Source organism: Electrona antarctica (assembly GCF_951216825.1).
Source record: "Electrona antarctica genome assembly, chromosome: 23".
Lineage (NCBI taxonomy): Eukaryota > Metazoa > Chordata > Actinopteri > Myctophiformes > Myctophidae > Electrona > Electrona antarctica.
This window is the reverse complement of record NC_136804.1, coordinates 14,960,877-15,032,965: the sequence shown is the minus strand read 5'-3', so window position 1 is coordinate 15,032,965 and position 72,089 is coordinate 14,960,877. Positions and strand designations below refer to the sequence as shown.

The following is a 72,089-nucleotide window of genomic DNA, read 5'->3' as shown; positions in this document are numbered from 1 at the left end:
TTGTTTATTTTTCAAACACAGTTCTTATATGAGGCGATCTAAAAGATCCCCCTATGGGGATTATAATACAAATAAAAAAATACATGAACCCGTGGACTTAGCGCCCTCTAGTGATATTGATATCAGACTTTGGTGCTCTATTGTTGGAAAACTGCTCCAATATGTGCAACAAGGTGGTGTTGATTTTACAAGCACTGTCGATCAATCATATTATTGGTTGAAATGGTTCCGTTGCTTATACAATCACACGTCACATTTTAGTTTGACAGGAATTAAGGGACTTTTGATAAAAAAATTACACCAATTTTTTTTTCTTTTCAGTGTTCAGTTTTATTTGGCATCTTTCATTAACTATATATCCCCATTATCGACCCATTGATTTGCTCTAAAAGTGTGACAAACATATTAGTACAGTCATTTGAGTTGGTCTTTTAACTGTCCCTTCTCAGCTCCTGTAGTCTCAACCCATGGCACCTGCAGGGACAGAGTATTACAGCATGTCAGCCAACGTCAGCCCACAAACTCTTTTATGAAGTTATGAATGTCTTTCCTTTTTCTGTTTTGTAACGTAAGAGCAATATCATTCTTCTCTCTCTCTCTCTCTCTCTCTTGCTGTTAATTCATTAGTTAGTAAAAAATAAAAATCATTGCTATTTTTATAGGCTGACATTTTGCGGAGGTGTAAATGATGTTGGATGAGAACACTGCACAAAGTATTCAAAAGAACTACAAGGGAACGTTTCCATGTCGGATTTGAAGCTGATAAATGGGTAGCCTATAGTCTGTCTTGATTGGCTGAAAATGTGCCACCTACCTGAAAATGTAATATCGGTTATAAAGAGCTGAAGAGACGGGGAAAAATAATTAAAAAAAGTATATTTTTGTTGTTTTTCTTCTTTCTATTCCATTAGTTCGGCCCAAAGAATTGTGTTTATTGGCCAGATTTGTCACCATCCGAGTTGGCTTTGTCTGAGACTTGTCCGAGAAAGGTCTTTTAAAATAAATACTTTTTGAAACGTCTATGGGAAAAATGAATGGTCCATGGACTGTTGCTTTTCATAATTCAAATTCAAGTTCAAAATGTGGTGCCAAGCGTTTCAACCTTACATTATCTGCTACCTTTGATGCTTTACAATCTCAATCTTTAGTAATCTCAGCAAGGCAAATGGCTTCTTGGTTAGAGTGGGTGACAATGTTATCACACGTAAAGATGAAATTACCTACCTAGGTTCCATCCTGGAGGCTAATCTTTCCGGTGATAAAATGGCCACCAACGTAATCAAAAAAGTCAACCAAAGAACAAGATTCCTTTACAGGATCTCCTCACTGGTCGACAACACCTTGAAGACCTTAACAGGAGCCCTTGTACAAGTCTTCTTTGACTATGCATGCACCTCCTGGTACCACAGCACCTCAAAGGCCCTTAAAACTAGGCTCCAGACCTCCCAAAACAAACTGGTCAGGCTCCTACTTGGCCTCACCCCCCGAACCCACCTCACCCCTGCCCACTTTGACAGACTGGCATGGCTTAGGGTCGGCGAGTACAGCATCTTGCAATGGGTCTGGTCCACAAGATTCGATACTCCACCAAGATACCCATGTACCTTTGTAGTTACTTCCTTAATGTTAACGAAGTCCACACCCAAAACACCAGAGGGAGTGCAACGAACCATGTTCAACCCAGATTCGGCACAAACAAGGGACTAAATTCTTTTCGCTCCTATGCCACCAAAATGTGGAACGCCCTATCAACAGTCATTAAGACATGCAAATCCCTTGACTCCTTCAAAACCGCTCTCAAAGGGCACCTACGGATGGCTGCAATTCGAAACTGGCCCCCGTAAAATCTGAATCCCCCCCCCTTTTCCCCTCACTGTATATGTTTCTTTTCCCTTTTTACCTCCATTATGATGAATTCCTGTACTGTTCTTTGTCTATATAGAAGTGTCTATTTGTACGTCTCTAAATGTTTTGATAAATTGAACATGGTGGACCCTGTTGTAAACAAGTGTAATGCTTAATTGGGTCGTCCACTCACAGTTAACAGCCTTTGTATTGAGTTTGTGCTTGAAATGTACTGTAATTCTGCAAACTGTTAATACAATTTTCAATCAATCAATCAAAAATACAGTGAGCTGTAGTATCAAGTAGGGCATTGATTAAATAAAAATCACACCCGTGTAAACTGAGTGGTGTAAGGTCTTATATAGCCTGTCTGACGTAATTAAATCATGTCTGACGTAATGAAATCACACCCGGGTGAACATAGCAACCATGCTCATTTTTTCTGCACAGAAAAAAAACCCTGTTCACCCGGGTGAACAGGGTGAACATAGCAACCATGCTCATTTTTTGCGCACTAACAAAGCCAGTTGTAGGAGTGGTTTAAACCACTCAAAAAAAGAATAAGGAAAAATGTGTAAAATATGGAGAGAGGTTTCTGGCAGCAAGGACTTGTAGTTGACAGGGGTATGCACATGCATAAAGGACTTGTAGTTGACAGGGGTATGCACATGCATAAAGGACTTGTAGTTGACAGGGGTATGCACATGCATAAAGGACTTGTAGTTGACAGGGGTATGCACATGCATAAAGGACTTGTAGTTGACAGGGGTATGCACATGCATAAAGGACTTGTAGTTGACAGGGGTATGCACATGCATAAAGGACTTGTAGTTGACAGGGGTATGCACATGCATAAAGGACTTGTAGTTGACAGGGGTATGCACATGCATAAAGGACTTGTAGTTGACGGGTATGCACATGCATAAAGGACTTGTAGTTGACAGGGGTATGCACATGCATAAAGGACTTGTAGTTGACAGGGGTATGCACATGCATAAAGGACTTGTAGTTGACGGGTATGCACATGCATAAAGGACTTGTAGTTGACAGGGGTATGCACATGCATAAAGGACTTGTAGTTGACAGGGGTATGCACATGCATAAAGGACTTGTAGTTGACAGGGGTATGCACATGCATAAAGGACTTGTAGTTGACAGGGGTATGTACATGCATAAAGGACTTGTAGTTGACAGGGGTATGTACATGCATAAAGGACTTGTAGTTGACAGGGGTATGTACATGCATAAAGGACTTGTAGTTGACAGGGGTATGTACATGCATAAAGGACTTGTAGTTGACAGGGGTATGTACATGCATAAAGGACTTGTAGTTGACAGGGGTATGTACATGCATAAAGGACTTGTAGTTGACAGGGGTATGCACATGCATAAAGGACTTGTAGTTGACAGGGGTATGCACATGCATAAAGGACTTGTAGTTGACAGGGGTATGCACATGCATAAAGGACTTGTAGTTGACAGGGGTATGCACATGCATAAAGGACTTGTAGTTGACAGGGGTATGCACATGCATAAAGTGAGTGGCAAAGTGAGTTTAACGTAGTTTAATGTAATCACTTAGGTCTTTAATTTCTGTTTGGATGTACAGTTGGGTGCCACCGATATTGTCCCTTATCATTTGACCCATTTAGGCCTGACCTCAACATTTTAAAAAATCCTTCTAAATCCTCCAGTTTTCTGAAATAAATATTTTCACGATTTTTCAAAAATAGCAGACCTACAAGTTCGTAGCGCGCCACTCGGTGGCGCGCTATGAGCTTGTAGATCTGCTATTTTTCAATAGCTAAATTATAACATAATGTTTAAAACACCAAAAGGGGTTCCCGCCCAAAATGGGTTAACTGTCCTTTTGCGCAGATCACGCAAACCTCAGCAAAAAGAAAAGGACAATATCGATGGCCTCCAACTGTAGTTTTTTGACAACTTCCGTGTATGATGATGATGTCACGCACATACCCCATCTACTGTATACTTTGACTCAGTGCTGGGGTTGAGTACTTTGTCTCCCACTGGTCACTACTATGCACAACAAACCTGGAACAACATTCCAGCTTACATTAGGAAATCCACAACCATATAGCTGTTTTTAAGTCCAATTTTAAAACATATTTATTTAACATTGCTTATAGCCCCAATGATGTCTAATAACAGCTATAGATCTTGCCTGGGCTTTAAATGAGCTGTGCTGTGACTTTTTATTAATCTTTTTTTATCAAAGGTGGGAAGATTTATCTTAGTTGTATCTATTATATTCTCTATTATTTTTAGTGCATTGTTGCACTCTATATTTGTTTTCATTCTGTAAAGCACTTTGCCTTTGTGCTAAGGTGCTATATAAATAAAATGGCCTTGCCTTGGTTCTCAGTTCTGAGAACATGGATGTTCTCTACATACAGTAGCCTATGTATGAGCAGCTCTGCAATCAAGCCAACACTGTCCAGGTGTGTTGAAGACACAGTCAACTGCTACAGTAAGTAATCACATGATGTACAAACATTGCATACAGCACTGAGCACTTACAAATAACTACTACTCGCTCAGTTAATACAAAACTGATGTACAGTAGTTTAATCCTGCATGTATCTACCAATCCATATCAATAATTTACGTTTTCGAGCTGGGTAGAGCGTAACATGTGTGGTAAATAGTAAGGCCAGGCGGGGCCTCGTGCCATCCCAGTTAGGGCAGGGCCTGAATTTTCGGGCCTGTTGAGAACTCTAGTTTTCGCCGGCTGCCAGACGTGGCTGCGCTATTGACTTTGCGGCGGGCCCGTCCAGAGTTTGAATGGACAGGTATCAGTCAAAAGGGAGACATCGAATGCAGACGGCCATATATGGACTGTGTCACGAGGCGTGACTGACAGACGGTCTGACCGACATTAAGTGTGACTGACATGAAATGCAGGTTTTCATAGTAATTAAACTATCCAAAGGTTGTGGCAAACGTGGACTACCTTTAGCACACGTCCTCACACAAAATGTTCGATTTTTCAAGAATACCTAAAATTCCAGCTGTTGACAGGTTTGCCAACCTGTAAAAAGATCTTTTAATAGATAAACCATCTGAAAAGTAGTCAAATTGGTATGGGCTACTTTTGAACAAATTCTTTTTTCAATGGGGCGTGCCATGGAAGTGATCAGCCTGTGATGGGGAACCCAAGCTCATAGAAACTGCAGGCTTTCTACTCCTGGATAGTTAGAAGCCATTGTTCTCACGTTCATATAAATTTAATAGGGGCCCCAATAAAACGCGGCATGCTGCTGAGCCAACAGCTGACAGGAACAGGAACTAACATTTGGCCAAGGTCAGGGGAGGCAGGAACGATGCGCACCACACTGTGCTGAGATGTGAGGGGGGATGGCACAGGGGGAACATTATTAATGTGACGCCATGCTCAGACGGTTCAGAGGTCACAGGTGTGTGTGTGTGTGTGTGTGTGTGTGTGTGTGTGTGTGTGTGTGTGTGTGCGTGTGCGTGTGCGCGTGTGTGCGTGCGTGCGTGCGTGCGTGCGTGCGTGCGTGCGCGCTGTGATCAACTCGGGTGCCAAATGTTGGCAGATATCACCAAACTCACTGCCAGAAAACCGCACACACATAAAACGACATACTATACTGTAGACTGTATACTATAGTATAGTATAGTATACTATACTATACTATAGTAGTAGTATACTATACAATATACTACTACTAGGAATGTATTGGCTGACTCAGCAGGTAGAGCATTATGTGCCATATTAAGTAAAATGAAATTTTGTTCAGTAATGAAGTTTTTGTTTTTGGAAAATTCATAGAGAAGGCATGGCAGTTACGTTGGAGAACGATGTATCCATGAGTAACTGTCTATTTGTGTATATGTATCATTATATATGTACAATTTTGTGAGTGTCTTGTAAGCCTGTGCGGGCTGGGCATCGTATGATGTATAGGACACTTTAATAAAAACTCTATCTATCTATCTACTACTAGGATCCTATATACATTACACAGTGCTTGCTGTGTACAAAAAGCCAAATAGATATTGATAGAAGAGCCAGCCAGAGGCTTGTTTCCATTGTGGTTCATAAACATTTGAACGTCAAGATAAACAGCACAACAAATAGAACTAGAAAAAGTGCCCTTCTGGGCACAGGTCTCCACCAGGAGGATAGGATTGTGTGTGATGTTTGGCAAAATGTTTAGGAGTAATATAAACGTGTGTGTGTGTGTGTGTGTGTGTGTGTGTGTGTGTGTGTGTGTGTGTGTGTGTGTGTGTGTGTGTGTGTGTGTGTGTGTGTGTGTGTGTGTGTGTGTGTGTGTGTGTGTGTGACGCGACTTGACTTGACTTGGCATTTCTTCCTCAGCCTAGTAGTGGGAATAGGCATGCACAGTTTCACCGCAATCGGACGCTGCGTTGAGGAGTTGTGGCGATTTGTACAAAACGGGCTACTCCTGAAAACTTTAGAAGCCAATCAGGATGGATAATTATGAGAAATCAAACAAATCACATGACTATGGAGAGCATGTGTACCGATTTGCGTGAATTTGGGATAAAATCTGAAGGAGTATTAGAAAATGTGTTTTACATATGTCGGCCTCCTGGTGGCGCTATAAAGAGCAGGTGGGAAAATTCCAGGCAAAGGTATCTCCTTGGCCTCTAGGGAGTGTGCATACATGGTTTTACACAGATCGGTGCAGTTATAGGTAAAACCACAAATCGGCCAGTTATAGCGCCACCATGAGGCTGAGTTGAAAATATTCAAGTGGCATTTCTTCCTCGACCTAGTGGGAATGTGCGTGCTAAATTTCACGGAAATCACACCATGTGTTCATGATTTGCAGCATTTTGTTTGAAACGGAGCACTCCTGCAAACTTTGGAAGCCAATCTTAGCCAATCAGGGTGGAGTCTGAAAAATCTGAAAGACCCGTTTCGTTGAATGGCTCTAGAGAGACTGTGTACCAATTTGCGTAATGTTTGGACAAAATCTGTAGGTGTACTGTCAAAACATTTGCGGCCTCCTGGTGGCGCTATAACAGGCCAATGTGAAAACTTTGGGGCAGAGGTTCAGCTCTGGCATTCAGGGAGTGTGTGTGCAGAGTATGGCTGCGATCAAGCCAACGGTGCCAGAGATTAGCTGTTCACAGACGGACGGACGGACACACGGACGGACGGACGGGCACACGGACACACGGACGGACGGACGGAGTGCAAAACATACTCTCTCCCCATGCCTTCGGCCTGGTGGAGACAATAATTTCCTTATCAATGTTGTTACTCAAAGGCAAAGGAAGACTGTATTGTGGCAGGTAGCTCAGTGACTTAGCCCCCACATGATCTGGAGGTTGTGGGTTCAAACCCCACTCAAGAATTTACTTCCAAGACTGATTTCCAGAAGAACAACTTAAAAAAAGTGAATTGGCTGGTTGGCACAGTGGACTAGTCATACGGGACACCACAGGATACCTTGACGGTTCAAACCACGTGCCGGGTACTGAAAAATAACCCATCAATGCGTGAGCAGTGGGTGTGTCCTCCCCATTGGTTTCCAGGCAATGGGAGGGGGGGGGGGGGCGTTATAGTAAAACAAAGATGGCCAGCTGAAGTCTTACTTAGAACAAGAGGACCTTGGAGGCAGGGTCACAGAGGAGGGGGAGCTTAAAGTTAAATAACTAAAACATTTTAAAGTAAAAAGTTCCAGCATGTGTCTCCACAGAAAGCTGAATTATAAAAAGTGTGAATGGAGTTTCTAGGTGAAAGTGCTTTTTTGACGTGCCAATATCTGCCATTGAGCCCCATTGTAAATGTCTCAAATTTGAAAGCACTATATTTCTAAAACGATGAAACATTTCAAAGATTCCTTTTCAGGCAAACATGTCCACCGTAAGATGAACCTAAATAGGTTTGAATGGGATTTCTAGGTGTAAGTATGTAGGACTAGTAGCATGCCAAAGTTTGTGCTATTGCCATTGGGAATGCATTGGGCCTTTAACTTAAATAACTCAGAAACTACAAAACATTTCAAAGTAAAAAGTTCCAGCATGTGTCTCCACAGAAAGCTGAATTATAAAAAGTGTGAATGGAGTTTCTAGGTGAAAGTGCTTTTTTGACTTGCCAATATCTGCCATTGAGCCCCATTGTAAATGTCTCAAATTTGAAAGCACTATATTTCTAAAACGATGAAACATTTCAAAGATTCCTTTTCAGGCAAACATGTCCACCGTAAGATGAACCTAAATAGGCTTGAATGGGGTTTCTAGGTGTAAGTATGTAGAACTAGTAGCATGCCAAAGTTTGTGCTATTGCCATTGGGAATGCATTGGGCGTTTAACTTAAATAACTCAGAAACTACAAAACATTTCAAAGTAAAAAGTTCCAGCATGTGTCTCCACAGTAAGCTGAATTATAAAAAGTGTGAATTGAGTTTCTAGGTGAAAGTGCTTTTTTGACGTGCCAATATCTGCCATTGAGCCCCATTGTAAATGTCTCAAATTTGAAAGCACTATATTTCTAAAACGATGAAACATTTCAAAGATTCCTTTTCAGGCAAACATGTCCACCGTAAGATGAACCTAAATAGGTTTGAATGGGATTTCTAGGTGTAAGTATGTAGGACTAGTAGCATGCCAAAGTTTGTGCTATTGCCATTGGGAATGCATTGGGCCTTTAACTTAAATAACTCAGAAACTACAAAACATTTCAAAGTAAAAAGTTCCAGCATGTGTCTCCACAGAAAGCTGAATTATAAAAAGTGTGAATGGAGTTTCTAGGTGAAAGTGCTTTTTTGACTTGCCAATATCTGCCATTGAGCCCCATTGTAAATGTCTCAAATTTGAAAGCACTATATTTCTAAAACGATGAAACATTTCAAAGATTCCTTTTCAGGCAAACATGTCCACCGTAAGATGAACCTAAATAGGCTTGAATGGGGTTTCTAGGTGTAAGTATGTAGAACTAGTAGCATGCCAAAGTTTGTGCTATTGCCATTGGGAATGCATTGGGCGTTTAACTTAAATAACTCAGAAACTACAAAACATTTCAAAGTAAAAAGTTCCAGCATGTGTCTCCACAGTAAGCTGAATTATAAAAAGTGTGAATTGAGTTTCTAGGTGAAAGTGCTTTTTTGACGTGCCAATATCTGCCATTGAGCCCCATTGTAAATGTCTCAAATTTGAAAGCACTATATTTCTAAAACGATGAAACATTTCAAAGATTCCTTTTCAGGCAAACATGTCCACCGTAAGATGAACCTAAATAGGCTTGAATGGGGTTTCTAGGTGTAAGTATGTAGAACTAGTAGCATGCCAAAGTTTGTGCTATTGCCATTGGGAATGCATTGGGCGTTTAACTTAAATAACTCAGAAACTACAAAACATTTCAAAGTAAAAAGTTCCAGCATGTGTCTCCACAGTAAGCTGAATTATAAAAAGTGTGAATTGAGTTTCTAGGTGAAAGTGCTTTTTTGACGTGCCAATATCTGCCATTGAGCCCCATTGTAAATGTCTCAAATTTGAAAGCACTATATTTCTAAAACGATGAAACATTTCAAAGATTCCTTTTCAGGCAAACATGTCCACCGTAAGATGAACCTAAATAGGCTTGAATGGGGTTTCTAGGTGTAAGTATGTAGAACTAGTAGCATGCCAAAGTTTGTGCTATTGCCATTGGGAATGCATTGGGCGTTTAACTTAAATAACTCAGAAACTACAAAACATTTCAAAGTAAAAAGTTCCAGCATGTGTCTCCACAGTAAGCTGAATTATAAAAAGTGTGAATTGAGTTTCTAGGTGAAAGTGCTTTTTTGACGTGCCAATATCTGCCATTGAGCCCCATTGTAAATGTCTCAAATTTGAAAGCACTATATTTCTAAAACGATGAAACATTTCAAAGATTCCTTTTCAGGCAAACATGTCCACCGTAAGATGAACCTAAATAGGCTTGAATGGGGTTTCTAGGTGTAAGTATGTAGAACTAGTAGCATGCCAAAGTTTGTGCTATTGCCATTGGGAATGCATTGGGCGTTTAACTTAAATAACTCAGAAACTACAAAACATTTCAAAGTAAAAAGTTCCAGCATGTGTCTCCACAGTAAGCTGAATTATAAAAAGTGTGAATTGAGTTTCTAGGTGAAAGTGCTTTTTTGACGTGCCAATATCTGCCATTGAGCCCCATTGTAAATGTCTCAAATTTGAAAGCACTATATTTCTAAAACGATGAAACATTTCAAAGATTCCTTTTCAGGCAAACATGTCCACCGTAAGATGAACCTAAATAGGTTTGAATGGGGTTTCTAGGTGTAAGTATGTAGGACTAGTAGCATGCCAAAGTTATAATTTTTTTCGGACGGCATACTATAGCATGCCATTTTTCATCATTTTTGAGGATTTGAAAAAAAGACGAAAATCACTCCGAGACCATGGGCTATATAGCCCATGGCCTCGGACGGCATACTATAGCATGCCGTTTTTCATCATTTTTGAGGATTTGAAAAAAAGACGAAAATCACTCCGAGACCATGGGCTATAGTCCATTGTCTCGAGTGATTTTCGTCTTTTTTTCAAATCCTCAAAAATGATGAAAAACAGCATGCTATAGTATACCGTCTGAGATGGGGTACAGCCCATGGTCAAAATTCAAAAATGATGAAAAACGAGGATTTGAAAAAAAGACTAAAATCACTCCGAGACCATGGGCTATAGTCCATTGTCTTGAGTGATTTTCGTCTTTTTTTCAAATCCTCAAAAATGATGAAAAACGGCATGCTATAGTATGCCGTCTGAGATGGGCTACAGCCCATGGTCAAAAATGATGAAAAACGAGGATTTGAAAAAAAGACTAAAATCACTCCGAGTCCATGGGCAGTCTTATTGGCTGGAAATCAGATACATTAAGGGGGTAGAAAATGTTGTGGCAGATGCCCTTTCCAGAGTGCCTTAAACTGGAGGCAAAAATGTAACTTGTGTTTCTCTTGTCCCATCTTCTGCTCCTCCTTTTTCTGTCTGCTCCTGCCTCCTGCTCCTCTCCTCTTAGATGCTCCAGGAATCCATGGTTAATCTTGGTTGCTGAGGGGGGAAGCGGTTGTGCTGGTTGTGGACAGGATTGGTTGGAACGAAAGTAGTTTGGAGGCAAGTTGGATTTAAATTCACTTTCAAATTTTCATTATATGTTTTTCTTGATTGATTTGATTCAATTTGTTGTTAAGTTAAGGTTTAGACCAACTCGGTCCCTTATGGTCCCTCATTTTGAAGGGGGAGGGTGTCACGGCCCCTTGGCCTGGCCTACAGGGCCTATGCTGTGTATATGGTACTGCCCTGTGTGTGTTTCTCCCACAGATCATGTGGGTGTCGGCCCACTTGCAGACTCCTCATTAGGTGTATTAGGAGCACCTGGCCAGTGCTCCTGGAACCTCTATAAAAGAGGGCTTGCCAGCCATTATCGGTTCCCTCTCCAGATGACAGCACCCTTCTGTTTCTTTCCCTTACCTGTTTGATTTGCACACCACAACACCCATTCACCATACTATCCACACTGACACCACTGATCTCACTGACTTCCACATCTCATACATTCTGTAAGCATTCTTTGATCTTTATATTATTAGTTACCCTTTTGTGAATAAATTATTGTTATTTGAACACTGTTACTGCGTCCTCCTCCATTTATCATGGCCCAACGGGCCGGGTTATGACAACATAATGCAGGAGGCAGCAGGAGGTTTCATTACTAAAAATGAGTGCTTCCAAACTCCAATACTTAGGGAAAAATCACCTGCAATGAATGTCTTGACTTGCTTATAACAACTCTACAGTGGACTTTTATGAAACAAACACTTTGCATATAGAGGATAATTCAAGCTTTTCGTAGGCCCTACAGCTGCAATGTTTGACGTTGGTTAATACAATCAGATTTTTCTGTTTGGATGAATGGGCTGTCAATGGGAAGTTGCAGGTAGCACCTTGCTTGCTGGCAAGATGGCCGTGGACTGAAAGTCAATATTGTTCACCGTCCACCTGCATGTGTAGGCCACACATTCATCTAAGGCACTCACACAATGCTCTCAACACCACCACCATTCTCCTGGCTGAACTGTAAGTTTGCCCTTTGACTCACAATAGAAGAAATTTTTTGGACAATATGGTATCAGGCCTGCAACGGGGGGGTTTGAGTACCCATTTTATTTTTGTTTTATTTTGATATGCCGACTTAGATAGGATTCTAAGGTTCAAAGTGTCGATCATTTTGTATTTACATTGCATTGGGGAAGTGTTAAAGTGAACATAGTGCATTTACCTGTTAAACTGAACTGTATTGAGTTACAAGACACAATTGACAACTTTTGATAACTCTTATTTCATTTTATCTAATATGTCTAAGTAAAATTATAAAAGACTTGTGTGGGTTGTTTCTTCTATTTGCTTAGATAAGGATTTCATCATAAAAAAAGGTTTAAAATGGTTTAAGCTTAAAAGGTTAAAAACAAGTGATTTCATGGTAATTAGTTAAGGGAACTCAAGTTTATATTAAGTTTTAAAAAGCTAGGTACTTTTAAGTTAAAATAACTTAGGGGCCCTGCCCGTAATTCATAAGGGGTAAAAGGGGCTACATACAGGCACATGAAGACACTGTATCCACCACACCTATTATACCTATTATCTATTTTACAGGCATATAAAGAAATTAAAGGTACGTATAGATTTTCCATCCAACCATGTTCATGTGGTATGGAGCTCAGACTTTTATGTAGACATTAGACAGTATAGAGCATGTTCACATGGTATGTACACATTTGTATATAGACATTGTTGGAATAGGTGAGAAGATACCAAATTGTTAAATAAATTATAATTAGCCTAATTAATAATGCTAATAAGAAAGGACTGTAAATTGAACTACTTCGATAGCAGAGCAAGATACTCCGGAAATGTAAAAATACTTTTGAAAGCAATCAGAGTAGAAAGCAATAAGGTACAACCGCACACTGTATCTGCTCGGCACAAGAGTATTGTCTTATTTAATGAAGCAACGTTTCGGTCACTAGGGACCTTCCTCAGGCATAACACATCATTTTGACAGAGTTACTTATACAAACATTTGAAAAAGAATCAACCAATCACAATAGACAGAGTCAAATTAGAGGAAGAGGTACAGCTTGTGATGATCCTCAATTTGCTGACATCATTTAAAGGCACAAGGACCCCAAATAACCTTTACATCATTTCAGTTACATTCTAAAAATCATTATACGAGAAAAGATGTAAAGACTAATGGTTGTACAAATACATTAGGAAATCAACATAGTCAACAATAAGAGACAAAAAGTCACTAGGTCCTGCTCTCATGACATACAGACAATGAGAGTGGAAAAATACATAGAATATATATATATACATACACAAACCAAATTCACTTCTTGCCTCGTTGAGTGAATTTGGTTTGTGTAATGTGTATGTATATATATATTCTATGTATTTTTCCACTCATTGTCTGTATGTCATGAGAGCAGGACCTAGTGACTTTTTGTCTCTTATTGTTGACTATGTTGATTTCCTAATGTATTTGTACAACCATTAGTCTTTACATCTTTTCTCGTATAATGATTTTTAGAATGTAACTGAAATGATGTAAAAGTTATTTGGGGTCCTTGTGCCTTTAAATGATGTCAGCAAATTGAGGATCATCACAAGCTGTACCTCTTCCTCTAATTAGACTCTGTCTATTGTGATTGGTTGATTCTTTTTCAAATGTTTGTATATAAGTAACTCTGTCAAAATGATGTGTTATGCCTGAGGAAGGTCCCTAGTGACCGAAACGTTGCTTCATTAAATAAGACAATACTCTTGTGCCGAGCAGATACAGTGTGCGGGTGTACCTTATTGCTTTCTTTGATGTCCACTGGCCTACGCACCTGTGCATACGCCTGATTGCTAGGTGTGCGATAGTGTTCTCCTACAAAGTAATCAGAGTACAAATAAATACTCAGTACCAAAAATGGTTATAAACCTTTTATAAAGTTAAGAATTAGTTTTAACAAGAATACTTTTTAGGAGAATAATCAATATCCATATAATACCTTAAGTAGGAAATACTGTTAGAGAAATACCTTAAAATACCCAAAAGATGATTAATTGAATCCACAAGAAAGAAGGGAATGTCCAGCTTCTATGATTTAGCCAATTCATTTTAGTTCGGAGAGTACAAAGAATGAGTCCACATACAGCCAATTACAAAATGTGTTTCTCCGTGCCACAAAATGGACACGGCTTATATATCATTTTAATCAAGATTGATAACACTAGGCCTACGTGTCAAACAGCCAACACCTCTCATGCTAGAGGTGCATGAGAGTTGCTGACCCTGAACTGAAATAATAAAAAGGATATCACAAAAAGAGAATAGTACAAAGTAGATTTTGTTTTTATTTTAAAAAGTATATCAATTTCATAACTGTGGAAAAAATGTTGTGTATAACAGACTGAAAGATAAAGGACAAGTACATTTACTAAATGTTCATGTTTTTGTATATTTTCTTTTGTGGATTTTCCATGTTCTTTAATTAGTACATGTGTCCAACTTTTATTTTTGTGAAATGACAAAGACACATGGATACTGTTCATTCAAGTGCTGTGGATGATATAAAACATTTGAAAAGGGAAGGGTGACTGCTGTTTAATTCTCAACTGTTCTGGATCTCATTATTTACATGAAAGTTATGAGCTTTCTATCTAGCACCTCTACTGGAACACTCCATCATCGCAGTTCCTGTTTACACTGAGCATGTGCAAACCTCCCGCAGGAGAGTGGGCCGCACCTCCGTGCACCATCCTCGGAAAAAAGGTGGATATAATCGGAAACTGCTTCCTGTTCTGTAAACTGCACTTCCTTCCAGGTGATTTGATGCCTGGTGGCTGTCAGAACAAGCTGTGAACAACTAAGTGGTATGAAAAAAAGGCACAGACTTGTCATTTATTGTTGATTGTTGATTATTTCCATAATACATAAGAGCTGATGATCTCTTATTGGAGTCCAGACTGTGATCCTGAAGCAAAGATAATTCAGTCAAGTTTAATGTTGTGAATCCACACTAGGCCCAAAGCCTGTTGCTAATGCTAACCATGTCATAACATACTTCATTTGCTTGTTTGAGTCCAGATACAAAAACCACGCCAGAGAATATTGTCTTGGTGTTTTAATCATACTTTAGTGCAACACTGTAACATTGTAGTGATGTTTATGAAGAAGTTTGATGCTAACCAAGATGCTAACTACTTAAGCATTTACATACTTTGTTTTTGTGATTCTGCCTCTATTTTACTATCTTACATGCCTATGTTTTGAGATTTTGCCTTGTTTATTGCTTTATTGTTGATTGCTTGTTCTGTGTTCTGTTCAGCACCTTGTGACTTTGCTTTACAAATAAAATGTACTTACTTACTTACTTAAGCTAGCTAGCCTTGGTTACTGAGGCAACAGCATATGGCAAAACATTAAAGAGTCATTCTGCTTATTTTGTTGACATGAACAACACTTGTTTGAGTGTCTTAAAAGGATCCCTGGCTAATAAGACAAATATGCCTTAAAACATTATTCTTGCCCTGCTCTACAACTAAAATAAAAACACTTTCTTAAATAGAGAATCTTTCACTCAATAGGAACTGCTCCTATCGCAAGTTGATGATGTCATATGTCCATAATGGTCTAGTCCTATGGAATGTATGGAATGCATATGCTAATAAAAACAATTTAATACTTCCTAAGGTTAATATGAGCAAAGCAATATTTTATATACTTTTTATTAGCATGTGCATTCCATACATTCCTTAGGCATATGCCATCATTCCATATATACATATATATACATCTTATATATGACATCAACTTCCGACAGGAGTAGTTCCTATTGAGTGAAACATTTTCTTTTTATGAAAGTGTTTTTATTTTGTAATTTTAGTTATACTGTAGAGGGGCAAGTATAATGTTTTAAGGCATATTTGTCTTTAGCCAGGGATCCTTTTAAGACACTAATGGTGTGTTGTAGTCAGTGGTGTAAAGCAGGGGTATTTATTCAGTGGTCCTTCAGGGGGTTCCAGGTGGTCCCCGCCAAATGGACATTAAAGAAAATGAACCCTTGTGGGTCCATTTGGTTTCATTGCACACACTCCTCTCCTGCATCAGTTAATTTATACTAAGTCTACACATTAGAGAATGTAGAAGAATTGTTATTTTGATCAACGTTTGCCTTACTCTCTGTATCTCTCCTGTGGTACCAACATTAATACATAATACTCTCTGTATCTCTCCTGTGGTACCAACATTAATACATAATACATAATACTCTCTGTATCTCTCCTGTGGTACCAACATTAATACATAATACAGCCTTACTCTCTGTATCTCTCCTGTGGTACCAACATTAATACATAATACAGCCTTACTCTCTATCTCTCCTGTGGTACCAACATTAATACATAATACAGCATGGAATTGTGGACAAAATCTTATCCAACAATGACACCAGAAATATTCTACATTTTGGGAGAGGCTACATTTCATCAGATCCATTTGGGCTCAAATGTAGAATAAATAATGGGCCTTGAAACCACTGGTGCAAAGTAACTAAGTACATTTACGTACTGTAGGCCTACTTAAGTACAATAATGTTGAGGTATTTGTACTTTACTTGAGTATTTCCCATTTCCAATACTTACTCCACTAGAAGAGGCAAATATTGTACTTTTACTCCACTACATTTATTTAAAAACTTCTGTTAACTTTACCTCACTTCTTTTAGCATTTAGTTAATTATCTTAACTAAGATACGAGTTTGGTTGTTAAAAAAGGTTGGCATTGTTTAATAATAACTGATCTAAATAAGGACCTATAAATATTTTTGGAGCTCTAACAGTGACAAAGCCATGAGAGCAATGATACAAAAACGTTTTACGACATATTATTTAAGTTATCCTATGTTCCCTCAGCCCTGTGTTCCCTCAATGTTCCCTACATATATATATGTTATCCAAAGCTCTATGTTCACTCAGTCCCTCAACCTGTTAGGTGCAATAAGTGTAATAGTGTAATAGTGTAATAGTGTAATAGTGTAATGGTGTAATAGTGTAAGTGCAATACATGTAATAGTGTTAATTGTGTAATAGTGTAATAAGTGTAATAGTGTAATAAGTGCAATAGTGTAATAAGTCCAACAGTGTAATAGTGTAATAAGTGTAATAGTGTAATAAGTGTAATAGTGTAATAGTGTAATAAGTGCAACAGTGCAACAGTGTAATAGTGTAATAAGGTTAATAGTGTAATAAGTGCAATAGTGTAATAGTGTAATAGTGCAATAAGTGCAACAGTGTAATAGTGCAACAGTGTAATAGTGTAATAAGTGTAATTTTTTTGATTTTATTTTATTTATTTAGAAAAGCAATCATAATACAACATTATAATCAGCGATTCAAGGATTACACAGAAAAGTCCAAAGACTTATTTCCACTGAGGTCCTCTCACACTGAACGGAACAATACTTTAAAATACATCACAAATACATAACAGTACATATACATTACATACACAACACAACAAGTACGACCCTATCCATCCCTCTAAGATGACCCTTTATAGGGGAAACTTTTCCAGTAGCCATTGTTTAATCTTCTGTTTAAATGTCCTCAAATTGGAGGTCAGTTTAACACTGGTTTCCAGGCTGTTCCACTGTGTGGCTCCTATATAAATGAATGAGCCTTGCCCACTTTACTTTTAAAAGCAGGGAGCACCACATCTGCAATACTGGCTCTGGTGAAATGGTTAATAGTGTAATAAGTGCAACAGTGTAATCGTGCAACAGTGTAATAGTGTAATAAGTGTAATAGTGTAATAAGTGCAATAGTGTAATTGTGTAATAAGTGTAATATAAGACATAAATATACGTTTTTCAGAAAGCTTAGGTCAGGATTTAGAGGGCTTTTTAGAATCGGCCAAAATGGGTTAACATTGTTTTCATTTTTGTTTGTATTTGTATTTGTATTCTTTTTTTGGCGTGGCGCTATTTTATTTAATTATGTTTCTCACTTCAGTCAGGGAAAGTTGATGGAGTGACAGTCATGACTCATGGCATAAATAGTACAGTACACAGTACATGTATACTGTACAATAAATGCATGTATAATTTCATATATGACACAAGATGTACGCGTTATAGATTTACTCTCTCGATGTTGAATTCCGTTTCGCCGCATTCAAAGGTGTGTGTGTCTTGTCTTGTTTGTGTCCAGACTTCAAGGAGGCGTTTGGTCTCTTTGACAGAGCTGGTGAGAACCTGGTGGCCGATATCTGTAGTGCTCTGGGCAGCTGGGCCAGAACCCCACCAACAAGGAGGTCACCACCATCCTGGGAAACCCAACCGCAGACGGTAAGAGGCCACACACACACACACACACACACACACACACACCCCTACGTACAAACTAAAACATGCTAATACATAAATACATCAAGTCGTCAAGAATCATACGTAAGCTAAGAACCTAACATTGGAATATCTATATAATGAAACTATGCGTAAACATACACTATAGAGTGCTACAAAAGGAACAACTGTCAGTTAGAAACCTTGTATATTCTTTTTTTTATGTCATCTTTTGATGCTTATTTTATACTTTGTCGCAGTGGTTCCCAAAGTGGGGTCCGGGGACCCCCAGGGGGTACTTGTGGGAGTTCCAGCTAAATGATGATTTGGAACTAGGGTTAGGGTTAAGGGTTAGGGTTAGGGTTAAATTGTGACTGGGGGTGCTATGGAGGAGCTGGCTATAGAGTGTCGCAGTCCCGCCCCCTTTCATGACGACGCCAGGCCCAGGAAATGAATCACAATGCATTTTTCCCATAGACATTTCAAAAAGTATTTATTTAAAGACCTAACCCTAACCCAAATCATAACCCAAATCATACACAATATTTTGGACCAAACAAATAATTACATAGAAGAAAAACAACAAAAAAGTGTTGTAACCTTCCGTTTTTTTCTACTTTCTAATTCTTTGTTTGGCCCAAATTGTGTTTGTTGTCATGATTTGTCACGACAAGAGTTGGCTTTGTCCGCGACGTAAACGTCTTCAAATAAATACTTTCTGAAATGTCTATGAGGAAAATGAACAGAGAATCATTTCCTGGGCCCTGGTAGGGGGCGGGACTGCGACGCTCTATTTAGAGGGGGGGCTAATGAATCAATGAATTGAGTCAGTCAATTTGGCTTGTTTGGAGGGGGGCTAAGCCTCCACCAGAGGGGGCTAAAGCCCCTCCTTACCCCCCTGGAGCCGTCCCTGATGAGGCATCTATTTTTGAGTGGTGTAAACCACTCCTACAACTGGCTTTGTTATTGAGTGGTGTAAACCACTCCTACAACTGGCTTTGTTAGTTTGTCTGTCTGTCTGTCTGTCTGTTCGTACCAAAAAATGAGCATGGTTGCTATGGTCACCCAGTTCACACAGGTGTGATTTCATTACGTCAGACATTACGTCAGACCACAGCTGATCAGTCTATATAAGACCTTACACCACTCAGTTCACACGGGTGTGATTTTTTAAATATAACACTACCTGGTTTACCTGTGATCCTAGTTAACTGAGACACTACCCTGTTCCTGGTTTACCTGTGATCCTAGTTAACTGAGACACTACCCTGTTCCTGGTTTACCTGTGATCCTAGTTAACTGAGACACTACACTGTTTTTATGTGATCCTAGTTTACTGAGGCACTCAACTCGGTCTCACCCAAAGGGTAACCCAAAGGGTCTAACCCAAACACAGTGAAATAACACAGATTGGCAATTCTGTACATATACTAACACTACTAGCCGTTGAAAGCCACGCCTCCGTCGCGGTCAAAACAGTAGTAGTGTAATATGTACGGATTTTGGGGTTTACTAGTCGTGTGTGTTATTTGAACGTGTTTGGGTGAGATCGGGTTGGAGGCACTACACTGTCTCTATGTGATCCTATAGTTTACTGTCTATGTGGTCCTATAGTTTACTGTCTCTTTGATCCTATAGTTTACTGTCTATGTGATCCTATAGTTTACTGTCTCTATGTGATCCTATAGTTTACTGTCTATGTGGTCCTATAGTTTACTGTCTCTATGTGATCCTATAGTTTACTGTCTCTATGTGATCCTATAGTTTACTGTCTCTATGTGGTCCTATAGTTTACTGTCTCTATGTGATCCTATAGTTTACTGTCTCTATGTGATCCTATAGTTTACTGTCTCTATGTGGTCCTATAGTTTACTGTCTCTATGGTCCTATAGTTTACTGAGGCACTACACTGTCCCTATGTGGTCCTCCATTACTCTGGTTTGTTAGTTTAAGTGGTGTTTAATATACTGCTCAATATACCACAGTAACTTTGGGTCCTGGACCCCCCTGTTGACCTCTGGGGGGTCCAGACCAACAGGAACGCACCTGCCGCCCCGCGTCCGAAACGGTACTGTACTGGCACACCCGAAATCACCATATATACAGTTAATATGTGCGTGTGTTTGTGTGTGTGTTAGGTTGCGCACAGGTGATGAAAAACAACCATGCTGTTTCCGTGCTCAGCCGCACCCAGCCACCCACCCAGCCAGCCAGCCACCCACCCAGCCACCCACACACATTATCATAGTCACTTAAGGAAGTGGTTACACCACTTAAAAACTCAACAGTTTTTCTCTCTCCACTACTCTGCCACTCAGGTTGTCTTCTCACCACCTCAAGCTATACCCAGACTGAGCTTCTCTTCTTTCCTGGTAAGTCGTGGATCTCTTGGCAAACGATGTATTGTACGTTTGGAAACATTAAAGTTCATAGACTTGGCTGGCAAATGATTTACGTATTAGTGCTCTAAACAAACATTAAAAGGTCCATAGACTTGGCTGCCACATGTGATATGACTAATCTTCAAAAGACATGCATTGGGGATGAATGACATGATGAATGGATTATGTTAAAAATCTAATTTAGATATCTTGCTACTTGAACATTCATTGTTCATTGGTTATCTGGCATTTCAATGTACTGATACAATTGTGTCGCAGATCAAACTGCATAGATTTCATAGATTCCACAGACTTGTTTGAAAGTTGTGTTGGATTTATTTTAATGTGTATTTTCTAAATGTTTAAGAGGTCATTAATATGTCCGTACACGGACAAATGTGTCCATGGCAAGACTTGGTCTTGTCCGTGGTGAATTTTCTGTTTTACACACCATTATAATGTTAGGCCGATGTTGTTATTGGTTTACCTGTGATCCTAGTTAACTGAGACAATACTAGGTGATTTTTTTTATTTTTTTCAACCGGGCCACACAGCCACACAGCCACACAGCTCATTATTCTACTGTTGAAATGAATGGATTATAAATATAACTGTGTGCTTCGCTTTGTGACCCATGACCTTTGTGTTTGACCTCAGTGGAAAACACCAGACCCTGCCTGAGGGTAATAATTTAACCATATATATATATATACTGTAAATTACCAAAGTCCTAAAGGTGCCATACAGCTGAGTTCTAACCACATAGCAGTGGACAGAGTCTACAGCTGGCATAATGTAATTGTGAACCACATAGCAGTGGACAGAGTCTACAGCTGGCATAATGTAGTTGTGTCGAGGCCGGGCACAGGACTCCTTGTCTACTAATCCAATAGTTATGGAATAATCACTAAGAAAATGAGCTATTGCAGACCTAGTTTTGCTCCAATGTTCTGTCCGTGTCACTGACAGAGTCACTGTGCCGTGTAGTACCAAGGTACCGCACCAAGTTGTCATACAGTGGAAGTTTTACTCATAGTGCTGGCGGCACCACGGTCATCGACTTATCGTGTCATACAGTGGAAGTTCTACTCATAGTGCTGGCGGCAGCTGGAAGAAGGTGTCATACAGCTGAGTTCTACTCAAAGTTCTGGAGGTCCTGAAGGACTTCACGACATAGTGACTCTGTCAGTGACACGGGAGAGAACATTAAGCCAAACTATGGCTGCAATAGCTCATTTTCTTAGTGATTATTTCATAACTATTGGATTAGTCGACAGGGAGACCTAGACACAACTGCATTATGCCTATTACAGTATTCCAGCTAGGGATGTTAATTGTTATGTCTATGTACTAAATCTTTTGCTTTTATTTTATTTTTTCTGGGTTGCCTGATGCATCATGAGGACACCTCTACACCAGCAGTGGATCGAGAAGAGTACCTGAAGGGCTTTACCCAAATTATGTTTATTTACCCAAATTATGTACAGTGTCTCGCTGTTGCAAACATAGTGGATTTATACCAAAAAGCATGTTTTTGCAATAGGCGCCCCCCTACGGATGGAATTTCTTAAACCACCATGTGAATGAAATTTGGGGTGGACTTTGAACGATATACGGACTATTCTGCCTGTGGTGTGTTTTAATCGGATAGGTCATACGGAATGCAGGGAAAGTTAATTTTTGATTCGAGGATTTAAAAAATCATGAAGGATACTATACACTGATGGTAGATCTTGTGATATGCTAGCTTATCCCTGGAATAAAAGTTATGTGTTGAGATAAGCTATGCATACAAAAATGTAAACACTTTAAGTACTATTTAACTGTTAACTGTAAATCTGTATAAAAAATACAAAAACCCTGTCTACTTGATGCCTGTGACACACATATTTCTAACTTACGATGAAACTCACTTTCTATGAGAGAAACTTCCTATGAAACACACATTTCTAACTTACTATGAAACTCACTTCCTATGAAACACACATATTTATAACTTACTATGAAACTCACTTTCTATGAGAGAAACTTCCTATGAAACAATGTTAGTTTCTTCTCTAGTTTCTTTCTTCTCCAGTTTATTCTCTAGTGTCTTCCTTCTCTCTCTAGTTTCTCTCTTCCTTCTCTAGTGTCTTTCTTTCTCTAGTTTCTCTCTTTCTTTCTTCTCTATTCCTTCTCTAGTTCTTTCTTCTCTTGTGTCTTTCTTCTCTCTCTACCTTCTCTAGTTCTGTGTCTTTCTTCTCTCTAGTTTCTTCCTTCTCTAGTTTCTCTCTCTTCTCTAGTGTCTTCCTTCTCTCTCTAGTTTCTTTCTTCTCTAGTGTCTTTCTTCTCTCTTCCTTCTCTTTCCCTTCTCTAGTGTCTTTCTTCTCTCTCCCTTCTCTAGTGTCTTTCTTTCTCTAGTTTATTCTCTAGTGTCTTCCTTCTCTAGTTTCTCTCTTCCTTCTCTAGTGTCTTTCTTCTCTCTCTAGTTTATTCTCTAGTGTATTCCTTCTCTCTCTAGTTTCTCTCTTCCTTCTCTAGTTCTTTCTTTTCTAGTGTCTTTCTTCTCTCTAGTTTCTTCCTTCTCTAGTTTCTCTCTCTTCTCTAGTGTCTTCCTTCTCTCTCTAGTTTCTTTCTTCTCTAGTGTCTTTCTTCTCTCTCCCTTCTCTAGTGTCTTTCTTTCTCTAGTTTATTCTCTAGTGTCTTCCTTCTCTCTCTAGTTTCTCTCTTCCTTCTCTAGTGTCTTTCTTCTCTCTCTAGTGTCTTTCTTTCTCTAGTTTATTCTCTAGTGTCTTCCTTCTCTCTCTAGTTTCTCTCTTCCTTCTCTAGTGTCTTTCTTCCCCTTCTCTAGTGTCTTTCTTCTCTCTCCCTTCTCTAGTGTCTTTCTTTCTCTAGTTTATTCTCTAGTGTCTTCCTTCTCTCTCTAGTTTCTCTCTTCCTTCTCTAGTTTCTCTCTTCCTTCTCTAGTGTCTTTCTTCTCTCTCTAGTTTATTCTCTAGTGTATTCCTTCTCTCTCTAGTTTCTCTCTTCCTTCTCTAGTTCTTTCTTTTCTAGTGTCTTTCTTCTCTCTAGTTTCTTCCTTCTCTAGTTTCTCTCTCTTCTCTAGTGTCTTCCTTCTCTCTCTAGTTTCTTTCTTCTCTAGTGTCTTTCTTCTCTCTCCCTTCTCTAGTGTCTTTCTTTCTCTAGTTTATTCTCTAGTGTCTTCCTTCTCTCTCTAGTTTCTCTCTTCCTTCTCTAGTGTCTTTCTTCTCTCTCTAGTGTCTTTCTTTCTCTAGTTTATTCTCTAGTGTCTTCCTTCTCTCTCTAGTTTCTCTCTTCCTTCTCTAGTGTCTTTCTTTCTCTAGTTTCTTTCTTCTCTCTTCCTTCTCTAGTGTCTTTCTTCTCTCTAGTTTCTTCCTTCTCTAGTTTCTCTCTCTTCTCTAGTGTCTTCCTTCTCTCTCTAGTTTCTTTCTTCTCTAGTGTCTTTCTTTCTCTAGTTTATTCTCTAGTGTCTTCCTTCTCTCTCTAGTTTCTCTCTTCCTTCTCTAGTGTCTTTATTTCTCTAGTTTCTTTCTTCTCTCTTCCTTCTCTAGTGTCTTTCTTCTCTCTAGTTTCTTCCTTCTCTAGTGTCTTCCTTCTCTCTCTAGTTTCTTTCTTCTCTAGTTTCTCTCTCTCTCTCTCTCTCTCTCTCTCTCTCTCTCTCTCTCTCGCCACACCCCTTTCTCTCACTCACTCTCGCCACACCCCCCCCTCTCTCTCATTTCCGTTATCTAGCCACACCCCCTTCCTCTCTCTCCCCCTCTCTCTCTCTTCCTTTCTCTAGCCACACCCACTTCCTCTCTCTCTCTCTCTCTCGCCACACCCCTCTCTCTCTCGCTCTCATTTCCTTTCTCTAGCCACACCCCTTCCTCTCTCTCACTTCCTCTCTGTAGTCACACCCCTTCCTCTCTATCCACACCCACTTCCTCTCTCTCTCTAGCCACACCCCTCTCTCTCTCTCATTTCCGTTCTCTAGCCACACCCCCTTCCTCTCTCTCACTTCCCCTCTCTCTCTTCCTTTCTCTAGCCACACCCCCTTCCTCTCTCTCACTTCCCCTCTCTCTCTTCCTTTCTCTAGCCACACCCACTTCCTCTCTCTCTCTCTCTAGCCACACCCCTCTCTCTCTCTCTCTCATTTCCCTCTCTGTCTCTCTCTCATTTCCTTTCTCTAGCCACACCCCTTCCTCTCTCTCACTTCCTCTCTGTAGTCACACCCCTTCCTCTCTATCCACACCCACTTCCTCTCTCTCTCTAGCCACACCTCTCTCTCTCTCTCTCTCTCCTCTCTCTCTCTCTCTCTCTCTCTCTCTCTCTCTCCACACCCCCTTCCTCTCTCTCACTTCCTCTCTGTAGTCACACCCCTTCCTCTCTATCCACACCCACTTCCTCTCTCTCACTTCCTTTCTCTAGTCACACCACTTCCTGTCTCTAGCCACACCCCCTTCCTCTCTGCCACACCCCTTTCTCTCTCACTTCCTGTCTCTAGCCACACCCCCTTCCTCTCTGCCACACCCCTTTCTCTCTCACTTCCTTTCTCTAGCCACACCCCCTTCCTCTCTCTAGCCACACCCCCTTCCTCTCTCTCATTTCCTTTCTCTCGCCACACCTCTCTCTCTCTCTCGCCACACCTCTCCCTCTCTCTCTCTCTCTCTCTCTCTCTCTCTCTCTCTCTCTCTCTCTCTCTCTCTCTCTCTCTCTCTCTCTCTCTCTCTCTCTCTCTCTCTCTCTCTCTCTCTCTCTCTCTCTCTCTCTCTCTCTCTCTCTCTCTCTCTCTCTCTCTTCCTTTCTCTAGCCACACCCCCTTCCTCTCTCTCATTTCCTTTCTCTAGCCACACCCCCTTCCTCTCTCTCACTTCCTCTCTGTAGTCACACCCCTTCCTCTCTATCCACACCCCCTTCCTCTCTCTCACTTCCTCTATTATTAAGATTTCAGCCAGATCTGGATTTTATTTTCATAACCACCTCGTTTTATTGTCCTAGACCACCAGGGGGCAACACCGCCCACTCCCATACATGGTCCCGGGCCCATACATGGTCCATGACTTATCAACCGGTAGGAGAACTCGAGTCCTGGGGCAGGTAGAGTCTTTCCGCTTGCGGTAGGGTCTCTAACCATTGCGCCACCACAGCGTTCTCCTGACTGAGTGAGATTTCCGGGCGCTTATATCTTCTTCGTTCTTCAATAGTAAAGTTTCAGAGCAAAGAGCAGAGCGGGATTTGAACCCACAACGTCTGGATCATGTGTTCAGCCATGTAACACACTGAGCTACCGGGCTCTCTGTGTTCTGTCATGGTTTCTCCTCTGTATTATCTGACTAACATCCATGATAACACTTAAAAGCATCAAAGACACATGAGATGGAACAGCAAACGCTGTTAAGATGCTCTGTATATGATCCCAAGGCCCCATTTGAAGTGACAACCAGAAGAACAACCTAAAACAGAAGCAAAACTATGAGGAATCTCAGAGAGCTGAATCAAAGAGAGCTCTGTGGCTCCCAGTGTTAAGACAATGTCTATGTGAGCCAGAGGTTGTGAGTTCAAACCCAGCTGAGTTCATTCTTCTTTCACGCTGGAGCATGTTTTGGAGAAGAACACTGGAAAAAGATGCAAAGCAGAGGAGGAGCATGGTGGCTCTCTGGGTTAAACTGCTGTGTATGTGAGCCACAGGTCATGGGTTCAAGTCCAGCTCATGTCTTTCTGCCCAACACATGTTTTAAAGAGTGACACCCAAAGAACACCCTAAAAGTGTGGATGATTAGAGAGAACTTGGTGGCTCCCTCTGTTAAGACACTGTGTACATGATCCTCAGGTTGTGGGTTCAAACCCAGACAAGGCTCTTCTGAATCATAGATGGGGGTCTGTGGCCAAATACCTATTATTCATTTGGGTGTCCTTCACATGAAGATGTTTGAGAATCATTGTGTTGATGAGAAGAGGCAGCTGAATGGGTAGAGAGGCTGCCTGGAAAGCAGAAGGTCCTGGGTTCGAATCCCGGTCCTGACAATGTGTCAAGGCCTTAACTACTCTTCTGTGGGAATCAAATAGATTAATGGAAGGATGCTTGTTTGCTTAAACATGTGTAGTAACTGGTACCAATAGACTTGTTTGCACTCATTTCCCCTAAATGAGTGCAATTTAGGCTAATCCTGCCATATATAAACATCTATTCCATACACTCGTGCAAAACCAATCATGCACCGTAACAAGAGAAGAAAATTATTTTAGCAGAAAGTTCAGTTATTAATATCATTAGTAATGACATCATTAGTCATTAATATTATAATGCCATCATTCCGACCCCACGAGGACCCATTAACCCATTAAATGGATTTTAAGGGTTTTTTTTAGCTAAAAAATAATAATAATAATAACAAATTGAGACCCTGTCTGTCCCACATTGTGACCGACAGGCATCAGGGTTCAAATTGAGACCCTGTCTGTCCCACATTGTGACCGACAGGCATCAGGGTTCAAATTGAGACCCTGTCTGTCCCACATTGTGACCGACAGGCATCAGGGTTCAAATTGAGACCCTGTCTGTCCCACATTGTGACCGACAGGCATCAGGGTTCAAATTGAGACCCTGTCTGTCCCACATTGTGACCGACAGGCATCAGGGTTCAAATTGAGACCCTGTCTGTCCCACATTGTGACTGACAGTCATCAGTGTTCATTGAGACCCTGTCTGTCCCACATTGTGACTGACAGGCATCAGGGTTCAAATGTCCTTATAGTTTAGTCCCCTAATAGTTGGCCTTCTGTTGTAAAGCTCTCTCATTGTCACTTTTTCTGAAAGATGTGTTTTTAAGCCTGTTAAAATAACATAAAAATGATTTCCCAAAAAAAAGTGAGACACCAGAGGAGTTTATAGTACCACAGACGAAAAACAGTCTAAGTCCAAATTTCAGACTGACCCCTCCACGAAAAGGCCTCGTTGTCCTGAACCCTTATCTATCATTTATATATTATGGATCAATAGTGTGGACTTAGACTGTTATTCGTCTGTGGTAGATAGCCAATAGGCCTGGTCAAATATGACATCAAGGCATTTGACTCATTCAGGGCGGGAACCCTGTTTGGTGTTTTAAGCATCATGTTATACTTTAGCTTTTGAAAAATAGCAGATCTACAAGCTCATAGCGCGGCACCGAGAGCTTGTACATCTGCTTTTTGAAAATGTGTCACAAATCTTTGAATATATATTCTTTCAGAGTGAACGTTTTTAACTCAAATATTTGCTTCTGGAACAACATATTTTCAGATGGGGGTCAGCGGCCAATTACATATATTTTTGGGGGTCCTTGACATGAACATGTTTGAGAAAGACTGACATAAACATGAGGTTTTTCAGAAAACGGTCAGGATTTTAGAAGGCATTTGTAGAATCGACCTCAGGTCTAATAAATGGGTTAATAGCAACTCAAGAAGTAAATTGCTAACCCCGTACTTCAGTGTCGCTTGTGTGGGACAAGTGGAAAGGGGGGGGCAAAGTGTGGAATGCACAAGCGATACTTCTGTTCCTCAAATGAACAGTGTGGATCTGGTCACCCTAAAACACTTAAACCAAGAACAAATATTATTCTCAAATCTTCTATTATCTGTAGAGCTGTAATTGACCATTTGCAGACCGCGGCCATGTTTCCATCAGAGTTTGGTGAAAATCACGGATAAGCGACAGGCTATAGTCCATGGTCTCGGACCGCATGCTATAGGGTGCAATTTTTTCACGATTTCGGAGGATTTGAAAAAAAGGTGAAAATCACGGAAAAGCGACAGGCTATAGTCCATGGTCTCGGAACGCATGCTATAGGGTGCCATTTTTCACGATTTCGGACGATTTGAAAAAAAGGTGAAAATCACGGAAAAACGAAAGGCTATAGTCCATGGTCTTGGACCGCATGCTATAGTGTGCCTTTTTTTCACAATTTCAGAGGATTTGAAAAAAGGTGAAAATCACGGAAAAGCGACAGGCTATAGTCCATGGTCTCGGACCGCATGCTATAGGGTGACATTTTTTCACGATTTCGGAGGATTTGAAAAAAAGGTGAAAATCACGGAAAAGCGACAGACTATATATAGTCCATGGTCTCGGACCGCATGCTATAGGGTGACATTTTTTCACGATTTCGGAGGATTTGAAAAAAAGGGGAAAATCACGGAAAAGCGACAGACTATATATAGTCCATGGTCTCGGACCACATGCTATAGTGTGCCTTTTTTTTACGATTTCGGAGGTTTGAAAAAAGGTGAAAATCAAGGAAAAGCAACAGGCTATAGTCCATGGTCTCGGACTGCATGCTATAGAGCGTCGCAGTCCCACCCCCTTTCATGACGACGCCAGGCCCAGGAAATGATTCCCAATGTATTTTTTCCATAGACATTTCAAAAGGTATTTATTTAAAGACGGTTACGCCGCGGACAAAGCCAACTCGAGTCGTGACAACTCATGACAACAAACACAATATTTTGGACCAAACAAATAATTACAAAGAAGAAAAACAACACAAAAAGTGTTGTAACCTGCCGGTTTTTTCTTCTTTCTAATTATTTGTTCGGCCCAAAAAATTGTGTTTGTTGTCATGATTTGTCACGACAAGAGTTGGCTTTGTCCGCGGCGTAAACATCTTTATATAAATACTTTCTGAAATGTCCATGAGGAAAATGAACGGAGAATCATTTCCTGGGCCCTGGTAGGGGGCGGGACTGCGACGCTCTATAGGGTGCAATTTTTCATGATTCTGGAGGATTTGAATAAAAGGTGAAAATCACGGAAAAGCGACAGGCTATAGTCCATGGTCTCGGACCACATGCTATAGCATGCCAATTTTTCACCATTTCGGAGGATTTGAAAAAAAGGTGAAAATCACGGAAAAGCGACAGGCTATAGTCCATGGTCTCGGACCGTATTACGGACCACTCTTGGTCTAGGGGCAAACTTGGCCCATAATAGTTGGAAGGACGAAACTGATGTCACTTATGTAAAATTATTTAATAAATAGCTATTTACAGACGTGCTCATGACAGAATAAATAGATATATATGTAATGGCTCAGAATGAATGAAATATATATCTACAAAGGCTCAGAATATTGGGTATCAGAATATTTACAAAGGCTTTGCATATGTAAATATAGTTACTTACAAAAGACCAGAGTTCGGACATCTGACCCTAACAAGCATACAGGGACAAAAACTACAACTTACACCTACCAAACAGACGTCCTCTCTCACAGGCACAAACAAAGCAGAACAGAAACACAAACTAATGACAAGTGGCTTAACAGAGCATGGCATCGGCTGCAGGGAGAGCTGCGTTGCTACTCGAAGAGCTGTTGCCACAGACTGTGGTTATAAAGCCCACACTCCAGGAAGACAGCAAAGTCACGTGACCGCCTGGCCAATGGGGAGAGTCGGATGATCAGGCCTACGTCACACCCACAGGACAGTGGCCCACGACGGACATCTTCTGTGGAGGACAATTGCCAAACAGAAACATGTCCAAGGAAACTCATAATAAGCAGCCTATACTGATAAATATACATGGATACACTAGCATTAGCTCCATACATATTTATCACTACTAATCAAACATAATACCAAAAACAGCCAACGGCTGTTACAGACCGCATGCTATAGGATGCCATTTTTCACGATTACGGAGGATTTGAAAAAAAGGTGAAAATCACGGAAAAGTGACAGGCTATAGTCCATGGTCTCGGACCACATGCTTATAGGGTGCAGTAGAGGTATGTGTTTGGCCTCTGTCGGTAATTTAACTCTGAGAGTGTGCAAATGGAACCAAATGGACCCGTTGGTTCTATTTGTACACTCTCAGAGTTACATACCCATAAGGGTCCATTTGGTTCCTAACTATAATTTAGCTGAGGACCCCCTGGAACTCCCTCAAGGACCGCTGGGGGTCCCCGGACCCCACTTTGGGAACCCATGTGCTAGAGCACCCCTGTGGATGGTAGCGCCTGAGGGTCGGGTGTATTAAAGGCCGATATGCATGCAGGTTTTATTGTTACCATGTATGTTATGGACACTGACATTTACGGGCCCACCTTTGGGGTTTGATGTATCTTCTGCCTCTGCCTCCTCACTTCTGGTCGTGACCGCTCAAAGTATATATAGGGCTTAAGTGTTTAACACAATCAGCTCCGGGATTTCTTTCAAAACAGCTGCTTGGTAAGCAGCGTGCTGGTGAGGGAGGACTAGCGATGGAGCTCGTTATTTTTTATTCATAACTAGCACCTTATCGAACTGTCTTATCTAGCCCCTTTTGAGCTTTTTCTATTATTTTGTGGAAAGACATGACGCAACAAATTCTGAACAGAACCAACATCTTTACTGTAATAATTACGATAAACATATTTAACCAAAAACTATCACTTGCACTACTATTTACTACTAGGGGCTTCAAATACAGTACTTTTATTTAAATGTTTAGAATATACACACTTTGTAGTGTCCCTTTGTTGTTTAAGACAGCCTGTTTCGTATTGGCTTTGTTGTTGATGTATTGAATGTGGGTGATATATGTTGTTGATGTATTGAATGTGGGTGATATATATTGATGTATTGAATGTGGGTTATAATATGTGTCTAACAAAAACAGACAATAGACACAGGAGTTAAAAGAAAAAGAAAGGAAAAAAAAAAGATCATTTGTTATTTTTGCATTAGTTCATCAGAACAATTAATCCGCTATACCGAGACACATCCAACATTCCCTTGCATTGGTTCAAAACAATTAAACATCTTTACAGAGAGACACATCCAACATTCCCTTGCATTGGTTCAAAACAATTAAACATCTTTACAGAGACACGTCAAGCATTCCCTTGCATTGGTTTAAAACACAATTAAACAGCTTTATACGTACAAATACTTTACTATACTATATAGTTTTATAGTACAATTTTACTGCACAATTATATTCACCCACCTGTCAGAACACATGCATATATGCCTGATACACAATTCAATTCCATTTTATTAAACTGTCAAATCACAACAAGTTGTCTCAAGACACTTTACATGTAGAGCAAAGGACAGCCGCCCAGAGCAAGCAATATTGCGACAGTGGTAACGGGAAAAAACTCCCTCCCTTAGGAAGAAACGTCAAGCAGAACCCAACTCTAGGGTAATAGTTATAGAATTTGATTGAAATATTGATTGAAATATTTATTAACAGTTTGCAGAATTACATTACACTTCAAGCACAAACTCAATACAACGACTGTAGAACAAAGAGGAGATCCGGGCACACTTAATGTTAAAAGGAGGAAACTTTATTGAACCGACATGTTTCAACCTATACGGTCTTCATCAGGGTCCTGAATTTCAATACAAAGACTGAGTGGACGACCCAATTAAGCATTACACTTGTTTACAAGAGGGTCCACCTTGTTCAATTCATGGATTCATTGTTAAAATATAGGACTGTCAGTTTAAGGCAGTAATTAAAGAACCATTTTAGAAAACCTTAGTAGTTGTCAAATATAGTGCGCTGTCAGTTTAAGATAGCACAATGGATAAACCTTTCAGAGAACTTTGAATGGAACCAAATTAATCTGAATCTTCTATTTTTCAATAGCTAAAGTATAACATCATGCTTTAAAACACCAAAAGGGGTTCCCACCCAAAATGGGTTAAAATCCTTTAGTAACCTTTGCCAATCCTAGAAAAACCCTTGAAGCCTGAACACAATCCAGGCAATGGATAAAACACCTTGGTAAAAGACCCTTAAAAACTAATTAGGAAGATGCAGGAATTCAGACCATGCCAAATTATAAAGTTTAGTGGAATTTATACAAATTGATTCTCAGTGAAAAGATGTTACAGATCCAGGCTTGACATAGCGTTATTCCATAGTTACAAAGTCCGTTCCTGAGTCCTGGATAAAGTTTCTATTCCGTGAATAACACAATTATAGCAAACATGGCGGAATGTTGTTGTTCTATCGTGATTGGCTGAGATGAATCCATGTTGCTGTCAGCTGACGATGACCCACGTGGAGGAGATCGTTGGCATCCCCTCGTTGGTTCAGCACAGTGATGGTGGTGGTGGCAGCGTAGTGACGTCGTAGTCACAAGATGGGAAGTCTGATGTCTCATGCATGGAGACGCTGTGGTCATGGTGACCTGTAGATATGAACCCTGACTTCACCTACACTGACTGTGCTGCTTAGCTGGGTGATATGCACATACATACATCTGCACGTACATCTGACAAGCCCCTTTCATCAGGTATCATATGTGACTCTTCACTTTGCATCAGGTGTCATCTACTTGACTCGTCCCGACACCCACAAGATCTGTGGCACTGAATTGTCCATAATCATAAGGTCTCCTATTGCCAGGTTCATCTTAATCTGAGTCCAATGTTGTGGCACTTGAAGCAGAGATCTCTTCCAAAACAGTCAACAAGATACTGCACTATTTCACCCTTCAGTGTGTATACAAGTCTTTTGTGAACAGTTCAAGTGGCATGACTGAGGTACTGACGCATTTCCATTGCTGATACACGACAAAGGCCAGGTCTGGGTTGGTATGGGTGTTCCATTGTGCAGAGAAGAAGCTTCTTTGGGGTCAAACAAGCCCCCTTGGCTCTGTGTCTCTCCATTTGAGGATGTTTGGCTGTAACTCCAATCCTTGTATTGGGAATTGAAGACCCCTGCATAGAAGGCAGGCGCTGGTACCAGTGGGAGTGAGTGAATTCACATCATCATATGTCTTCTGCAGATCAGCTTTCACCAACATGGAAAGAGGTGGTGTTAGGACGTGTTAGAAGGTCGTGGTTTTAGAAGGACGTGTTAGAAGGAGGTGGTGTTAGAAGGACGTGTTTAGAAAAGGTGTTATTAGAAGTTGTTATTAGAAGAAGTTGGTGGAAGCTGATCTGCAGATCATGTTTGGGTTATAGCCAAACATCATCAAATGGAGAGACACAGAGCCAATGGGCCTCTAGCACCAACACACTACTGTTGTTTGACCCAAAAGTGCCCCCAAGCCTCTTCTCTGCACAATGGAACACCCATACCAACCCAGCCCTGGCCTTTGCTTTGGGTCAGCAATGGAAATATGTCAGCACCTCAGTCATGCTACTTGAGCTGTTCACAAAAGACTCATATACATGCTGAAAGCTTAAAAAGTGCAGTATCTTGTTGACTTGTTGAGAGTATTTCCTGAAAAGTAGTCTTGAACATCCAAGGTTTCCACCCGACAGAAAACAAAATGGAGGTAAATGCAAGGTGCTTATAGAGAGGAGAGATGGTCTGTATGTACCTGTATGGGGACAAAGATCCCTTGCCATCTGCACAGTGGCCAGGGTGTGAGCTGATCCAACAGGGGGCGTTCTGTCCAGTCTCATAGCCAGGGAGGAGGCTCCGTCGTCGGGGATGGAGCACCAGGCCGACGTAGGGTTCTCTTGGAAGGTCTGGTACACGCCCAGCACTGGGACGCTGCCCTCTGGAAGGTCTGGTACATGCCCAGCACTGGGACACTGCCCTCTGCTGAAGGTCTGGTACACGCCCAGCACTGGGACGCTGCCCTCTGCTGAAGGTCTGGTACACGCCCAGCACTGGGACGCTGCCCTCTGGAAGGTCTGGTACACGCCCAGCACTGGGATGCTGCCCTCTGGAAGGTCTGGTACACGCCCAGCACTGGGATGCTGCCCTCTGCAAGAAACACACACACACACACACCATCATCATGAATCCATTTTACAATCCATTTACCCCAGTAGTCAGGGAATATCGTCAGTATAGTGTCAAATCTGGGAATACATTTCTTACCAAGAACTTTCTTCACCAATGTGTTTGTAAAGGTGTCTACTAACATATCCCACATTGGTTTCTATTCAACCACCCTAGGGGAAGTTTTGACAGCTGCTGAAAGTTGGTGTGCCATACAACCATTATAAGGCATAATGTTTTAAATTTCATTATACTTGTCAAACTAGGGTGTTTCCATGATTCTGAATCCATTCCAAGCATTAGTTTTGCACTAAAAACACTCCTAAAAATGGTTGATGAGGTCAAAACATTTGGGTATATTTGGGCAAGTGGCTATAGCCCATTCCAAGCATTAGTTTTGCACGAAAAACACTCCTTGTGCTAAATTTGGCCATAGCCACTTGCCCAAATGTGCACTGACCTCATCACATTTGTGATGACGGATATGGCCATTTTTGGCCCAAGGATTGTTTTTGGTGAAAAACTAATGCTTGGAATGGATTCAGAATCATGCTACTTAAAACATAATGAAATTTAGAACATTTTACGTTATAGGCTAATGGTTTCAGCAGCTGTCAGAAATTCCCCTAGGGTGGTTGAATAGAAACCAATGTGGGATATGTTAGTAGACACCTTTACAAACACATTGGTGAAGAAAATTCTTGGTAAGAAATGTATTCCCAGATTGTATTAATATCCCCTGACTACAGTGAAAGAGAGGAGAAACGGAGGCGAAGATTGAAGGAAGGTGAAATGAGAAAGGAATCCAAATAAACAATCTGACAACAAATACTGGATTGTTATAAAGCTACAAAGGTATGGTGAAGGTGCATCAACAGTAGTTAACGTGGCATCACAATCATTTTAACCACTTTATCCATTGATATGTTGGATGTTCAAAAGTAGCAGATGTACAAGCTCACAGCGAAGGGGTTTGTGCCACGCTTGCGAGTTTGTGCAATTGCAATTCTTTTCTGGATTGGTATTGTTTTGTTGCTGTAATAAATCTTCTCTTCTGGGCACCACTGGGGAGGCACACTTTGGTTAGACATAGCATTGGTTAGACATTGGTGCATTAAAACGACCGGATTAAGGTTGGTGAGGGGTGCGTTAACGCGACCGGATTAAGGTTGGTGAGGTGTATTTGGGAGAGGGTTAAGGTTAGGTTTTGGTGTGCTGCCCCGTGGGAGGTTAGGGTTAGGGTGAGGGTTTGAGATAGGTTGTAGCAACTTGTAGGACTAATGACTGGTCAAGCACAACATATTTTCAGATGGGGGTCCGTGGCCAAATACGCATCAGTTGGAGAACTAGTCAATTCAATTACACCATGAAGTCATCTCGTCATCTCACCTGCGGCCGCGGCGCTCTCAGACTGCGTCTCCCATTCCACACCGACGGCCAGTCCAGACCGTTGCTACGGGAAGCGGTCAGGAAGACCACGCCCCCTTCAGGAAGACCACGCTCCCTTCCGTGGCCACCACCTCTGTGTTAGTTCTGAACAGCAAATACACAGGTAGAGATATTAAACCTACAGTGTGTGTGCGTGCGCGTGCGTTGTTACGAACCATAAGAGTCTAGGGGTTTTACTGCCCGTAACATGTGAAAGAACAATACAGCTCATAGAAGTGTATCTGCTTTAATACACAAAATAAATACAAAGTGGCTTTGTGCATAATGAAATGACGAACAGGGTAACTTACATAGCAGAGTGGGGATGAACAGATGGACAAACACACTAACAAACAGACAAATGAAGCTACAACTAACACCTAACAAACACTAAACGTAAAGACACTCAGAATGACAGATAAGTGGACGGCTGGAGGGAAGGCCACACGCTGGTGTGCTCCCACACCACACGCAGCAGTGTTCCCACCCCGAAGTCCAGACATGGAGTGAGCTTTATAGTCCAGGAAGCGAGGCCTGAGCTGCCACAGGACCAATCAGAGGGCTGATCAGGCTCCAAGCCAGGCCCTCCTCAGGACGGCAACACATTAGGGACACAAATGCTCAGCACCTGCAGGGGACAAAAGCAACAACCAGTACCAGGCAACATAATAGGCACTCCTCCTAACCTAGTACCAGCTAAGCCAGCCTACTAATATAGATATAGAGATGATAACATCAGCTCTATATATACTCCTTAATCACAAAACAGCCAACGGCTGTTACAGCGTGCCTAAATAAATATCTTTTTTTGTGGATGCGGTGTGTGGTGTGATGCTCAGCGCTGACCTGTTCAGCGTGGGTCCGATGCGGAACAGGCCGGACAGAGCCAGGTTCTCCAGGACGGTGATGTAGGTGTGCAGCCTCTCCCCCAAGACGGGCTCCTCCGCTGGGGCTGGACGGTGGAGCTGCTCCCCCCAGACGGGCTCCTCTGCTGGGGCTGGACGGTGGAGCTGCTCCCCCCAGACGGGCTCCTCCGCTGGGGCTGGACGGTGGAGCTGCTCCCCCCAGACGGGCTCCTCCACTGGGGCTGGACGGTGGAGCCGCTCCACCCAGACGGGCTCCTCCGCTGGGGCTGGACAGCAGCACCGTGACGTTGGCTTCGGGCCCAACACCGCCCAGATCTCCAAGGTCTGCCAAAGAAAAACAAACACTGACACTTACATTATTAAATTACAATATGATAATTGAGTCTGCCTTTATGAAATATGTGTCCTTTAGATCTGGTGCGACATGAATATGGTAAAAGTTTTTCCAAAATAGCATACAAATTTCACACAATTTCCAACTCTGAATTTGAACCGATTCGGTAGAATGGCCCATATACAGGAGACTTCAATTCCCAACAGAAGGTTTGGGGTTACAGCCAAACATCATCAAATGGAGACACACAGCCAATGGGCCTCTAGCACCAACCCACTACTGTTGTTTGACCCAAAAGTGCCCCCAAGCTTCTTCTCTGCACGATGGAACACCCATACCAACCCAGACCTGGCCTTTGCCGTGGGTCAGCAATGGAAATATGTCAGCACAATCAGTCATTTCCAACTCTGAATTTGAACCGATTCGGTAGAATGGCCCATATACAGGAGACTTCAATTCCCAACAGAAGGTTTGGGGTTACAGCCAAACATCATCAAATGGAGACACACAGCCAATGGGCCTCTAGCACCAACCCACTACTGTTGTTTGACCCAAAAGTGCCCCCAAGCTTCTTCTCTGCACGATGGAACACCCATACCAACCCAGACCTGGCCTTTGCCGTGGGTCAGCAATGGAAATATGTCAGCACAATCAGTCATGACACGTGAGCTGTTCACAAAAGAAGACTCCTATACATGCTGAAGGGTGAAAAAAATAGGCAAGTACCTGTCTCTGATTCAAGAGCCACAAAAATGCACTTGGATTAAGAAGAAGATAAAATACAGTGTGGTGGTGTACTATGATATGGTAGCAGTCCTTGGCCGTGCTCTGGGAGAAGGGCGGGTCCACAGTCACACTCTTGATAGGCAGCTGGGGGTCCATAATACAAATCCATGGAACTGCATAGTGGGAGACAAAAAGAGACTCCGGGGAGAAGCTCCCCGGATGACGAGTTAGTGGCAGGTCTTACTGGACCGTGAGTCTGTACAGTGTTAATAACAATCGCACTGATGGGAAACGAACCCACACAACCAAGGGGGGAGAGGGGAGGAGAAAAGGGAGGATGAGGGGGGGTGGGAGAGGGGGAGACGTAGCGTTCTCAACGGGTCCGAAAATTAAGGCCCAGCCCTACCCTACCCGGGTCGGCCCGAGGCTCGGCCTGACCCAAACAATTACCATAATGTTAGGCCACTAGATGGTTCAATATACAGAGAACAGTGTGAGAGAACAGACTTATCGCCGAAATAAAGGATTTATGCAACTCTCGTTGGCTGTTAATGTTCCATTTCCACCATTGTAATGGATTCCAGGGGTGAGTAAACATCTCTGAAGTAGCAGCTCCCTTTATTTTAGTTTTAGAAGTGACGGTTATGTCTTAGTCATGGAACTTCTCCATCATTCACCGTTGTGCAACATTCCTGAACAGAGATAGACTACATTATTTTTATCAACTGCCAATTTGGCTATAATCTAGTAGTGTACATCAATCATCGACTCTTAATACAGATACATAGCACACGTAATGTGCGTAACGGACGGTGTCCAAAAGAACAAACATACAAACCATCCACACACCGCCAGGGTTGGGAAGGTTACATTTAAAAAGTAATCCCCTACAGTTACAAGTTACTTGCAAAAAATTGAGTAACGTAATGAGAGTACCACAATTTCAAAAGTAAGGGGTTACTTTCACTTACTTTTGGATTACTTTTATGCAAAACTATTTAATTAGATAAAACAAGTTTTATCATTGATAACCAGACAAGAATGTTTTTCAAGAATTAAAAAACTACAGAAATAGTTAAATCAGTGGTTCTCAACGATACCACCTCAGAAAATATTTGGCTCTTAAGTAGACCTACCACCATTATGATTCATTTTAAAATACAGTCTTATTCAGGCACAGTTTGTACAAAAGGTAAGTTTATTCCTAATCATTATAATAATAATTCCTAATCATTATAATAAAATATGTATACAGCCAAAAGCAATTGGTATAGGCCTATTGGAAAAACAAATGGTACTTTAACAAATACGTTCTCACATGGCAGAGGGCACACACACACACACACACACACACACACACACACACACACACACACACACACACACACACACACACACACACACACACACACACACACACACACACACACACACACACACACAATAGCGCGATTGAGCTGACAAGTTTAACTTTGCAATGAGAGACCAACAGCTGTAATTAATCACAGACTGATTCAGTTTGCATTTAGAAATCAACTATTGTTGTAGGCTATGTCGTTTTGAAATGATCTTGATACGACACTGGTCAACACAGAAGCTGTTGAGAGCTGCATGTTAATGATATGATCCATAGAGTTATGGTTATGTCTGCATCATAGCGAGCAATGCATAGCCTACTGGAGGGCCATTTGAACGGAATGTATCATTTTCCACCTGTGACCCCGCAGCTACAAAGCGCTCCACACACACACCCCGCCTCCTGTTTTCCCCTATACAGATCACTAACCAGAGTGTCCGCTGGCTATAGATCATCACGCGATATAATGGAATATAATATAATATATATAATATAGGGACTGGAGAGTTGGATTCTGACGTGGTGCTGCTGGGACCGCCGCTGCTCGTGTGCCCACTGTGCAGTGCATTATGGGTAGCGGCAGCGACACACACAGTGAACCCCTAATTGCTCCCGATGAGCAGGTTGGTGCCTTGCATGGTTTCCTCTGCCATCAGTGTATGAATGTGTGTGTGTGAATGGGTGAATGTAATGCAAAATTACAGCCTAATCAAGCCTGTAATAAATTTATGAGGGGAGAATGTAATCAAGGGGAGAATGTAATCAAGCCTGTAATAAATTGATGAGGGGAGAATGTAATCAAGGGGAGAATGTAATCAAGCCTGTAATAAATTGATGAGGGGAGAATGTAATCAAGCCTGTAATAAATTGATGAGGGGAGAATGTAATCAAGGGGAGAATGTAATCAAGCCTGTAATAAATTGATGAGGGGAGAATGTAATCAAGCCTGTAATAAATTGATGAGGGGAAGGGTTAGGGGAAGGGGAGAATGATGAGGGGAGAATGTAATCAAGCCTGTAATCCCCGTTACTGTAATCCAGTTAGTAAGACGCTATTTACCTTTTTTTTTACTCCGATTACATAACAGCGTTACCTGTAATCCGTTGCTTCCCAACCCTGCACACCGCTCATGGCGTTTTCAACAGCTTACAGATCTGTTATTTTGGGCACATACCAATGAGGCGCGCCACGTGACGACTGCTACAATACTAAGCATTTTGGAAACCAAATGGCCTGTACAGTGGACTGTAACACAACTGTGATCATGTAGCTTACGTGTAGCGTTTACACATGTAGTTAGAATGCAATCAGTTGCAACTGCAATTTTGTATGTAGGCCTATTTAGAATGCAGTAACAGTTGCACCTGGAGGCAGACATCAAGACCATGAAGATGACCTGGAACCAGCTGGAGAGAACAGCTCAAGACAGAGATGCCTGGAGATCGCTTGTTGACGGCCGATGCCCCAGAAGGGGCAGTAGGCGTAAGTAAGTAAGTAACAGTTGCACCTTACATAAATGTTGTTGCATGGTGAATCATGATATTGACTGTTTCTCACCTTATAGGCTCCTTCACGGCGCATGATGATGCCTTGATCAAATGGGTTTAGTACGGTTCAAGGAATCCAGGAACCTGGAGAAAGGACCTCCTGTCAATACTTGCCTGATGCCAGGAAGAACCGTCATGTGAGAAATACTCGCCTGATTTCAGGAATTAAACTGTTACGCGATAAATACTCGCCTGATTCCAGGAAGAAAACTGTTACATGAGAAATACTTGCCTGATTTCAGGAACAACCGTTGTGAGAAATACTTGCCTGATTTCAGGAAGAAAACTGTTACATGAGAAATACTTGCCTGATTTCAGGAACAACCGTTATGTGAGAAATACTTGCCTGATTTCAGGAAGAAAACTGTTACATGAGAAATACTTGCCTGATTTCAGGAACAACCATTATGTGAGAAATACTTGCCTGATTTCAGGAACAACCGTTATTGTGAGAAATACTTGCCTGATTTCAAAAAGAAAACTGTTACATGAGAAATACTTGCCTGATTTCAGGAACAACCGTTATGTGAGAAATACTTGCCTGATTTCAGGAAGAAAACTGTTACATGAGAAATACTTGCCTGATTTCAGGAAGAAAACTGTTACATGAGAAATACTTGCCTGATTTCAGGAACAACCATTATGTGAGAAATACTTGCCTGATTTCAGGAACAACCGTTACATGAGAAATACTTGCCTGATTTCAGGAACAACCGTTATGTGAGAAATACTTGCCTGATTTCAGGAAGAAAACTGTTACATGAGAAATACTTGCCTGATTTCAGGAACAACCGTTGTGAGAAATACTTGCCTGATTTCAGGAACAACCGTTATGTGAGAAATACTTGCCTGATTTCAGGAAGAAAACTGTTACATGAGAAATACTTGCCTGATTTCAGGAAGAAAACTGTTACATGAGAAATACTTGCCTGATTTCAGGAACAACCATTATGTGAGAAATACTTGCCTGATTTCAGGAACAACCATTACATGAGAAATACTTGCCTGATTTCAGGAACAACCGTTATGTGAGAAATACTTGCCTGATTTCAGGAAGAAAACTGTTACATGAGAAATACTTGCCTGATTTCAGGAACAACCATTATGTGAGAAATACTTGCCTGATTTCAGGAACAACCGTTACATGAGAAATACTTGCCTGATTTCAGGAACAACCGTTATGTGAGAAATACTTGCCTGATTTCAGGAAGAAAACTGTTACATGAGAAATACTTGCCTGATTTCAGGAACAACCGTTGTGAGAAATACTTGCCTGATTTCAGGAACAACCGTTATGTGAGAAATACTTGCCTGATTTCAGGAAGAAAACTGTTACATGAGAAATACTTGCCTGATTTCAGGAAGAAAACTGTTACATGAGAAATACTTGCCTGATTTCAGGAACAACCATTATGTGAGAAATACTTGCCTGATTTCAGGAACAACCATTACATGAGAAATACTTGCCTGATTTCAGGAACAACCGTTATGTGAGAAATACTTGCCTGATTTCAGGAAGAAAACTGTTACATGAGAAATACTTGCCTGATTTCAGGAACAACCATTATGTGAGAAATACTTGCCTGATTTCAGGAACAACCGTTACATGAGAAATACTTGCCTGATTTCAGGAAGAAAACTGTTACATGAGAAATACTTGCCTGATTTCAGGAACAACCGTTATGTGAGAAATACTCGCCTGATTTCAGGAAGAAAACTGTTACATGAGAAATACTTGCCTGATTTCAGGAACAACCGTTATGTGAGAAATACTCGCCTGATTTCAGGAAGAAAACTGTTATGTGAGAAATACTCGCCTGATTTCAGGAAGAAAACTGTTACATGAGAAATACGCGCCTGATTTCAGGAAGAAAACTGTTAAGTGAGAAATATTCGCTTGATTTCAGGAAGAAAACTGTTACGTGAGAAATACTCGCTTGATTTTTAGAAAGAACCGTTACGTGATAAATACATAATAGTTATTGGGGCGGCAGTGGCTCAGGGGTAGAGTTGCCAGTTGGGAACCGAAAGGTTCCCAGATCGGGCAACCCCAGAGTTTGTGTCAAAGTGTCCTTGAGCAAGACTCTGAACCCCTAATTGCTCCCGATGAGCAGGTTGGTGCCTTGCATGGTTTCCTCTGCCATCAGTGTATGAATGTGTGTGTGTGAATGGGTGAATGTAATGCAAAATTACAGCGCCATGGATAAAGACTGTTAAATAAGATGTCGGTATTGATTTCACACTGGTCTTTGCTTATTTTGACATGATGGTACTAATTTTGTGGTGGTGTTCTTATTTTTAATATTACACTGCTTATGTATTATGCCTTTTGTAATCTTGGCATCATTGAAAATGACGGCTCTTTTTGAAAAGAAATAAACGTTAAAAAAATAAAAAAGTACAAAAGTATTGGCACCAAAATATACAGTTAAAGTACTGATTAGGCAGAAGGTCACGTTTAAGAAGTTTTCAAATGTATAAAACAAATGTATGTATATTTTTAAAAATCCTTTGAAGATAACAGATCTACAAACTCACAAGGTGACGCAAGGTACTTCTTCCACCACTGAATATAAAACATGATGCTGGGTGTTTGTGCACGGTTAGAGAGAGAGCAGGGGGTGCAGAGTTGTACTCACTGTGATGTCTCTCGTCCATCCTGGGTCGTCAATCCTGCGCAGTGGGTCGTTGGTCTGTCTGTCTGCGCAGTGGGTCATTGGTCTGTCTGCGCAGTGGGTGGTTGCTATGTCTGTCTGCGTAGGAGTAGCGAAGACATTGAGCAAGGTTGTCCATCAACTGTTCCCTAAACACGTACAAAATAAATAAACACGTACAAAATAAATACAAAAATGTTAAAAGATACTGATAACGGATTCACCTTGAATAATCATAATAACTGTTGTGATATTAGCCCATGCACAGTACATCTTAGTCTATGTACTTGAACTTGAGATACAGTGTACTTGATATGTATTGTGTACTGCCGGTACTGTAGCATGCTTTATAGATAGGCTACGAGAGACATCTAGGCGACAGCAAGGTCAGCCTTGCTGCAGTAGGCACGTTCTTCTGTCTCATATCTTATTGTTACGTCATTATGATCCAGCACTATATATGTTTCATGTTTGTGTAATAAACTTTGTGAACCTTAGCGTGATACTGTCTCGTGTCTCGTTAATTTGTTCTCCCGGGTACCCGCCGGCCGCCGCCGCCGTACCAAAGTAATACTTCAACAGGATTGTCACACACCACCCAGCCTGCACACACTACCTGTCTCAACCCAGACGAGGGTCCCGTATTTAGATTACAACAATTGGTGCTCAGAAGTGAGATACCAGCAAGAGGTGAGTCACTTTGTTTTATTCTTTCTAGAGAATAAGTGCCTCTCCTCTTGCCTGGTAAATCTCCATGTTAGGTTGTATGCAAGGTTTATCTTAGTTAAACCTTGTCTTTTTTGGTCCCACATCTTTTTTACGCTTCCAAATTTTACTGACATAGACCCTGTTTAGTTAGGTTGTTTCAAAAGTGACTGTTGTTTTTGTTTTAGTTGACTTGACAGAGTTTAGAGATTAAGACTGCTTTGTGTTTCAAGCAGCGAATATGGTTAGAGTCCATATTTAAGCCTGACGATTGGTTCGTTAGCAGAAGACTGCTTTGTGTTTCAAGCAGCGAATATGGTTAGAGTCCATATTTAAGCCTAACGATTGGTTCGTTAGCAGGAAAGACTGCTTTGTGTTTCAAGCAGCAAATATGGTGCCGGGCGATAGTTTAATTCCATATTTAAGCCTAACGATTGGTTCGTTAGCTGGACAGATTTATTCTGTTGATTCGTACACTGTTTATTGGATAGTTGACAGTGGCCTAGTGGTGTCTCCCATGCTAGGTTAAGCCGGGCGATTGCTTTCGTACCGCACAACAGCTGTGTGTTTCCCTGTTGTTTTTGTTCTGTTGGATGTTGTCCAACAGGGTATGATTTGTGACATCACGTCATACTGAGCCTGTGGTGGCCTTTTTTTCCCACAGCATACATTAATTTGTATTTTGCCTTGTTTTCACTCTGGTCATTGTCCTAAAAGTCACTGCTAGATAGAACATTTCGGTACCCATTGAGGTATCATTTTTCAAGGGCTGGTGTGTGAAGAGATACCGTTGAATATTCCTGCTGGTTGTCTGTTTTGTGTTGTGTGTCTTGAGTTGGGAATGGGCATTGGAAAAGTTAAGCTAACCCTAGAATCAGGGTGGCCAAGTATGAGATTTACTGTGACGGGGTGTTTTCCCAGTCGCACGTTCCAAATGCTCAGTTTTACATTCATTCATTGTATACTAGTATGATATTGATGTGGCAATGCACGAGCCATGTAGGAGTAGAAAGAACCTTAGTTATCTATGTGTTTACATAACACTGGCTGCTGCGCCATAGCCTGAGATTTACAGTGACTAAAATAACTTGTGAGTTTCTACGGGCCTATAACCAAGGGGGGGCTGATGGATCGGATAAGAGAAGTACAAATCAACTGATCATGCGTAGTTTTTGTTTCATTACTTACATGAGTGACAAAAAAAATAAATAGCCGATCTACAAGCTCTAAAAATGGCCAAAACATAGGTTTTTTTTTTCTTTTAAGCAAAATTGCGTTAGAAATAATAAGAATTTGCTAAGTATGGTGTTTACATAACATCCCAGCCCGCTACAAATGGTGCTGGAGAAATAAGTGGCTAGACGACCTTGGACAAGAACACTGAGTGCTTGCGCAAGCGGCAGGAATATAGTAATCTCATGTTTTACTCGAGTAAAAGTATCAAGCGCTATATAGTGTCAGTAAATCAAATGTACTTGAGTAAAAGTAGTAAGTACCCTGCCCTGGTCGATAATTCAAAATGTAGTACTCAAGTAAGAGCACTAAATATATTTGCAATAAAATGTACTTGAGTAAAAGTAGTAAGTACCCTGCCCTGGTCGATAATTCAAAATGTAGTACTCAAGTAAGAGCACTAAATATATTTGCAGTAAAATGTACTAAAAGTACAAAAGTAGAAGGACTCCCTGTGAAAAGTGCCTGGTTCACTGTTCAAAATGTAGGCTACTTGAGTAAAAGTAGTAAGTACCCTGCCCTGGTCGATAATTCAAAATGTAGTACTCAAGTAAGAGCACTAAATTTATTTGCAGTAAAATGTACTAAAAGTACAAAAGTATAAGGACTCCCTGTGAAAAGTGCCTGGTTCACTGTTCAAAATGTAGGCTACCTGAGTAAAAGTAAAGAAGCGAGCCGATCTACAAGCCAAGTTAGAATTGATGAGGTGAAATGTTGGCATGTTTTCTAAAATAAATGACACATGGAAGAGTTACTGTCGATGAGGGCTAGGTGTACTACAATAGACAAAGTAAAAGATTGCAATTATGCAGATGTATTAAGTAATTATGTATGTAAGGAACCTGTTACGGTGAGTAGGGATGAGGACTCAAATGCAGGAGACACCACTGAGGCAGAACAATTAAACTTAGAAGGATTCATTAATCAAACTCAGGATCTTCCACAACTGGGCAAAAGGCAGATAAAACTCAGAATGCATAACAGGAACTCACCCAACAGGGAACTAACGAACCAACAAGAACAATGCAAACACAGGACTTAAATAGACCCAGGATAACAGGGCACAGGTGAACTCAACTGACAATCAACACTGGGATAGGCTGGGGGACTAACAGGACACAGGTGGAAACACTGACCAATTACAAGGTTAGACAAGGCAGGAAAACAGTAGGCTAACTAGGAAGACAGGAAACACTAAAAACAATACTACAAAATAAGACGAACAAAACCAAGGTAACAAACAGTGTAACCAAAACAAACAAACAGAACAGTCAGGAACACATGACCAAAGACCAAAACAGAGCGTACTGAAATGACAAATCTTATCTTAAGTCCAAAAGCAAAATAAGGACAGTCAAAGTCTACAGTGCGAGGAGCGGACCGTGACAGAATCTCAATGTTCGAAAACATAGCCTAATGTTTATGTAGCAGGGATAATATATTATGGGAGATAATGACTACACCACCCTCACAGATAGGAGTGAGGGATCCTACAAACACATTAACCATATATTGTATTTATATTGGACAAGGTAAGTGAACAAAGGTAAGGTAACCCAAATTGGTTAAGTGTTCAGAATGAACAGAACCAGAGGCTGATGTACCAAAAAGGTTTATTCAACATCAAGTTTATTGAATCTTAAAAAGGAAGTTGTGTTAAAATACGAAGGGAAGGAGGGGTTATTATGATCATAAAAAATCACACCCATGTGAACTGAGTCGTGCAGTGACGTCACACACTAACCAAAGCAACCGTGCTCATCTGGCCACGTACAGGTACACACATACACAGATACAGACAAAGCTGGTTGTTGGAGTGGTTTGCACCACTCAAAAATGGGACTATAAGCCCACAAGTGGCAAATTGGTGATGAACGGTGAAGGCTAACTAATTGCACACAGCAAATAAACAAATCAAATTAAGTATATGCCAATAAATAAATAAATATATATGCCATCCAAATTCACATAAAGTAAAAATATTGCGACCCTGGTTCGCAGATGACTATGAAAACCTGTAAAACCTGTCTGTCGTGCCGTCAGCCCCTGTACACTCAAGACACTGCCCCCGCTGCCACCCTTAGATCTCCATATATGGAGCTGACCTTTTCCGACATTCCATATGTTGATCTGACCTCATCAAACCCTGTACGCTCAAGACACACTCCATATATGGCCAGTACAGAATTCATTCCATATGTTGATCTGACGCCCCATGCCAAAGCGCCAGCGCTCGCCCAGCAGTCTGCTGTCACCCAGGCGGATGCGTGCACGCAACCTCAGAAGCCCTCAGGGCGCCTTACTGGTTAAAGGGAAACTTCACCCTTTTTGCAAAAGAATATATGTTTAATGACATTTAGAAGATTTAGAACACTTTCCTGGTGGTCTTTGTGTGTAATGTGTGGTTTTTAGATATTTTAGATTTTAGCAGTGAGCCCAGTGTGTTCATGTCAATCATGTCAATTAGTTTTTTTCTACTTAAAGGACCACTTCACCACTTTTCAACCTATCTTCATATAATTGGTCCTCACTAATGATCAAGATAAAATAGCACAATTTGTTCCTACTCAGTCTGTGTCTCATTGGAGGGCTGTGGGCAGTTCAGAAACCCGTCCACCAGTGACATCTTCGTTAATATATATATATATATATATATATATATATATATATATATATATATATATATATTCAGATTTTAATTATCTTGAGAACTATGTTTTCCATTTTTGCATTGCAACTTTACTCGAGTAAAAGTACAAAAGTATTGACATCTGTTATATTGTTTTGTTTTGTTATGTTATGTGTTTGTTTTGTTATGCATTTCTTTGGTTGTGTTTTGTCTATGTCTGTCAATGTTTCATATACAAAAGAAAATTAATAAAGTACAAATCAAGGGTAAAAGTACTCATTATGCAAAATGCCCCATTTCAACTTTTCAAATGCATGGAAATCTTTTGAAAATAGATCTACAAAATAAATATGGCACAGCAAAAGCACAAAGTAAATAAGTAACGACAGCAAATAAAATCAAAAACAAGCAATAATAATATTAATGGCCCAGTATACACCCATGTCCTCAGCCCTATTAAAACCCAAGCTCAAATATAGATAAAATATGTCACGGGAGGGAAAAACAGTGAACGGATAGTTAGTCCGGACTACAATAAATCACAAATAAAACATTTTATGGTTCAGCCCTCAATACCAATTCATCCCAGCAACATCGACAAAAATATACAAAACAATACATACATATAGGCTCTCTCTGATAGAAACATACATACTCAAGGCTCCCTCTGATACACTACAATGTGATAACCCAGGAAGGCTCTGGGAGATAAGAGTATAAAGTAGGCTAACAGCAGGCCTAGCATTTTGAACATTATCAAAAATCCTCTTAAAACCCATCCTCCCTACCCTGTATTGATGGCAGTGTCCCAGCTCTGCAAAACAACTCTATAAAAGGGAATATAGTATATGCCACCGATACCTAGCATAGACAGGGGTATTTAACACCAAAAACAATGAATGTTTCTCAGTATGAAATATAAAATAAAAAGATTCAGAATGTGAATAATTGCAGAATGGTAAACAACAGATCACATACAGTTATGGGCCCCACTCGCACACTCACACACACACCTGACTTTGCAACTTAAAGTTCTTTAGTGACCCTAACTGAACGCTCGTTGCAGGCCTGAGTCGTGGCTTGGGTGCGTTGTGGCCTACAAACTGTAGTGGCCGCTTCACTTGTTTCACAAGCAGAAAATAAAAGTGCACGTGCTCATGTAGAGTACTCACAAGTCCAGGGATATGTTAGAGGGGGAATGGTGAGGGTTAGCTGCGTGATGGTGGGAATGCAGCACAGGGAACAGCAGCGATGAAACACTCCAGGAGAACAAACTCCAGAAGAAACACTCAGGAAGAAGAAACAGTAGAGACAGCCACTCTTCAGCAGGGCAGTGTGTTCCAATGGAACTGTGATGCTCACAATTGCCAGTGTCCTGAAGCAAATAAATCAGCTAAGCAACAAGTCCATATACTACATCATGAAGAGATAGTTGTAGCTTGTACTTAAACCAATCACTTAGAATGCCAAGCTATGCATTTACAACATAATACAAAGCCATGTGATGTTGTGAAAATGCTAATTGCTAGTCACAATATACATACACATTAACTGTTACACTCAGTAACATTTAGTTACAGCACAGAAACATTACACAGGCATATTTACCTCTTGCAGATCAATAAAATGGTTTAATATGGTATATTTTATGGTTGGCATTCTAAGTGATTGGTTTAAGTACAAGCTACAACTATCTCTTCATGATGTAGTATATGGACTTGTTGCTTAGTTGATTTATTTGCTTCAGGACACTGGCAATTGTGAGCATCACAGTTCCATTGGAACACACTGCCCTGCTGAAGAGTGGCTGTCTCTACTGTTTCTTCTTCCTGAGTGTTTCTTCTGGAGTTTGTTCTCCTGGAGTGTTTCATCGCTGCTGTTCCCTGTGCTGCATTCCCACCATCACGCAGCTAACCCTCACCATTCCCCCTCTAACATATCCCTGGACTTGTGAGTACTGTACATGAGCACGTGCACTTTTATTTTCTGCTTGTGAAACAAGTGAAGCGGCCACTACAGTTTGTAGGCCACAACGCACCCAAGCAGGTATGTTTTCCGTGAATCGTGATTTAGATTATGTACCAATGCCAGGGTATAATTGGTTGACGATGATGATACGCTTCAGTGTCAATTGACCCAGCCGATTACATTATACCACCAACCACTCAGAAAAGTAAATATACATACATATATACATGTACACATATATGGACACATGAGCATAATGACGTGTTAAATATATGGACCAGTGCCAGGGTATAGTTGACGGTGACGTAACGATGACGTGTTCCAGTGTGACGTCAAACAAGCTTATAAGTAATTACCATCATCATTTTTCAACACTAGTGCGTGCTCTGCTTGCGCACTAGCTACTTGTGTGCCACAAGCAAGTAGGCACTCGACAGAGTGCAGTTCTAGTAACAGTGTTAAATAGCTCTATATTGTGACAGTAATTATTGCTATAGAGTGTGTTCAGTAACAGTGTTAAATAGCTCTATATTGTGCAGTAATCATCGCTATAGTGTGTGTTCAGTAACTGGTATATTCCTGTCTCTCCAGCTCTTTAATAAATAGAAAAGGGTTTAAAAAAAAAAGACATTTCAGGTAGGTGACACATTTTCAGCCAATCAGGAGAAAGTAGCTATTTATGAGCCTAATGTTCCAGTTCTAATTGTGTCTGTTACATTACAATTCCACTTGTTTAATCTGTATCCTGACTGCGTTCCTGATTGGATAAAATTGCTATTCCAGTTTCAGAAAATGCTTTTTCTGTTCAACAAAAAGCTGGAGAGACCGGGAGACCTGTTACTGAACAAACACTATAGCAATGATTACTGTCACACTATAGAGCTATTTAACACTGTTACTGAACACACACTATAGCAATGATTACTAACCAAATGGACCCCAATAGTAGATCTTTACACTCTCAATAGTTTAATTGTTGTTAAGCAGCTGCTTAATTTCCAAAAAACTACAGAGAATGTAGAAGATTGCTACTTTTGATCCTTTGTTTGTACAATGCTGATGATATTTATATATTACTATAGTGGAATGGTTAGTGACTGTGCTTTATTAACATGAGTGCCTGGGATCGATTCCCGCCAATTTTAAAGAATGTTTGTCCTTTTACCAATCAAACAAACAAACAATACTCTTTTCACCTCTAGTCGATTATGTATTCAGCATTTGAGCCACGGACCACCATTTGAGGCCATTTAGCCTCTCAGACCCATTTGAGCCACTGACCACCATTGTGAGTCTATAAATGTAAAATGGTGGTCCGTGGCTCAAATACTGAATGAATAATGGACCTCGACTAGATGCAAAAACAATTGTGTTTGTTTGTTTGGTAAGAAAGAAAAACAATCTCAGTCCTTGACAGGGACTTGAACCCGGGCCCTGATGCTTACAAATTTCCGACAGTACCCACTCGGCTACTGGATTACAAAATAGTAGTAACATCATCTATATAAACATCATAATCACTTCACAAGTGATAACATGTTTGAACAAAAACAAGTACTAAATAACATTTCATTATTTACCTGCTGCCTCCAGACGACGACGGACACGGTGTGTGACCCTTTTATATACTCTATGTGTGTGATGTGGCACTTCCAAACAAACACTGGGCGTCACTTTCTTCCGGTGTGAGGCCACGCCCGCGAGTTTTTTCCCGCGAGTTTCATGTAGTCATAATAGTCCTCCTACGTTACATCCGGGTCCCATCCGCTTCTCATTGTAAATACTAAATAGCTACATATGAACGCGTGAATCTTTTTTTTTTTCAGAAAGGAAGCCATTGAGGTCTTAATGGGTCCTCAATGGGTCTAGAATTATTAATGTAACTGTAAAGTGTCAACGACAAAGACAATATATGACGTGAAAGTTTCCTTGAGCAGAACCCGGAAGTGGCTGACGTCACGCCTTAAATAGACAATAGAGACAGGGATCTCTAACCTGCTAACGTCTTCAGTGGTCTAGTGGGCTAGTCTTCCGTCTTGAGTCCCAACATCATAACTTTGCCAGTTCAAGCCCCGTTGGTAATTTTCAAACAACACAGACTACTTGTTTTTGTCAGGTTATGTTTAGGGCTAGTTTGACATACGGACCCCCATTTAGTGGCATTTCTATCTCTGGGACCCCCAGCAACCGACAGGAAGGTACTGCAGGGGGTCCCCGGACCCCAGCCACCGACAGGTAGGTATAGGGGGTCCCCGGACCCTAGCAACCGACAGGTAGGTACTGTAGGGGGTCCCCGGACCCCAGCAACCGACAGGTAGGTACTGCAGGGGGTCCCCGGACCCCCCAGTCTGAGACCCACTTAGCTCTGGTCCATAGCTCATTAGCTAATGCGTTGCATTTAGACATTAGAGCTATGGACCAGAGCTAAGACTCACTGTGCTATTGTAGGCTATAGCCTCGCGTTGCGATACTAATATACCAAATCCGCCTCGGGGCATATGCCTATGCCTATTGTTATTAGCCTCGCGTTGCGATACTAATATACCAAATCCGCCTCGGGGCATATGCATATGCAATAGGGGCGGGTTTAGTGTGGCTGCGCCAGGCTATATTGTTATGTCAGTCCGTAATAAACACTGAAGTTGTTGCTTTGCATGAAAGTAAGGATAGCACTCAATCCATTGATTCACAATACACTTTTAATTATATTACATGAAGCAGACAGCCCTGTGATTAAACCTTTAGCATTACACTGCAACCACACTGTGGTTAATAATACGTTTTTATTCACAATGGAATGTTATTGTACTCCTAATATATCATGGAGGTGTAGTCAGCACAGTAGATTCATATTTCAATTCAATCGATATGGGACGTTAAAATTGTGCAAAACTCTGTTTAATGAATTGCCTCTTCTGCTACATTAAACATTACTTTACATACCTGTTAGACTCCTATAGAGCATGTTGACATGGATAGCTTGGTTAGTAGTATCTCTGTTATAGTTAATGCAGTTTGATTGATTAAATGAATAGCCTATTTTATTAGACAAAAATGTAGTACTGCCAAAACAAAATATTTCACATGCAAGTAAAGGCATGGTGTTGCAAAGCAAAAAAGCACTGGTAGTAATAAGTACTATCCAAGCTTCTGGATATAGGGTTGGAAGCCCTACAGCGCTGTGACCTGCTGACTGCCTCACCTTAGTCCTGGTTTGAAGCCCTACAGCGCTGTGACCTGCTGACTGCCTCACCTTAGTCCTGTTGAAGCCCTGTAGGGCTTCAACCCCTGACTGTGACCTGACTGTGACCCGCTGACTGCCTCACCTTAGTCCTGGTTGGAAGCCCTACAGCGCTGTGACCTGCTGACTGCCTCACCTTAGTCCTGGTTGGAAGCCCTACAGCGCTGTGACCTGCTGACTGTCTCACCTTAGTCCTGGTTGGAAGCCCTACGGCGCTGTGACCTGCTGACTGCCTCACCTTAGTCCTGGTTGGAAGCCCTACAGCGCTGTGACCTGCTGACTGCCTCACCTTAGTCCTGGTTGGAAGCCCTACAGCGCTGTGACCTGCTGACTGCCTCACCTTAGTCCTGGTTGGAAGCCCTACAGCGCTGTGACCTGCTGACTGCCTCACCTTAGTCCTGGTTGGAAGCCCTACAGCGCTGTGACCTGCTGACTGCCTCACCTTAGTCCTGGTTGTATGTTCACATTCAATATGAAATGCACTATTTCACTAGAGTGTACAGACGCTGTGTTCAGATTACCACACCTGAAACCCACTTTTAATATATTGTCTATCATAAAGTAGGCTAATACAACATCATTTGTGTGAAAATGTTAATTATCATATCAATATTTACAGCACCCAGACAGCTCTGTAATTACATTGATTGATTGATTGATTGAAACAGTTTGCAGAATTACAGTATATTTCAAGCACAACTCAATACAAAAACTGTTAACTGTGAGTGGACGACACCATAAAGCATTACACTTGTTTACAAGAGAATCCACCTTGTTCAATTCATCAAAACATTTAGAGACGTACAAATAGACACTTCTATAAAGCCAAAGAACAGAACAGGAATTCATCATAAAGGAGGTAAAAAGGGAAAAGAAACATATACAGTGAGGGGGAAAAGGGGTGGGTGGGGGATTCCGATTTCACAGGGGCCAGTTTCGGTTTTGAAGGAGTCAAGGGATTCGCATGTCTTAATGACATTTTGGTGTACACCCTTTACACACACAAAAAAAAGAGTAGCAAATTATAACATAACAGCTCATCCTTTTCTTGTTTGTCTAACTAACTAAACCCCCTCCTGTTTTCTACTTTATTGGAATAGCCAGCATTTAAAACAATCTGTTTCCCTCCCTTCTATTTGGGAGACACTTTGATCTAATGCAGTGTTTTCCAAACTGTGGGTCTCACTCAACAGTAAAACAGTAAACAAACCAACATACTCCTACAGTTTAAGTCATGACTGTACTTTAAGTATAGCTGCAAGCGGGAACTGTCTTTTTAAATGTATTTGATACTTTATTTAGTAGTAGTTTAACCCATTTAGACCTGAGGACAATTCTACAAATGTCTTCTAAATCATGACAATTTTCTGAAAAACCTATATTTTTATGTCAGTGGTGCTCAACCTTTTTCATGTCAAAAATGCCATAAAATTGTATCTGTTTTGCACAAATAAATGTCACAACCACCACTGGGACGATCAGTGAGAAACCGTACAACCCCAGTATAGGCCAAGAAAGAAGCTTCACATCTGGATTTGTTCTTTTTCATTTATTTAATTTGTTTTAAAACATTCTCATATGATCAACAATATTGTTCAAATCAATACATTGACACAAACTTTAGACCTTTCCATCATCCTGCCATAGAATGTATCCATTCTGACATTTTCAATCGACGAGAGTCTAAGGTCACAAGGCTCAATACTAGGTCCCATCTTATTTATTATATATATGCTACCTCTGGGTCAAATCATGCGAAACCACAATATAAATTTCCATTGTTATGCGGATGACACGCAATTATACGTCCCCATAAAGCCTGGTCACTCTGACATCACCTGTATCGAGGCCTGCCTAAGTGACCTAAAAAATTGGATGTCCAGAAACTTCCTGCAACTAAATGAGTCCAAATCGGAATTAATTATATTTACCCCTCACTGCCCAAACACACAAATTGCTAATAATCTTACCTCCAGTCTTGGTTCCCTCTCCAGTAATCAAAAAACGAAGGTCCGAAACCTAGGTGTAATGTTTGACCCTGAGCTGTCCTTTGATTTCCAGGTGACTAAGGTAGTCCAGTCTTGTTTTGTCCAGTTGAGACAATTAGCTAAGGTCAGGCCATTTCTTATTTTTTCTGACCTATAAAATGTCATTCATGCTTTTATCTCTTCCAGATTAGATTACTGCAATGCACTTTATTCAGGTATCAGTAAACAGAACATTCACAGACTACAACTGATACAAAATGCAGCTGCTAGACTACTGACGCGCACAAAGAGAAGTGAGCACATTACACCTGTCCTTGCGGCACTTCATTGGTTACCTGTAAGTTTTAGAATAGATTTTAAGATTTTATTACTTGTTTTTAAAGCTCTAAATGGTCTGGCACCCGCTTACATTCGTAATCTTTTAACTCCCTACAAGCCTGGCCGCTGCCTGAGATCATCCAGCTTAACCCTATTAAAGGTTCCAAAATCTCGCCTTATCACAAAAGGCGACCGGGCCTTTGCTGTACGGGCCCCTCGGCTGTGGAACTCACTGCCTGAGGATCTCAGGCTGGCAAACTCAGTATCCTCTTTTAAATCGCGGTTAAAAACTCAACTTTATTGCACAGCCTTTTTATGAAATGTTTTAATCGTGTTTATTTTGCTTTATTCTTATTGTATTTTACTGCTATTATTATCTGTAAAGCACTTTGTAAACTTGTTTTTGGAAAGGTGCTATATAAATAAAGTTATTATTATTATTATATTCCTTACCTAATATTAGAGTCTAAGGTCATATTCCTTACCTAATACTAGAGTCTAAGGTCAATTTACAATTTAGGCATTTAGCAGACGCTCTTAATCCAGAGCGATTTACATCAGCAATAACAAAAAGCATGGCCTACATCACATATATAAAAAGTAGTTATAACAGTGTATACTCAGTTATAACAGTGGAGTATCTATGTAAACTATACATACTATACTATATTATACTACATGTGTACTAAATTGCTATGACTACATAAAATGCAATTCTAGTGCTGTCTACGTAACATGCTATAAATCTGTTTAAAATACTATCTAAGTTTACATAAAGTGCTATATTTAAAATACTATCTAAGTCTACATAAAGTGCTATCTAAGGGGCTAGTGCTACGGGCCATGGTGGAGTCTGAAGAGGTGGGTTTTCAGACTACGGCGGAAGATTGGGAGTGAGGCTGCAGTTCTGATTGTGATGGGGAGTGCATTCCATAGTTTTGGAGCCAGAAGGGAGAAGAGTTTGGGACGTGTGGAGCGTTGTCCCGGTCATATGCCTTACCTAATACTAGGCTGCACCCGGAATCCGCTGATACTAGAGTCTAAGGTCATATGCCTTACCTAATACTAGAGTCTAAGGTCATATTCCTTACCTAATACTAGAGTCTAAGGTCATATTCCCACCTCGGTAGACTCGATGTGAAGTTGGGATTCTTGCATATTTAATTTGCTGCGGTTTTGCCTTCACACTTATCATTAGCAGGGACCTTATCAATGTGTTCAATTCATAAACTACACAGTGAAATATATATGTGTTCAAAATATATATACTTTGAGTGACAGTTAGGACGTAAAGTGATGGTAACGTGGTTGCAGTGTGTATCGTCGGGGACTGGACGTGTGTGCGTGCGTGCGTGCGTGCGACTGTGCATGCATGGGTGCGCAATAACGGATGTCTTCTACAACTTTACTAACTTGTTTTAAACATTTATAAAGCAGCGGCTAGCCTACTAAAGACATACATTAAATAAACCTGGTAGGTTAACAGGAGTAGACTACTGTCTACACAAACACACACACCACTTTTATCTGCGCGTGCGTGCGTGCGTGGTGCGTGCGTTCGTACAAATCCAGATGTGAAGCTTCTTTCTTGGCCTACTGGGGTTGTACGGTAAACCCTCCTGCGCTCTCAGATCAGCCGACGCTGGGACAACGCTCCACACGTCCCAAACTCTTCTCCCTTCTGGCTCCAAAACTATGGAATGAACTTCCCATTACAGTCAGAACTACAGACTCACTCCCAATCTAAACTATGGAATGAACTTCCCATTACAGTCAGAACTACAGACTCACTCCCAATCTAAACTATGGAATGAACTTCCCATAATTTCAGTCAGAACTACAGACTCACTCCCAATCTAAACTATGGAATGAACTTCCCATTACAGTCAGAACTACAGACTCACTCCCAATCTAAACTATGTGTGACCCCCGCTAATAAATATTTGAGACAGGACCCTACATTTAAATGGTACAAAATTAACATTTATTTTATTTATAAAAACAAGTTACAAAATGACTTTATTTGCATAGCAAAATTGTTAAAAGTGTTTGAGATGACACTGGGAATGGGGAGAATGGTTATTAAAACAAAACTAACTAACAAATCAAAAGAGAAAGGAACAGTGGTCCTTTATAGGGGCCGCCTGTTCAACATGGACCTATAAGCAATGACAACCAAAGTTCAGTATGCACAGATGTTATCAGAACAGCATGGACCTATATGCCAACCCTGTCTAACACATTTCAACACTACAGTTCACAACATAATGTAAGCACAATATACACACACACAATGTAATGTCTATAAACCCAATAGCCTATAATCTACAAACTGTCAATAATATGCAAATCAATAAAAGGATCCCCATACCAAATATAGCTCTCAAGATAAACACATGAACTCTCGCTCAATGGTGTCACACAGGAAAACAACCAGGCCACTGTCTCCACCTGTAGCTGTTATGCAATCACATAATCCATGCAAGTTAGACCCAAAAGTTACAGAACACACAATACCAGAAATATATTAACCCCTCTTTGTTCAGCTGTGCAGAAACGATAATATAGTACTCACACTTCTCCAGTTTCAATGCCTACACGTTTGGGGAGGCCACACCCCAAACAATTGACAGGAAAACATCCACCATTACAGCAATAGTACAGACCTGGCAATATAAAACAGTCCCATTTTAGAACATACAAAAATATAATAAAAGTGCATATACAAGAAAACAGGCTTACCCCTTGACAGATCGGCTCACACATCCCCCTCTCAACAACACTCTTGGCAGTGTTGTGAGGCCCCATGGATTTCAGACCTGCTACCTGCCTGTTCAGAAAGGCTTTAAATACCCCTGTCACTTATGACGTCACTCATTTCCCTCTGCCTCCCTCTAGGGGCTACATTCGGAATGAACTTCCCATTACAGTCAGAACTACAGACTCACTCCCAATCTAAACTATGGAATGAACCTCCCATAATTACAGTCAGAACTACAGACTCACTCCCAATCTTCCGCCGTAGTTTGAAAACCCACCTGTTCAGACTTCATCATGGCCCGTAGCCCCTCCCCTAGCCCCTTAGATAGCACTTTATGTAAACTTAGATAGCATTTTATACAGACTTATAGCATGTTACATAGACAGCACTAGAATTGCATTGTATGTAGTCATAGCACTTTATAGTAGGCTATATAAGTATAGTAGGCTATAGTATATATGTATAGTTTTATATGTATAGTTTAATTATATAGAGATTCCACTGTCACGTCCCTAGCTTACACATGTTTCTTGAATATTACGCTTTATGTATGTGATGTATTGCCATGCTTTTCGTTCTTACCTAATGTAAATCGCTCTGGATTAAGAGCGTCTGATAAATGCCAAAATTGTATCTGACTCCAGATCAGCAGAGCCGTCCAGGTCTGTACTACACGAGCGCTAACACTTTATGCAACCTGGAGGCTGCAACTTTGTGCAAATGTGCAATGGAACCGAATCGCCTCCAGTCTCTTGCTATATGTATATATCCTGTACACTACATTGTATCGTGTGTGTAATACCAAACTTTTCCCGAGTGGTTGAACTGGTCATCACTGGCTTTAGACTCTTATCTTCCGTGAGTATATCACTTCTGTCACCATGTGTAGTTACTCTATTCTTGTGATAATGTATAGAGACAACCACGTCAGGATAACATACAACTTTATTGACAAACGTCATCTGACCAAGTCCTTCTCATTCTGTCTCATACAACCTCCCAAAACCAGGTCCCTGGAATATTTGGTCCCTAGTGTTACCGTTTTCCCTCCGCAGCTTCAACCCGTGGTTGACAGCTCTGCATGGAAAGGGGCTCGTTATGGTAACTTAACAGTCCAACAACTTCTTGGTAGAGAACGGTCGTTTTATTATATCATTGAAGGTCAGGTGGTACAACACTTCATACAATCTGCTTTGCTGTATTTCTCTCTTTCTTACTGTATTTATTTATTATCCTCTCGTTACAACTGTGTACATTTCTTCTCCTTGTATAACATCCGCACCAGCACATTTACGTTCAGCACACGTCATCACGTTGACTCCCAAGACCCACCCCCTTAAAGGGCCATGCAGGCCTGGCATATAACACTAGTGTCAATTTGGAGGTCCTTGACATGAAAAGGTTTGGGAACCACTGTGCTATAGTAGGCCCTATTCCGTTTTTCATGATTGTGGAGGATTTGGGAAAAAGATGAAAATCACGAGAAAAGAGCATACTATAGTACATATATGTCAAACTCAAGGCCCGGGGGCCAAATCAGGCCCGTGAATGAATTATCTTTGGCCCGCGGGATGATATTTAATCAGTATTAGAACTGGCCCTCTGGTATATTGCACGGACCACCATAATACTACAAGTCGCATTGGCTTGTGCCTGCGCTGCCTTAAAGGGATTGTGACTTTTTTTTTAACGTTTTTTGAATTTTTCTTAATTTTTGTTTTGTTTTGTCTCAATTGCACCCAAAAAAACTGAACTTTGAACATTCAATAGATTTTCTGTGGTGCTGTCACAGCCTGCAAATCCCATATATGTCAATGGGATTTGCCAGCAGATGTCACTGTTTTCACTGTTTTGCCTGTTTTCATTGCAGCTCAAAAGGCTTCCAAATCCCAGAGAAAACTTCATACCACACACAGAAAATCCACTGAATGTTCAAAGTTCCGTTTTTTGGGGTGTAATTGAGGTCATAAAACCTAAAAGAAAAACCGCGCGCACACACACACACACACACACACACACACACACACACACACACACACACACACACACACACACACACACACACACACACACACACACACACACACACACACACACACACACACACACACACACACACACACACACACACACACACACACACACACACACACACAGCTCATTAATCATGCAAACCCTTCAGCACTACTAAATGGAGCTTATTTTGCATAAGGGGTTGTGGGTGGACATACTCGCCGTGTGTACATGCTTTTCTGCTCGTAGTCCTGAAAAAACTTTTAATGATTTTGCATTTTATTTTAACACAAATCTTCTCTTCTGGGGGCCCCTGACAAAAAAAAAAGTATGTGGGGGTCCGTGGCCAAATATATATGAATTTGGAGGTCCTTGACAAGAAACAGTTTGAGAATCACTGATTTAGGAGGCATTTGTAGAAACGGCCTCAGGTCTTAACCGATACCATGCCACCATTGACTGACTGTGGCGCCAGTGCCAACAGAATGCACGAAAAAGGCCGCGAAGAAGACCCCGTGAACCGGAAGTAGTAATCGGCCATTTTCCAGCATCCGTATTCTAGCGAAAATGTTAGCAGAAAACACGCACGCACACGCACACACACACACACACACACACACACACACACACACACACACACACACACACACACACACACACACACACACACACACACACACACACACACACACACACACACACACACACACACACACACACACACACACACACACACACACGTGACTGTAAAGGCTTATCAATAATTCAAACCTGAAAGACCTCTTTTCTCTTTCTCTGTGCAACATATGCGTTTCACTCCCTCGCCAGGCTTCCTTCTCATTCCGTATTTTATAGTAGCATATTAAGCTCCATTCAAGCTACTGTTCTACAAGAGATGGATTTACACATTGACCCCCCCCCCCCCCCCCATCATAAAACATGATGCCTAGGGGTTTAATTAAGCAGATTAGATCAGATTTGAATAAGTATTAATAAAAAAAAATCTTATAGCAGCTCCACTAAACCACAACACATCATATTGTGATGCCTTGTGATCTTGAAGATCACAGCTATTTTGGGTACTGTTTCCCCCTAGAATAGGCATGCTTATTTTCAAGTGTTAGAGCTGCATTCCCACATTTTGTTTTTACACAAAGGTTTAAGCGCTACATGAATATTACATGTGGATGAATGCACGCACACACACACACACACACACACGCACACACACACACGCAGGCACACACAGTACATAGAGTATCTGCTTATCAACAGCTATATAAAAACAATGCGTACATCTTTCTCCGTAAGAGTAAAAAGAAAGCATGCGTGCGTGCGTGTGTGCGACTGTGCGCGCGCGCGTGCGTGTGTGTGTGTGTGTGTGAGAGAAAAATAGATATCAGAGCAGATGGTGCATGTGCTGTTAGGAACACTATTACTCGGGGACTGCTGATTTATGAGAGAGCTAGTGATGTGCAGATATACAAAGTCATAATGTACGTACAGTATACTGTGTGTGTGTGCGTGACATGTGCGTGTGCATGTGCGTGCGTGCATGCGTGCGTATGTCTGTGACACATGGAGGACAGTCCCCTAGGGGACATTTTCCTGTAACGTGTGGGAGAACATCTTTTCCTGAGGTCTCAAAACATTACATTTTTTTTCTCCCAAACTCCTAGCACAGCTTATCTGCTTGACAGCTTACTCTTAGTACTGAGGGAAAAAAACAAAACACATTTGAATATTTTCCAATGCAAACCATGCTCTCTGCACCAAACATTAGACATTAGTCCATCTAATATAAAGTAGGCCACTAATAACTTTACAATAGGAACAGGCAATAGCCAAGAGCTGAGACAATCCCCTTGCACACAGTCTGTTTGCACCAAAAGAAAGATTTAACCACTGTTGACCGGGGTCCCCCAGGGGTCAATACCAGGCGCCCCATAATCTATTTCCTCTTACTTCAAATGTCTTGGCCGAAAATAACTGATCTTAAAGCTCACAACACGACGTGTGGAGTTACATTGTGAGCTTGTAGATCAGACACTTTGGCCGAATGTCCTCTGCATTTACCCATGCTATTATCACTATAGGAGCAGTGAGCAGCCAATCTACGGCACTCGGGAAGCAATTAGAGCCTTGCTGAGCGACACACATTGCTGGCCTGGCCTAGAATGTGCCAGCCCTGTGCGGCATCTAATCTTTTCTACTGTTGTTCACTTCTGCCCATCACCTGGTTTGGATGTGTTCATGTGTGGCGCGTGTGCATGCGTGCGTGCGTGCGTGCGTGCGTGCGTGCGTGCGTGTGTGTGTCTGACCGTTTGATGTGCGCGAGTCATGGTAGTGCTAATTGCTGATTTCTGGATGGATGGTCCTTGATAATAGAAATGATTGTCCATTACACTGTTATCTTCACATGCGCACACTCACACATTACACCGTTATCTTCACATGCACATGCACACACTACACTGTTATCTTCACATGCACACACTCACGGCTGAAAAGCTACACCGTCCTCCAGCTTCAGATAAGCCCTCTGGTTAGGGGTCTCTCTCGGACACACACACACACACACACACACACACACACACACACACACAGGCGCGCGCACGCACGCACGCACGCACGCACACACGCACATCGCATCTGGGAAAGCCATGATATCAGCAATGTGCAGGTGCATACGTCTACTTCAACCCACACAGCAGCACAAGACAGTACCCTAAATCTGCCCTGATTACAATGTACAGTAAGCATTTAGCTGATGTGTGCGTGCCATTAGCCTCATGCACTTCCCGCACAACAAAATAGGTCTGCTAATTCAGGCTGAATCTGGAGAAACAGTCTGCTTCGCTTACCTAAATAAGCTCCCTTTGTGTGTGTGCACGTGTGTGTGTGCGCGCGCGCGTGCGTGCGTGCGTGCGTGCGTGCGTGCGTGCGTGCGTGCGTGCGTGCGTGCGTGCGTGCGTGCGTGCGTGCGTGCGTGCGTGCGTGCGTGCGTGCGTGCGTGCGTGCGTGCGTGCGTGCGTGCGTGCGTGCGTGTGTGCGTAGGCCAAAGTGGGAGCGCCCAGTTTGCATGTCTTTTAGAGAGGGTGGTGGGGGTGGCAGGGGGGACAATTCATCTTCGTGCGTGGCACATAAATAGCTCCGACACAAGAGTCTCTGGAGAGAGGTGCAGTTCTCTGGCTTTATAAAGCCTCGTAAAGTCTCTGCAGCCAGGAGGACAGAGAGAGAGAGAGAGAGAGAGAGAGAGAGAGAGAGAGAGAGAGAGGGGGGGGGGGGGGGGACAGATAGGGAGAGAGAGACAGAGAGAGAGAGAGAGAGAGAGAGAGAGACAGAGAGAGAGACAGAGAGAGAGACAGAGAGAGAGAAAGAGAGAGAAAGAGACAGACAGACAGACAGACAGACAGACAGACAGACAGACAGACAGACAGACAGACAGACAGACAGACAGACAGACAGGTGTGTACTCAGAGTCTTGCTCAGAGGGAACCACTGACTGACACTAGGGGTGAATTATTTATCCAAGGTTCCGTCCACTGAAATATTGATGCTCAGACAATCCACTCACACTCTCTCTCTCTCTATCTCTCTCTATCTCTCTCTCGGTCTCCTGTATTCTCCTTTGCTCCATTTCCGCCAGCCTCTCTCCTCCCCTCAGGGAGGTGATCAGGAACTCAAGAGGAAATAAACGTAGGTGTCATGAAGTCCAAATCCACTCAGTTTCTCCTTCCTTCGACTGTCCTTCAGCCTGTCACACCCAACGTCCTAATCCCAAAATGGTTAGGACTATCGTCTTAACCGTTAATAGTACAGTTGGAGGCCATCGATATTGTCCTTTTCTTTTTGCTGAGGTTTGCGTGATCTGCGCAAAAGGACAGTTAACCCATTTTGGGCGGGAAACCCTTTTGGTGTTTTAAACATTGTTATAATTTAGCTATTGAAAAATAGCAGATCTACAAGCTCATAGCGCGCCACCGAGTGGCGCGCTATGAGCTTGTAGATCTGCTATTTTTGAAAAATCATGAAAATATTTATTTCAGAAAACTGGAGGATTTAGAAGGATTTTTAAAAATTTTGAGGTCAGGCCTAAATGGGTCAAATGATAAGGGACAATATCGGTGGCACCCAACTGTACAGAGTCGGAGCATGTGGCCATGCAGTGAGCGCTGGTTCTCAAGTGTCTGTGTGATTAGCATGGCAGCAACTATTGATTATTTTCTTCATTTCTCTGTTGAATACTTTTTTGATTCATCGAGTAATCTTAACATTTAACAATCTTAACATTTTAGATAGATACAGATTTTGTATCATCACTAAATTGATTGGTCTGATTAACAACACGGTGTTAGGCTTTGCCATATACAATGGCGGTGGCGAACATATCTGATCTACAAGCTCACACTAAGCAGCTAACTCAGGAATATCAACAGTAACCAAAATAAATGCATCAGTTCAATCCAGTCAACTATTGCATCAATTCCTTTACACTTGTAATAAAAACATCACACCTGTGTGAACTGAACGATGCGGCTATACTTTTATCGTGATAGTTACTGTACGGTCACCGCTTTGTTGTTAGTTACACATTCACCGTTATAGTGCTCAGTGTGAATGGGCCTGTAGGCTGCTCAACAGTGCCACTTTAGGTCACCTAGCGCTATTGCAGCTGTTCATACCCCCAAACAGACATAACGGACGGTACATAGAGGTAGAGCATGTACCATTTAAAAATGTGTCTATGTCATAGACACATAAGGAGATTTTAAAATGGTTTTCCTCTCTGTTCTCATTTGTTCCTGATGAGGTGGGGACAAAACAAGTGTTCTTCTCTATAGCCAAAAGACAATTAATCCTGGTTTTAATGAGCGAAGCGCCAAGAAACATGTCAGCATGCTGTGTTTTTGCACACACACACACACACACACACACACACACACACACACACACACACACACACACACACACACACACACACACACACACACACACACACACACACACACACACACACACACACACACACACACACACACACACACACACACACACACACACACACACAAAGGCCTTCTGAAAATCTGTCGTTTTCATCGTGCCAAGGACCCATGCGACAGTATAGTATGTGACCAGCCTGTCAAAGAACAACAACAATGTGGAGGTAGAAGACTTTAACACCATTTGTGTTTACTCCTTGCTGTTTCGAGTTCACTTCCTTGTTTACGGCTCAGGAAGAATGGCTCGTATCTCCTAATCTAGGGAGCTTTCCATGGTTTTGACGAAAAGGACAATGTTCTGTTCCGTCTTCATTTCTGACTTCAGCATGCCTCTCGTTTGGAATATAAACGCTTCTAGAGAGACTTTAGCGTGACCAGCATGATATGTCTCCCGGTTTTGGGGGGGAACGGAAGGGGGGGCCTTTATTTTGAAACAAGCGAGGAACCACATAATGCTCGTTGAAATGAGAACAGCTGCAATTTCCTACTTCAGAAACAACAAAATCCTAAAAACAGGTAGAGTGGCACACTTCAGTGGCTGTGTGGTGTGGTGTGTGCATGCATGCGTGCGTGCGTGCGTGCGTGCGTGCGTGCGTGCGTGCGTGCGTGCGGTGTCAGAAGTGCATTCCAGTATGCTATGGAGTTGTACAGCGTTGACAGCAGAAAACAATGATCAAATCATCACTGCAGCGAGCTAGACCGCCACATCGACCTGCATACAGCCTGTACAGCAGGTGCCATGTCAACACGTCTCGCTCCCAACCCACAATGCATCACTTGTCAGAATGTTTATGGCGAGGACAATTGCGGTAAAACAATGGCAACATCCACATGATTTGCAATGCTGTTTCTTCAAGCTATTCGAGGGGGGGGGAGAGAAAATGATGTAATGTTGACATCAGCAAAATATTTGTTCCCAATTGAAGTATCTATGATTATGCATGAAGCGACAATTACTCTCCTCTATATTTTGGTGACATATTTGGTGAACATCAACCATAATATTATTAATAATAAGACTCTCACCCCGTGTGTGTGTGTGTGTGTGTGTGTGGGGGGGGGGTATGTAATATCCCATCTATGCCTGTGAGACGTGACTGGGTTCACTCCTCAAGTCTTGCATTGTGTTCTTCTCTGTCGATCTCTCACTCCTACGCAGCCAATTCTAAATCTTAGCTCATTCTCTTCCCATCTGCGTGCGCTCTCTCTCTCTCTCTCTCTCTCTCTCTCTCTCTCCCTCCCTCTCTCTCAATACAATTCAATTCAATTGAGCTTTATTGGCATGAGAAAACGTACGTTTACATTGCCAAAGCAGAAGTGGAACAAGACAATCAAAATAGAACAATGTATTCTCTCTCTCTCTCTCTCTCTCTCTCTCTCTCTCTCTGAGTGACCTTGACACCTCCATGCTTTACCTTCCTACGGTTCAGTACCTCAAAGCCACAGCGGGCCGCTCATTGGCCGCGGAGGCCTCGTTAACACGAGCTTAATGACCATCACAATGAGAGAGAGAGTATATAGAAAAGCGAGTGAGAGATAATCTCCATCCACTGGAGACCCTCCCACATGCGCCTTGGTGCAGACACACATGCTCACACACGTGTTGTGAAACGCGTCAGGGTGAGATTGACAGTGGTGTTGTAGAATTACTCCGTTAAAGGTAAAAGTCCAGAATTCTAATTTTACTTGAGTAAATGTACACAGTTATTGGTATCAAAATGTACATAAGAGTATAGTATACCAAAAGTAGAAAGTACTCTTATATGCAGAATGTCTCATTTCAAGTTTTCAAATGTATAAAAATATTTTGATAAAAGCATATCTACAAGCTCACAATGCCACTAAGTAAATGTACACACACAGGAGACAAATGTAAACAACAAGAGAGTTGGCCAGTGAGTGTGCGAAGACGAGAAGCTGCTAGACATGTTGACGCAGAACGATGACGCGGACAGACAAGGGTAGCGGAGGAGGTGTCAAGACTGTGATTTATTCCCCGGCCGGCAAAAAAAAAGACAGCAGACCTACAAGTTCACAACGCGTTGCAGCCGCATTGCATCGTGAGGTTATGGGTCTATTTTTGCAACACTGCCGTGCGACAAAGTATATGGCGCATTAAGTGTCAGCGTGTAAGTGTGGGGCGCGCACGCACGCACGCACGCACGCACGCACACACACGCACACACGCGCACACACAGTGAGATATGGTGAAATGTGTTTTCCTGTCACCTAGGGAGCGCGAACGCAGCACAGACTGATCAAGTCAAGTTTTACAAAAACAGTGGCAGCAGAGAGCCGTCTTCTGAAATTCCCATGTTGGTCTGTGTGTGCGTATATCGTCGCTGTCAGGCTAGAAACCTTGCGTCTCTCATAAGTTAATGCCCTATTTTCTACTTAATCATGAGTGAGGGTCACTTTACCCACAATCCATCCCAGCCCTCTAGGGGAAATCATGGTGCCAGCCGCCAGCGCCAGAAAAATGTGTGAAAAACCAAAGAAGAAGGGTCCCCTGACTAATCAAGAAGTGTAGCCCCCCATAGCTGCGAGTGAGTGGTCCAACTCCGCGTGGGGGTCCCCGGGGGGTTACCAACCAAGCTATTGTTGTGCTTGGACAGACAGACCCAGGGACAGACCCAGGGACACACATAGCTGTGTAATGGATTGGTTGCACCACTCAAAAAAATACAAACGAACAATACAGTAAACAGAGGAGATGCACTTGAAAAAACACACCCATTGCATCGGTCCACAGAAGCCGAGATTGTGTGTGTGTGTGTGTGTGTGTGTGTGTGTGGGGTTATCTAGCCCCCTGGGAGAAGCCATTAAGAAGTCCATCACTCCTCTCCTCTGCTCCAGGAAATAGGCTACCTGTCTCACACCTGGTCTGCACGCGCACGCACGCGCGCACGCACGCGCGCACGCACGCACGCACGCACGCACGCACGCACAGGGTATCAGTGAGACAATCTGTCAGTGCCAAGACCCGAAGAGGAGGCAGCAGGTGTGAAAAGGCTCATCCCGACTGTGTGCGCAAACACACACACACTAATTCACACCTCACCAGGTTACTCCAAAGCAACACCATGTTATGAATTATGTGCACAAATAAATAACTCACCAGAGAGATTTCTGATAAACAAACAGCGAACCATCCTTTATTTACAAGAAAAGGTTTATTTAAACGTCATTCGTCGTCTTGGTCTCTGGTGAGTCCGTCCGTCTCTCTGTCTCTGGAGATGGTTGGTGTTCTATGCTGTGCTTTTAAACCCTCACGCTTCAACTGTGTGTGTGTGTGTGTGTGTGTGTGTGTGTGTGTGTGTGTCACCTACGAAGTTGCTCTGGATAAGCCTAGCACCAAGAAATGTAAGAAAGCTTAAAGTGAGTAAGTGACTTTAAGTGAGTTTTTGTGAAAGTTAAAGTGTTTTTGTTAAAAGGTTAAAGATCCATGACGATGATGTACTGTAGCAATGATCGTCATCACTGCCATACTGCTATACAATGAAGTTGGCCAGTGCATTAAGTCCTGGAACGCATCTGTGTCACCTTAGCTTTTAACCACTTTAACCTGCATTATTTAAAACTTTAGCTATTTATTTATTTTTATCGTGAAAACGTGTGCAAATCTTTGACTATATATTCTTCCACAACGTTTTAAACTCATATTGTTGCTTCTGGGAGGTCCATGGAACGACGATTTTCAGATGGAGGTCGGTGGCCAAATATATATAATTGTGGGGCTCCTTGACATGAAAAAGTTTGAGAACACAGCACAGGAGGTGAAGATATTTTGCGTGTGGCACAGTTACATACAAAGACATACATTAACACTTTCTGGGCTTTAAATTAATATATCCAATATACCGAGGCTGCCAGGATTGTTTAAATACTTGGAGCATACGCCGAAGTATTTGCGGCTTTGATCCATGAAAGTCCACTTGAAAACACTACAATGATTTGTTATTGAGCCGACAAAAAAGCCACTTCCTTGATTACTCAAAGAGTAAAGCAAGCTAAGATTGTCCCTACACCCTCGTTCACTTTGCATTGGACTCCGTTTCCCAGAAGCCCTTGCAAGCCGGCGGTTGGTTTATTTCCACTTACGTCATCATAACGCGTCCGCCTCGTCACAAGGTCCGCGACAAATCCGCTATTTCTTTTAAATGATTACAAAACGGCGAATTAAACACATAAAACAAATAGCGGGTTTAGCAGCAAAACAGATTAAATAGTGTAGAAAACCATACACATACACATGAAATCAATGCCCTACTTGATCATACTAGGCCTACAGCGTCAGACAAAAGCATCAAAAGCAGAAGATCTGCAAGCTCAAGCTTGTAGATCTGCTACATTTGCAGCTTTTGAATTTGAACCCTGAAAAGTAACAGCTTTGGACGTATGAGGTTTCCACCCGACAGAGACGATAATTATTATTCCACCTCATCAGTATGCCGTGCTCAACTCTGAGACCTGGAACAAGCAGCGAGTGTGCTAAGCTAATAGATCACTTGAATGTAATTGATCTATCAACAGCAAGCGGTCACAATGTAAGTGCAAAGCTTTCACTTGTTCAGTGATCGGAGGATATGGCGAGCATGTAATAATCACCATGGTTACATTAACGTCCTACATCCTCCGTCTCCAGGTTAAATGATCTGTCAGCAGCAGTATATAGACGCTGATGTCCGGAAACCTTGTATCTCCGTATTTCGCTTTTTTTTTGAGTGGTGTAAACCACTCCTACAACTGGCTTTGTTAGTTTACGTGTCTGTTCGTACCAAAAAATTAGCATGGTTGCTATGGTCACCATTACGTCAGACATTACGTCAGACCACAGTTGATCAGTCTATATAAGACCTTACACCACAAAAGTAGCGAAAATAGCCGATCTACAAGCTCATAACGCCTCAGGGTGCGAAGGATTGTGAGCTTGTAGATATTTTCACTAAAATGTTGTACAAATCCCACTGCCAGAATCATAATAGGGTCGACGTGGTGTCTGTTTGCTAGGATCGAGCGTACCATGACTCCACTTGCCTCCCGACTTGCCCCAGAATATTCTAACTAAGTAGGCTACTCTGCCCTGGGTCTAGGACTATTATCCTGCTCTCGATGTCTTCACATATTGTACAGTTAATATAAAACGCATTATTCAGGCACCTCTTTTGCCCATTAGGACCACTCTATGCAATGTCATCAAACAGCGACAGGCACCTATGGTAACATCATTCTACAGGCCACAGGTTTCTGCGTTACACCTTTTTATTTATATATTTTTTTTTTCCTGTGGCGCTAGAGTGAGACTGGACGCAGGCCGGTCGAACTTCTATAGTAATAATGAAAAATGAATGGTTTTGGACATACAAGGTTATCACCTGACGGCGACGATAAACACTGTACCAAGTTGTGTTAATTACGACGGCGGCCAGCAGGACCGTTTGTCATTCTCTCATAGGCTGCAGGACGGCATCAATCACGGCCCATTACGACCAGTCGGCCCCTGTCGAGACAGCCGCGACAATCCATCAACTGCTTGTCACGGCTGCGTGCCGCGTCCGTCCGTCCGTCAACTCGGCACGACGACTGGGAGCCAGTCAAAGGCAGGAGGAGGAGAGGACACACGACGGACGGAGTGATGAATGACATCAGTCGTCAGCCCACTCTCTCCGGACGACGCAGACTGCCATTACCAGGCAATGGAAGTAAGACAAGTAGATAAGTGCTACGTTTGTACATCAAGTGTACATGTAAGAGTCTATCGGTAAACTTCACAACCTAAGGCCCGGAGGAGAGGTTTATGATTAGCTACTGCTCTCGGATACTTTGTATCATTTCAGTCAGGACACTCTTTCTGTCTAGTGTCAGTGGTTCCCAAATTGGGGTCTCCAAATGTGTTTTTTTTTTGGGGGGGGGGGGGGGGGGGGGGGGGGGAGAGATGATTAGCTTAATGTGCAACATTGTTTTCACATTTCTAATAACAAATTGTAACGTTTGAAAGAGGCAAACATTTCAGAAATATTTTCACAATATTTATGTGGAACCCAGTCAAACTAAACGTAACGCCTACAATTCCAACTTCCAAAGTGCTTGTCAGGGAGGGAGGGTCCTCTCCCCAGTTCAAATATAATTCTTTTGAGGTATCGCAGCCTCAAAAAGTTTGGTCTAGAATGGATAAATGGCAAATGGTGCATGTCTTTGTGTGCATTACAATGTACAACCTGCTTATCGGGAGCAGATAGGGGTTCAGTGTCTTGCTCAAGGACACTTCGACACTAACACAGGGGGAAGTGAGGAAAAACCGAGAGCCTTCCAATTCCCAAGTGGACACTCTGCCTCCAGAGAGCCACTGCCGTCCAGAACAAATCTGTCCAAGTATGAGACTTCACAAACCCCCACGAGGTAGAATCTAGACATTACAAGGACTATAGGACATGATAATAGACAACTGAAGGGCAGAACCTAAAGATACGCAGGCTGCAGATATTAAAAGAACATGATGATATGCATGATGTATACGCACATCGAGTGACATTCAGACTAAAGTGGAGGCCTGAATGCTCCTGCAGGAGGAGGCTAGGGGAGGTGCAGGGAATCTTTCCCACTGATGAGTCGTCACTGTGGTAGTGTGGTTGGTACAGTACCAGCGAGAGAAGCTGAATAAACATGGACGTGTGTATCTGTAAGCCCAGGCTCTCCATATAGGATCCCACACTAACAGATCTCTCAATTACCATTTCATTATTCTCTAGACCAGTGATTCCTTTCTAATTTGAAGGACCACCATTTTGAGAGAGAAAAAAATATATAGTATATAATTACATATAATTTTTTCCCCACAGAAGCAAATAGTCTACTTGACAGCCCATAGAGCCCCATTGTGAACACGGACATTTTGAGTACCCTAAAGTTTTATGTTAGAAATGTTGAGTATGGGTCCCCAGCATTTAGAAACTGCCGGATGCTAACTTGCATATGTTGGGCAATTTTCATAAT

General features: G+C 41.7%; 1 protein-coding gene and 2 long non-coding RNA genes across 4 annotated transcripts; 1 reads left to right on the top strand and 2 right to left on the bottom strand.

Moving 5' to 3' along the window:
* The first annotated feature begins 14,621 nt into the window (after positions 1–14,621).
* On the top strand, positions 14,622–22,501 carry LOC306916487. Its single transcript, XR_013788981.1, has 4 exons — positions 14,622–14,778; positions 18,115–18,251; positions 20,567–20,620; positions 22,033–22,501. It is a non-coding gene; the product is annotated as an uncharacterized lncRNA (long non-coding RNA).
* A 9,077-nt stretch (positions 22,502–31,578) lies between these two features.
* Positions 31,579–43,324, bottom strand: LOC306916252 (uncharacterized protein). Of its 2 annotated transcripts, none has more exons than XM_079494068.1 (5): positions 43,223–43,324; positions 37,752–37,852; positions 36,600–36,943; positions 35,715–35,858; positions 31,579–34,307 (listed from the first exon to the last, which is right to left on the bottom strand). In XM_079494068.1, exons 1-4 carry the CDS (start codon positions 43,239–43,241, stop codon positions 35,792–35,794), a joined length of 531 nt encoding a protein of 176 aa, XP_079350194.1. In that variant the 5' UTR covers positions 43,242–43,324; the 3' UTR covers positions 31,579–34,307; positions 35,715–35,791. The 2 variants fall into 2 exon arrangements, with proteins under 2 accessions (XP_079350194.1, XP_079350195.1); XM_079494069.1 differs by having other exon boundaries at positions 31,579–34,266.
* A 14,082-nt stretch (positions 43,325–57,406) lies between these two features.
* On the bottom strand, positions 57,407–58,193 carry LOC306916490. The gene is made up of 3 exons (XR_013788985.1): positions 58,062–58,193; positions 57,895–57,985; positions 57,407–57,776 (listed from the first exon to the last, which is right to left on the bottom strand). It is a non-coding gene; the product is annotated as an uncharacterized lncRNA (long non-coding RNA).
* Between the last annotated feature and the right edge of the window lie 13,896 nt (positions 58,194–72,089).

Bases quoted from the DNA above. Each gene is read 5' to 3' on its own strand.
- LOC306916252 (XM_079494068.1), bottom strand. The intron at 36,944-37,751 runs GTACACCACCAC...TTTCTTTGGCAG, and splicing joins AGGACTGCTACCATATCATA to ACCTTGGAGATCTGGGCGGT. The intron at 35,859-36,599 runs GTCAGCGCTGAG...TTTGCTGTTCAG, and splicing joins ATCGGACCCACGCTGAACAG to AACTAACACAGAGGTGGTGG.